This window comes from Thermobia domestica, chromosome 4, assembly GCF_964235325.1.
Source record: "Thermobia domestica chromosome 4, izTheDome1.hap1.1, whole genome shotgun sequence".
In the NCBI taxonomy this organism is placed as follows: domain Eukaryota; kingdom Metazoa; phylum Arthropoda; class Insecta; order Zygentoma; family Lepismatidae; genus Thermobia; species Thermobia domestica.
The window spans coordinates 311201714-311273802 of NC_137457.1; the positions used below are offsets into that span (position 1 = coordinate 311201714).

Consider the following 72089-nt stretch of genomic DNA (forward strand, 5'->3'; position numbering starts at 1 on the left):
TCACAACACTGCCTACAGTATTCAGTATCCGCTATCCCAAATTAATAAATACGTGTTTGCATAATTATGTAACAGTGGCATCAATGCTAAAAAAAAAGTCACCAAACTTCCAGAGTATCGAACTTTTGCATATTTATTAAACGCTCAAATTTATTAACAAGGCACCAGAACAGATTATAGGTACTCAGAACAAAATTAAAGATAAAAACATTTACAGAAATATTTTTCAAACCTAACAATTTATTTATCCAGAAAAAATAATGACAGCATGGGCGCCTGATGAAAATTTTCTAGGGGAGCGACCCCCTGCCCCTTCTTCGGGCACACATGAGTGACAGTATACTTTTATTTCTGTAACATGAAAAATTCCGGTTAATGCAACACAATTTATGCAATGCTGTACTAAGTACGGTAACCTACGAAGCACTTTACTAAAAGTTATTTTTTAAGTATTTCAACATTGAGATTCTAATTCTAGCTTCACCACCACTCGTAGTTGGCTACATTATCATAAGACTTCAGTTTATACATCCAGCAGCTTCTTGGTTTCGAATCGTTGCACTTTGGAGCGATCTGCTTGCCACGATAGCCAACTAAAGTTTTGTTTGCATCGAACAAAGTTCAAATATTGACATGGTGCTATCCCATACATTATCTTGCTTAATGTTGAATTTCCAGGATATCTTCAACAGTAGTAGGCCTACTGTAATATCACACCAGAAAACCACACAGTAAACAAACAAACAATCAAAATAAAGAAACAAAACAAAACAAAGCACAACACATCCGAACCTACGCGCCATCAATCCTCGCTTCGAACATGTGCTTTTTCTCTCCAATGCGCATGCCCGACACAAGCATCTGACAGGAAAACGGTCTCCTACCATTATTTTAGAAAAACGGTAAACCGTATATTTTCATGGTAGGAGGCACTTATTTTCACGGTTATTGGTTACAGTGTGCATCAAGTACTGTTATCATCGTCATCATCTTCTCATGTATCTGCATTATTTGATTCATCCACAGATTTGTTATTTGTATGCATCATTCATTTTAGCATTTTCGGGAGGGTTCAGAGTTCTTTCTTCATTTAAAGAGGCGGTTCTCTGTATTGGAAAGAGAATCAGGAGAGGAAGGGGGAATTTATACTTTATGAATGGATAACATTTTAAGAAATATATACAAAACATGCCGCTTCCGACGCAGCACGGAAGCATTTCTTTTAGCGGTGTATTACTAGTGGTCCCCTTGACGATCATACCCCCTCCCCTCTCAAGTTGTAAAGTGAGAAGGGACAGAAACATCCCAGATAACCTCACACTCAGGGTTCAGTTGACAATAATAAAACTATGAGTAAGTAAACATCTTGTGCAGAGTCACGTTTTGCTTATTTTTGAACATTTCTGTGAATTCAACAATACAACAGCGGAAATACTAACTGGTTTTATTACTTCACCATCGCTTCAACTAAGGATTAATTCCCAACGGTCAGTGAACCATCTAAATTTTCGTTACTTTTCTGTTCTCCAGAGGGAAGAATGAGATTTTGCCAAGATGCTAGATGCTAAATAGGAGTGAATTATGCTAGATCTAGGACCAAGATGCTAGATACGACGTCACTGGCGGGCTTCGATATCTACAGAAATTTCTGCGAAAGCATACAAAGAAACAATAGCACAATAGTTCCGATAACATCTGTGTGGTCCTTCGGTAGGCTACACATCCGGTACGAAGCTCAATCCTAATTGTAAAAATGTAGTTTGGACTGCACCGTGGCCAAAACAAAAGAGTCGTAGCCGGCTGGTATAGATAATTGAATTCAAATTTTCAAGTATCCATTTACTGAATGTCCATATCGTGTATGCATGCATTTGCATGTATTATTTAATAAGTAAATAAATTACACACAATTAATTATGCCAGTGATAAACGGTGTTTATTGGGCAAAAAAAAAAAAAAAAAAAAAACTCTCCAAACAATGAAGATTAATCTTAGACTGGAGAAATGGTTATCCTTCGTTTTCATTATCATTTGGCCTTGAAACAAACGCCTGACAGATATACAACCTCTATATACAACTATGTGATGTTGTAATATATAACTCGTAGGGTATGATGCTTTACATTTTCAAAAATTTCAGTACTTCTAGTGAAATGAAATCTTTAGTTTTACGTCCCACAGATATGCCGGTTATGTTAAAGGAGACGGTGATGACGAGAAATGAATGAAATGGTGGAATGAAGAAAGTGGGAGGAAACGAGAGAACCCCGAGAAAACCCACGAGCACGGTGTTTTTCCACCATAAAGTCCACACGGCGCAATCTGGGATCGAACCAGGGTTCCCAAGCACCGGAGGTGAACGCTCTACCACTGAGCCACCGCGCCCCCACAGTACTTCTAGTGTACTCCTAAAAATGTAAAAAGAACTAATGGCCATGTTTTTTTAAAAAATATATTCAATTAGAAATGGACAATTTACACAAAATTTGGAATCGACAAATGAAAACGGCACGTTTCTAGCACTTGTGGGTTCGAGATTTCATTGTTGAAACGATTGAAGACAAACATATAAACTTTTCTGTGAGGAGAACATATACGCGTAAATCTAGTATTTTAATATATAGATAATAATTGGAATAGTTTTATTTTCGAGTGCTATTTTTTAAATATTCGCAATATTGAAATTTTTGAACTTACATTTTTCACGTGTTTGAAAAAAAAGATATTATTAGTAAAATTAACCTAATACAAACATTTTTATTCTTTTTTTTTCAATTTTTCCGGAAAATCGAAAAAAATATTTTAAAAAAGGTTCAAAGTTTTCGGAAATTTGACAACACTGGTTCAGATACACTTGTACTTTGCCCAGCATTAAACTCTGATCTTACTTCCGACGCAGTTCTCTGCCTGTTCTGTTTTACAAGTCTGCCCACCCTACGACGTCCGACATCTGTAATGAGGTGGGAACGCCCAACCCCTCGACATTTGGACTTCTTTTCCCCTTGGTTTCGCCATTTGTTGAAGACAATCACCACAGCACTCCTCGAACACCTGACAAGTCCTGCAGTTTCCGAAATTCTTGTGCTGAGTGTTTCTGAGTGAGTACTTTCTTCAAAATAATATTAAAAATTATAGAAAGATTTTCGAGACATTCGAGTCGAGCCGAGATTTTTACCAGCTGTCTCGACTCGACTCGAGTCTCGTCTCGTCTCGAATTTTACAAAGTGTGTCTCGACTCGTGCGCATCCCTAATAATACATGAGAAAAGTTATTTTTAAAAAATCCAATGCAATATAGTTGTCCCCTTGCAATTGCATTTTTTCCCTTCTCAGTTTCTGATGAGGCGCAGAGGCAAGTATTAAAGAACAGACATAATCCTCATCTGCCAATAACTGTTTTCCGAAAAGAAAACCATCCCAGTCACTTCGTTCTAAAGTGGAACAAAGTTGTCCTTTTGGTAAACAGAGCAATAAAAACATTTAGGGATAGTATATGTTTATCGTACCGTACTTCAGAAGGAAGAGACAGAGAATAGAAAGGACGTGAAACCAGTGTCGTATTTATAACTTTATATTCTATGTGGAAAAGATACAAAAATTCCATATTCGTCCGATTTTCCAATATTGAAGTGAAGCAAAAAGACAGTCGCATCTCGTGGATTATGGTACTTTTGCGTACCATGAAAGTACTATGGTACATGGTACAGGACTTGAAATTATGGTATGTGTACCATAATTTTGGTACGGTTGACAGCCCTGCACTCGCCGTAACGATCACTGTCGAACTTTATGAAAATGGATGTCATGTTCATGTCAATGTTGTCAGATCTTCAGCTCGAAAAATCGCTACTGTGCCGTCAAAATTCCGCCACATTCCGCTACATTATAAAATTAAATTTAATAGTACTAAAACGCTGTTAACAAAACTGCAAAATATTTCCTGTGTTCAGACCGGAAACCCTTGATTAAAATGCGACTAGCGTATCAGAACATTATGGGACTAGTCTTTATAAAGTATTCAGAGTAACTATAGTAAGTAACAAAGTAACTATAGTAATCAAAGAGATATGATGGCATTTTAGGATTGGCCCTTAGTAATCAATGTGATATGGTGAAATTTTAAGACTGGCCCTAACATTTTAAAATTTCTATGATGGGAAATATTTATTAAAATCTTTATGACGGAAAATATTTACAGTAGAGCGTCGATTATCCGAACGTCGGTCAACCGAACGACCGCTTAACCGAACTGTGTACTCGCTCGCACCTGTTACTCTCCCACCCTACCGTCCATCATCCCCCACACTCCCAAACCAAGTTTCCCACAGTAGTCGCCGCACTGAGCCACCGCTGGCGGAACATTGCTTCTAATGGGGCCTTCATAAGGCGCTGCTGACCGGCCAAGCCGCCAGTCGCTGTGTTTCAACAATCAGTACGCTTCTGTCGGTTTGGCACTGGCTGTAGAAGTTCAGTACAGTACAGTACAGTACAGTTCGATTATCCGAACAAACCAGTTTTCCGAACACCCATGTCCCCGAATTACTTCGGATAATCGACGCTCTACTATATTAGATTTAATCTAAGTATAATCTTTGATTTTTATTAGATATGACTCATAAATGCAGCCCATCTAAAGATAATTCTTGAACATGGCTACGAACCTATTATCAATACACTTGTCAGCATATAATCCCATTTTAAGAAGCACATTTCTTGAAAAAAATATTAGTTCTTTTTTCCAAATACATGTGCACTTTTGGAAAACTATTTTATGCGGTTAAATGTAAATAACATAGGTTGACAAATATGGTAATTTCCGTGCGTATCCAGGAATTTTATTAGAAGTGATCTCTAAGATTTTCCAATCAGAGTCTAAATTCAGCCTGAATATAAATTGTATATAACTTAACTGTAAACTACTCATGACGTTATTTCAAATTTACATAGAAGTTGGGAGTCCAGGTTGTCTCTTGTCCTCATGTCCTCACCCATGCGAACTTACTTGTTTGCACAGTAAAATGTTACTTCAAAATTATAAGATTTTACTTGAATAAATTACGACTTAAATTAGCAAACTCTAAAGTACTTCATTTTCCCCTGTCGATTACATGGCTTCTTATAGATACTGGCTACCAGTTAACAAAAGGTGCACCTTATGGTTATAATTCAATTGCAATTCCTATTTTCAATTTAGTCAGCAGAAGTACGAGCAGGCATGGGCAATTGTGCTATTCTCCTCTCCTCTACATATAACGTTCTCGAAACCGGGGTAATCCCGTTTATTGAAATTGTATACTTTCCCCTCTACAAAACTATATTAAGCATTTTAGAAAGAAATAAATGTTTGTAACCTAATCTTTTCACTTCTTTCAAGCTATGGGGGAAAATTAGAAGTTTTAATATAGGTTTTCAAAAGTCATTACATTTTCCGTATTTTTCGTCCGTCGTCGCTTTGCCGCCAGGGCAGCGAAAAGTCGCTACGCGTAGCGGAATTCCGCTACGGTTGGCAACACAGGTTCATGTATTGCCAGGGGTAAAAGTGTGAGGGAACGCGGGGAGACGCGGTTCCCCTACCTCCAAAAAATATGTACGGCGTCCCCCAGTTCCTAAAATATTACGAGATAAGATAGGCAGGGGACGGCGTGACGTCATGCCGCTACCTACCGTCCCCCTACCTTTTCAGATCCAATTTTATTCCTGTGTGTTGCAGTACACTTTCTGCAGCAGTACAAAATGACCAAAAAAAAAAAAAAGAAAAAAGAAAAACACGAAAATTTACCTTTACACGAGAAAATAAGATTTTCAAGTATCGAATTTTATTACGGCTCAAACGTTGCGTATTCGCGTATTAATCAATGGAAAAGTAACGAAAAATATCACACTTTGGATCTTCAGTTCGCGCAAACAGCTTAAAATTTGATAGAAAATTATATATATATATAAAAAACCACCAAAATTTACCTTTACGCAAGAAATATACGGATTACTTTTTTCATTTCTATAGGGTTGAAGTACTTTATTTTAGTTGTGTGAGGTCATGTTCGTTAATAATGCTTTAATGTGAGTAATTTTTATTTTGTTTTTATTTTCATTTTATTTTCTTAATGATTTTGCAGCTCCTCGCCCATTTCTCCACGTTCTATTTTCATGAATTCAATGTGGTGAACCCAGAACTCACAACGAGGAGGGAGTTACAATTCGAGTTCCACCCACAACTTACCCAACCATCCTACCAATTAGGGTATACTAAATTATGTTGATTTAGTTAAGGACATTGCCTTAAATTAAGATTTTTTAAATCAAATTTTGCCGTTGTGAGTCTTGAGAGTAAAGTTGCTCTAATATTGCAATCTCTGTTTGTACACTTTTCCTGCAGATTCTGTGAGAAGTTGACACATCTTTCAACTTCCTGAGTATATGATGGAAAATTTAAGAAGTCAAACTCATGAGCAGATTTGTCATATATGAGTGATAACATAATTTCTGTTGTCAAGCTTTCGAGCATCGGAGGGGGATTCGGCTAACATTTTCCCAATATATCAGCCCACTGTAGTCCGTGACATCAAAATTTATTGAACGTCCCACAGAAGTTCTAACAGGGCAATTCAAACAGGACAGTGTGCTCCAAATGTGGTTATAAGAAGAGATCCTGGACCTCTGTCACACCCGATGGCTGACATTTGCAAACCTGGTCTTACGGTTATACGTTTCACAAACAAATCCTACTGACGGACTCAAAGTGCTTATAAAGTACATTATAAAGGCATTTGCCACAGTCTGGTTCGACAAAAAGAGAGATCAGTCAGTGAAGTACGGACCTAAACATATTTTGAAGATAGTTCAAACAAGAAGACATTTGCCAAACAACATTAAGAGAATCATCGATCCTGCGATTGAGAGAAACACGTTCTTCTGTCATCCAGAGAACATACTGTTGGCTGTGACATTGGATGAGAGACAACACGTACGAGAGTTTGGTTACAGAGGAGTTGCTAGAGGCAAGAAATCAGGAACCAAAGGGGGAATCTGTTAGAACTTTTATGACACCTTCAATAAGTTTTGATGTCACGGATTACAGTGAGGTGATAGATTGGAGAAAATGTAAGCTGTCTCTCTCTCCAGGGCTCGAAAGATTATGTATGGTAAATTTGGTCATCAGTTTGACTTGTTAAATTTTCCATATATGACGTTGAAAGATGTGCCAAACTTGTCAGAGTTTGCAGGAAAGTGTGCGGACAGGAAAACAGAGGTAGATATATTAGTGCAACTTTCCTCTCAAGAATCACAATGCCAAAATTTATTTATTTAAAAAATCTGATTTTAAGGCTAAATCCTTGACTAAATCAACATAATTTAGCACACCTTAATTGGTAGGATGATTGAGTAAAAGTATGGTTGGAACTCGAATTGCAGCGACCTCCTTGTGGTGCTCTGGGTCATTTCATAAAGAATAAAGCGCTGAGAAATGGGTGAGGAGCTGCAAAATTATTATGAAAATAAAATGTATAAAATCACAGATTAACGCATTATTAACAAATATGACCTCAAATAACTAAAATAAAGTTCTTAACGCTATAGGAAGGAAGAAAAGTAAATTGTACATTCCTTGCCTAAAGGTAAATTTTGGCGTTTTTTTTTTTTAATTTAGGCCGTTCGCGCGAACTAAAAATTCAAAGTGTGATATTTTTCGTTACTTTTCCACTGATTAACAAGCGGATACCCAACTTTTGAGCCCTATTAGAATTCGATACTCGAAAATCTGATTTTTTCGCATAAAGGCAAATTTTGGTGTTTTTGTCATTTTTTTTCAAACTTTAGGCCGTTTGCACAATCTGAAGATCCAAAGTGTGATTTTTTTCGTTATTTTCTTGTTGATTAGCACGTGAATACGCAACTTTTGAGCCCTATTAGAATTCAATATTCGAAAATGTTATTTTTTCACTTCATTCTACTCAGCATGAATTCCAAAGACATTGTAGTGGTGGCAGCAAATTTGAAAAGTGTTTCCTTTTCTTGTATTGTGCATTACACCATCAGAAAAGTAATATATCTTAGATACTGCCCTGATGTTTTCTTTCAGAAACGTAATCAGTCTCTTCTGAAACACACGTACGGCTGTGCTGTCATGTTACATCCAGTTCGAGATAATAATGTTAGTGTGTCCGATTCCACCTGCAGGGATTTCACGGAAATAAACAGCAAATGGATGAATAATGGCTTGTGAATTGCTCCAATGGAAACCTTGGATCTCGTCTTGCAAAATGAAGCAATAAGTTTCCGCAAAATCACATATAACAACTTCACCTACAGTTAACCCATCTTTAGTGTCCTTCATATATATCTTACCTGTCGGGTTGCAATAAAAGCATGTGCCCGCAAGAGTGTTAATTTAGAAATAAATAGGTCAACAAATTTGTTAGTTAGCTTCACTAATGTTTCAAGGGCACATGTTTTAAAAGTAACCCACTGTTGAAATGTAACATGTTCAATTGCATTCTGTTGTAGAACATTATCCAGAATGCTCCTCACCTTGTCACCTCCCGGGCAAGAAGTGTATTGTACTGCTGGAAGAAGCATTGCACTTGAGGTGGGTTGTACATCATAACTAACAGGCAGTGGTGGTACTTTGATAAGCAGGCCTCCGCATTTGCAACAACTTACCCAGCTTACATCCCCAATTTCCTGGTGTTCTGACTATTACAATCATTCATGTTTTTGCTTCAGTAGACCCGTCCCCTACTACTGGTAGCACATGTAATTTACCAGAGAGAATGCAAAGGATAAAGCTACACGCTCTTATCTTGAGTACCATTTTGAAATGTTCAGTATTTACTTGTTTCAAGGAGATTTATATCATATCCACCCATTTAATACGGTAACCCCCACTTGGTGTAGTTGCTAGCACGCTTGACCTAGGTTCGTGTGGTTCCGGGTTCGATTCACGGTGGGGATACAGTTGAACGACCAAAGTGGTTCGCATTCCACTATAATCAGTAGGTCCACGTCACCTTTAGCCTAGCAGGGATAATCGTGAAACGTTAAACTAAATAAAACAAAAAAACACGTTTAATATGGCATTTTTATTGAAGTCTGCTAGGTTCATTACTTTGGAACTCCTGTTTCCGTACACATCCCAACATGAAATTTACACAACAGTTGGACACCATGACACTACAAAAAATGTAGTAGTTTTTCTGACGAAAATAAAATGTGCATATTTCAGATATTTGAGGTCAAAGGTCACAGTGTGTGACCTTGAACCCAAACAATAACAGAAATGACCTAGTATGACGTTTAGTATGACGTTTCTATCTAAATTAGGAGCGAAGTTATGATTTTTTTTCCTATTTAGCATGTTTCCGAAAATTTGCATTTTTTGTCAGGTTGGGAACACTGCATCTTGCTACTTACAACAAATACAACTACAGCTATGAAATGGGAAACATAAAATTAAAATGGATAGAGAGCAGGGGCGGATCCAGGACCGACTTCTGGGGGGCGGTGGTTACAGAAAATCATTACTGACAGAGGTAGACTTAAATGAGCGTATCTATCAGCGCATGTGAAATCCCACAATAAACATGTACCTCTCATCCATGGAACCAGTGTCATCCCATCCGGTCGCTTTCCATCAGAACGAGAGCAACCAAAAGGTTCCCGTATTGAAGGAATTCCAGCTTGTTAAGAGCTCGTAGTATTACATCATTAACGGAGGAGTGTCGGGCGAATCTACTAGCGTTCCTCTTGCAAGAAAGGCCATGCAGGCCATGTTGGTTAACCTCATCTCCACAAGCTGGACAGCGATGAGGCTCACAAACAGCTAAACGTAAGGCAACAGCAATTCGAAAGCTTTCATTTGACAAATGAAGGCCTAAAAGCGGAGAAGGTATCGCCATCAACCATGCGCCCACTTTGGGAGATGAGGCAGCAAGAAGCCTGGCTTTATCTACCGGAACCACAGCAGATTGTAACAGATATTTATGTAATTGAGATGCAATTGGTGTATACCAAGATGACTGGTAAAACTTTTTGCTAATTTCTGGGAGGTTTCCAAAAATATTTCAATAAAAAATTAAGAAATAAGCAAGTTATAATTAAAAAAGAAATCTCCGAAACTTTGATCACTAAATTCTAAGTTCCATATTCGTAAACGTGGTAAACACGCAGCGAAATTTGCAAAGAGAAGCTCTATTAGAAATATAACGTATATCTTTCATAATGTTAGTTGCTATACATATAGCACAGCTCTAACAATCATAGGTATTAAAGATTTTACACGTAATCAAATTATAAATAGAAATAATACACAAAATATGCGAAACGATAAGTCATTTTGACTCAGTGGTTTCCTCACAATTGAGTGAGTGTTACTACCAAGTACCAAGTGAGTACATATTAAGTTGCTTTCGTAGAGTAGCTCGTTAAAGCGTATTCGTTAGGCGTTGAACTTTTTCCACTATCGTCAGTTCAAATCCCATACCCTACTGTAACTTTTTTCCTTTTTAAAAGAAAAACTAGATTCTGTCAATTCTTTAAACAATAATGTTTTGTTCCAATAATGTTTCTAACTACTTTTCTCTTCATTCAAGTTTTTTTAATATTTTCAAATAATTCAAAATTATGTCTTTAAAGAATGTTACAATGATCAAGAATTTTATAAAAAGCGCGGGTCTTCCAGGGTTCATCCGTTTTCTCCATTTTTGCATACCATCATTATCATGCATCTCATTATCGCCGTCTCCCTTAGCCTCAGAATATAGTCGTGGGATATTAAACGTAAAGAAAAAATAAATTTTATAATTAGATAATAATATTTTTTTTCTCGTTATATGAACATGAACTCTAAAGTTGTCTACCTCAGGACAACTTATGACTTGGCTCCTGCAAGGATATTAGACTTGCAAACTATGCTATACTTAAATATCGAAAGTCTCCGTCCGTCTCTCGACACCTGTAAGAAAAAAATATTAAGATATGGAGAAGCGATATTTTTATAACTGATTCAGCGTTTTAAGGATAGGTTCCACTTATTCCGTCAACCTCTGTTCAAACCAAAACTACTAGAAATAAAGTGTTTTTAGTTACATTGTTGATCATCATAGAACAAAAACGGTAATAGAAGAGACAAGAGGGTTTTCGATTTAATATCTCAAGTAAAAGGGTAATCTTTTCATTATTCCTCTACTCAAAGCAGAAGTGGTAAAGATTTACTAGTACTTCCGGTTTAGATATTGCTAACCATAGAGCAGAAATGCTAAGAGACATCGAGAATCGGTCTTTCGGAATCAATAAAACGTTCCAACAAAACAACAATTTTTTATTTCAACATTTATATCTATATGGCAACCGAGTGTTTTGGTAATCTACCTCACAACACTGATCACATTATCAAAATATATCTTAGAACCCATTTAAGATAGACAGATGAAATTCTGGATATGAGCAAGTTGATACTAGCTCCATCACCTTCGAAAATTTTGATTTTCAGAAGAAAAAGATCAAATTCTACAATACTTTAAATTCCCATTATCTATTTATAAAATAGCCAAATTAACAAAATAGTTAAACCGTTTAAAATTAATTTGTGACTTAAGCCGCCTTTGTTTTTTTTTTCATTTCACTTTGATTTATAATTGTATCCTAAGGGTAGGAACAGTGCTTAAATATACAGGTATGAGCAAAATTATTGATGCGTCTCTTCAACCTAACGTTATTTAAAAAATATCTACATTTCCTTTATATGTTCGAAAGTTTGGAAGGTTTCCACAGCAGGAAAGGTTAATGACAAACACATTTGTAATGTTTATATTTAATATTCTTTTAAAATAAAGAAATTAGAAGCAAAACAACTTAATTCGGCCAATATTACGAAAATTATCAACTTTATTGAAAAGAGTATTTTTCTAGACTGAGGAAGAATTCTGTAATTCAGCGTAGCACGGAGACCTCTACGTCACTGACAGTGCGAAGAATGTGTATTCATATCTACAAATAAAACATTTAATCAAATATTTCTAACATTTCCTATATCTTCAAACTCCATATAAATAAAGCAAACGGTGGTAGCTATAACCAGGTACTGGGCAGTAAGAGAGAGAGAGAGAGTGTGTGTGTGTGTGTGTGTGTGTGAGAGAGAGAGAGAGAGAGAGAGAGTTTCTTTTACAAATCCGACGCTACCCAAATTGGAAGTTAGCCTGAAAAAACCTGAAAACAGCTACTGTACTTCCATAATGCTTGCATAATGCGAACATTGACGAATGTTGGAAACCAATTTGTTAATACAAAATGTACCGCCACCCCTTACACTTTCGCAACGCAAATTTACTACAGTGACGGACTGATCTAATTAGTTTAAACTGTATGTGTAATATTGTCTACAGCCAACTATCCAATAACTTTTCTACAAAGAAAACATGGACAAATAAATGACGTGAAAGTACTGTTAGCCTCTGCTAATTTTATGTCATTTTCGCTTTGTTGGTGAGACCACTGGAAGGAAGGCTAGTAATAGCTCACTCAGATATGTTGGTAGAATGTCTGAAATGCCAGGTAATTGAAGTCGGCTTGCACACTATCATTGTTGGATAGGACACTTCTGAATCCTGCATTGTCATTTTTCTGCATGGAACTGACGGATTTCTACATTACATTGCAGCTATTTTCAAGAATGATGTCTTTCTACTGAGGAAAAAGTTCAAGCTACAGCACCGTGGATTCGAACCCGAGTTCGCCGAACAGAAGTCTCGTGGTTTAACCATTACTCTATATACATGCTGAGTTGAGTTGCGAGAAGCTTCGTTGCTATATTATGAACTTACGAAGCTTTTTCATTGTGATTTATGACATTCTGTTTCTTTACTACTGTTTCGTTTCTTCCTCTCGTAGCACAATTAAGAGTGTTTTAACAGAACGCGTGTATAGTATGATAAAATAGCTAACAAAATTGCTAACAAGGTCATTGCATTACATGTTATGAATGTAAGTGCCCAATAAACAAAATGATCCCTAGCTGTTTGTTACGTGTAATAGATAATTTTGTGATTGGAAATAATTGCTGGAAATAATTGAATAAGGACGCTATGAAGTAGTTGCTTCGTAGTCGTGTGGTTAGAGTGGCTGTCTCAGGTTTCGAAGGTGCTAGGTTTGATTCTGGGTATGGGTTTTTCTGCTTTTTTTTCTAATCGTCAGACGTTTCTGACATTGTTCATGTTCGTGAGAAAAGATATTATACGTTTCCACGTGAATTGTAATTTGAAGGCAACAAGTGGTGTGACGTTTGTGGGAAAGTAGTACGCTATTTTTATCAAATTAAAACGAATATAAATTAAATGTGTCGCAGAGTGTTGTAATGGCGTATTGGAAAATTCCTTGCTTTCCACGCAGCAGTACCGCGTTCGAGTTTCTTTGTATTATTTTACCCTGTTTGCAATTGAGTGGTGAAATTTCACTTGGTTTTACCGTGATGCACATTTCTGTCACATGAAACTCAAAGGAGACATGCATTAGAGAGGATGGTCACTGAAAGTGGTTTTTGAGAAACTTTACGTAACCTAAGTTGCGAATACAGACCTTGAATCACATAATATTAATGTAAAATGAAATCTGGCACGTTTACGTCCCATGATTATGCCGAGTAGGCTAAGGGAGATGATAATGATGAAAATGGTGGAATCAAAAAGGTGGGAGGAAAAGGAAAACCCTAAGAAAACGCACAACACCGTACTTGTCTACTACAGAGATCACTTGGCGCGAGATGGGATCGAACTAGGGATTCCACTAACAAGAGGTGATCGCTCTATATCATTGTGTCATGTCGGCCCCGCAATACTTAATGTAAAACAACTATTATTTACGCACATTGCATAACTACAGTAAATACGTTCATCACTATTATATTATGTAAGTAAATATAATGTATTTTGACACGTATCTGGAAAGAACCGAAATTGTTTTGCAAATCCAGAGTGGGGGCAACTGCGACCCCTTGCCCCGCTGTGAGAAGCTATGCTCCCATTTTTCCCCTTCATTTATGCTAATTCCGTATTCAGGTCTAAGCTATTCAAGTGTGGTCGCTTATTATTGATTATAATATTAATTCAATGCCAATTTGGCATTTTGAGGTATTTGTTATAAACCTGCCCCCCCCCGGAATTTGTGGATCTATTTGTCTCAGAACTATTCTCAGGACAGAAAGTGCAACAAAACCTTACATCAATTATTATAAATATATTTACAAAGTTTGAGGTCAACATACCCCGAACCCTTCGCCTGGTTATCCCCTGCTCGCAGAGATGCTTTTAGTGTCTTACCTCTACAGTAAATTTTTCCATTGGTAATATATTCGTATGCTAATTTTGTATGAAATTCTTCCAGGGGTATGTGGTGTATCGTACGAACTACCAAACTTTTTTCTTAGTTACCTTTCCGCACTATATTTAAACGTATCAAAGTAAGAGTGGAATATTATAAAATAAAATGAAATCTTTGAGATTTACGTCCCACGGTTATGCCGGTTAGGCTAAAGGAGACTGTGGAATATTATAGTATCACCCGACTGTCGTCCCTGTGCAAAATTTCATCATAATCTGACGTATGACAATGAGTGAAATTAACGTTGTAAGATTTGAAATCAAATTTGCAATATTGCAAATAAAAGAAAAACGTATTGTCCGTTCACTCTAGGATGGAAAATTGTTTACAAACAACAATTGTAGTGCGAGCGTCAAAACCTTGCTTCTCAACCCTACATGGTTAATTCATGGTTGCCAGGCACCTGAATTGCCTAACTTCTGCACCGTCATGGATCAGTTACTATTACTTCATAAATTGCTGCTTTTGAGATGACAGAGATTAACGTTGAGACAAATCGAGTTAGTTATTATGTAATACAATCTTACATACAATGCGAACTCAATTTTGTACAAGTGTTTTGCTCGAAAGTGTGTGATAGCCTTGTACGCCTGTCAATATTAGAAGGTATCAATTTGTGATGTAAAAAATAAACAGAGAAAGCAAAGACCGTTAGGTTCGCTGGATAGCATTGTTTTCAGATAAGGCGGCAGAAACGTATTTAACTGATTGTACTAAGGGGCTAGGAATTTCGATGCGAGTATAGGTGGAAATATTCCCGTCACATATTGCCTGTTGGTGAAGGTTTGTAATGTTGCAAACTGCCAAGTCTAGAATTTCATAATAATTGAACGAATTTTGAGGAGAAGTATGATGCAATAATTACAATGACTAACAACCATAGACTTAAAGTACTAGGAAATAAAGCATGCTACCGTAAGAAGAATATAATACACATTGAATTACGTGTTCAAAGTGCAGTATAAAGGGAATTTTAACATGTAAACATTTTTAAGCGGTACAGATTTGGCCTCACTGTCTGGGTGCCCTTACCGGACACTGTCCAACAAAAGATGCATTAAAATAGATAAATCGAGGTGGGCAAGAACTTGGCTCTGGCTGGTCTTCCTTATTAAGGTTTTCCTCAGTCCCACGAGGTGAATGCCTAGATGGTAACTTCTGTAAGGCCAGAATTGGGCCGAAGACTGAGGCTCCCGAATTGGAGGGAGATATATTCCGCCAGAATATTATGTTGTCAACACTTTCGCAAATAATGTGGTGGTGGCTGTCTATATCCGTTTTTCGTTTTATATCTCGTTAAATTCTTTATGGAGCTCCTCCATGGCTAAGCGGTTAGTGTAAGCGCTTTTGGGGTGGGAGACTTGGGTTTGATTCCCGACGGGAGCTTATGCATGTGGTTCGGATTCCACGTTAATCAGTAGGTCCACGTCTCATGTAGCTTCGCTGCTGAACGGGACGCTAAACTCAAAATCAACTCAACTCAAATTCGCTATGAAGTAAATGTAGAAGTGCTTCTTTAATTCTCTTTCATTCTTTCGTCTCATCTTGCTCATTCATGCTCTCTTTTCCCCACTTTCTTAAAATCCGAATACTATCATACTGTAAGACAGTGTTTTTCCCCACGGCCCAAGGTTTAAAGAGACCAACCTGATATAGTTAACTATTGGCAGAACTGTACCAATAAACTCACACTAGAGAAGGACTGGACTGTTTGTTTCGAAATATACGCAACTTGCAAATACCAAACCCTACTAGTGCTAAAGTTTATGAGTTACTGCCGCTGTTACCACTGCGATAAAGGAAAAGAAGGGGAATGAATGCTAAGACATGCTAGCCGGGTTTTGTGTCAAAACACAGCGCCAAGCTATAGTAAACAAACAATAATAGGAAGTCTCATATTTGAAAAAAATTCGGCTTAAACTGCCTGAGACTACATATAAGTCTCAACAGAACTTGTGGAATGCTTAGAATAAATGTTGCTAAAATAACAATGAGCTTTGTGTGGATTCGAACCCGAGACCCTATACGTAGAAGCCTAATACACTAGCCACTCATCTAAGAAACCTAACGGAAAGCATTCGTTTGTTTAAATTTATAACCGAAATGCACTATTATGTGCAGGTCTAATTCTCTCTGTCTCTCTCTCTCTCTCATGTTTCAAACATTTCACATGTTTCGGACATTTTTGAATATTACCTATGCTTTATATCTGATTATTTGGCAGTTGTTTTTAGCAGATGGTTCTTCCAAATAAAACTTAACTAACACAGTAGTAACCAATGTTTTGTTTACTGGTTTTTTAGAGGGGGAAGAACTTAGACTCTTGGTTAGCTCTTGGCAACTTAAGAATTGCAGGCCCCTTCTCCTGGGCCAGGGGTGACCATCCCTCCAAGCGCTTGGGCGAAATTTCTCCCACATTTATCATTCTTCTCCCCACCAGAAAAAGAGTGCCTAAATTGTAAGAATTCTTCCCTCGTTTAATGAATTTCACACTGATTTGCATGTTACATACATAGGAGAGGTCATCACTTGGTAGCAAGGGCCTAAACAGAATTTGGGTTTGGAGGTTCGCTGTTTAAACTTTCATTTGGAGGGAATCAGGGGTCCAGCACGGAAAATGTTCGAATAAAATCGCAATCTTAGGGTAAAGACATACCGAAGTGCCCTCGCGATCGAGGTTTAAGTAATGGTCGCTACCTCAATGTGTAGGTCTAGATGGATAAAGGGCGCACATAGCGAGGAGGTCGCAACCTTGCTGTAAGTCTTCAGTTTGAGGAAAAACATTACTGTAACGTGTCTGAAGTTATTGCAGAAAAATCACATTTTGAAATTGAAAGGATCAAGCAGTTTATAAAGAGAGATGGACGCGAGACGAGACATGAGAAATGCTAAAGTCTTGTTTCTTGTTTCGCAAAAATATTTGAGTCTCGTTTCTTGTCCATCTCTATCAATAAATAAAGTTTTACATTTTTAAAAAATTTTCATTCAGCACTCAGGTGAGAAATCATTTCCCAGTAAAATTTTAAAAAAAGTATGTCTGCAGGTTTCGATTTGGAGATGGTATTAACTTCAGCAAATGAAGTTTCGTCATCGCAATTCCATTATCCGACATTTCCTCCCTATGGATATGTGCCTATCTTTACAAGTATTCTTTACCTTATATCACTAACGAATTTAGAATAAACCCTTTTCTATTAATCTCGGAAATAGGGGGAGGAGTGGAGTTTTTCAGCATACATATAATTAACAATAGTTTTTTCCTTTAGAAATTCCACAATTTACGAACTTTAGCCCGAAAGTCCCCTCCCTGTAATAGCCGCTGCTTTATACAATAATAAGCTACAGCATAATTCTTAAATAAATATGAAGAACTTATCTGACATTCACATTTCAGTTGCTATTGTCTTCCATTCTCTATTTAAAACGATGTCTATTACGATGTTGTTTGTGATTCTTATCCCACTTTGCTGGAACATGCCTCAATAGTTCTATTAATATCTCTTTCATAATCAAATTTAATAGTGGAGCCAAACCTCTCAAGGATAGATATACAGAATCCTTTGCAGACGAAATTCTAAACAAATGAAGACTTTTTTTCCGCGCAGGGTTTCAGGGAGAACCAAAGAAACACGAGCCACAGCGATGCTTCCGCTGAACATCGATGTAAAAACAAACTCGGTTGTTTATCATTGCGACCACTAATTCACCTTCGCGGTCGATCTCTTGGTCGCCATGTAGCGTACATCTTCTGCATACGCATACTCATTTAAACATATGTGTTTGTGTTAGTATCAAGGGTGCGACCACACCTTAAACCACGACCTCTGTGAGGTGTCTTCGGTATGTTTCTACCCATAGGCCTTATTTTAACAACTTATACAAACGCCGCAATTTCCAGACCTCCTGGCTACGCCACTGCTTTGTAATATCCATTGCTCCTAAACATCATCAGTCTCTGTCACTTCCGCCTTCAGCCATAATTTTATTCTTTCAAGCCTAAGAGAATACATTCGTTCTCCACATTTGGCGTATAATTAAACGTGTGATTTTGTCATTTCAAATGCAAATTGGTGTCCCCTCCTCTACAAAACAGATCTCATGGGCGCAACCTGCTCCCTAAACTCCGCCTGTATGCTCTCTCCTGTTCCAAATAGAAAAATTGAATTTGGATATTTTCTGCAAGACTATTCGCGAGATATAAAATTACATATCCAGTATTTCTGTTTACTTGGCACTGGAATTAATTGGTTGTAATTGTTTTCGTAAGTATAATTATGCAGAACAGCCATGGACAAATGTTTTGTGTTGCTAAAAATGTATGAAAAATGTTAGGGAAGTTTCTAGCAGTGTTTCTTCCAGACATGTGCTTTTGGAGGGACTGCCCTCCCTGAGCTGTGAGTGGACCCCGGAGACCAAAATAATACTTCCATAATATAATAATAATAAATAGAATAACACCAGCAGTGCCGCCCCCCAGAATACTAAGTGTGCCCCGGAACACTTTTTCTGACAGAACGACTGCTTTCTAGACTGATGGAAAATATTCTTCCCATGAAGGGACAACAGTAATTAAGTTAGTACCAGGGAAAGAAAAATTAGAGACGGAGAATTTTCCTAGCTTTCTCTCTTACAAATAAACGTTTTGTAACAACGTTTTGTATCTGACGTATGACTGCCTATCGTTCTGTGTGGCCACGTGGTTGAGTGTGTAGAGTCGTTGCTTGGTAATCTTGAGGTTCAGGGATCGAATCTCATCCAGGACTGTTGAAATTGATTGATTTTGAGTTTTACGTTCCGTTCAGCAGCAAGGCTATATGACACGTGGACCTACTGATTAACGTGGAATCCGAACCACGTGAGCTCCCGCCGGGAATCGAACCCGGGTCTCCCGCGCCAAAGGCGCAGGACTGTTGAAAGTTTCATTTTTTGTTTCCCATATCTTAAGATGTTTCTCCCCCTCCGTAATCATCTGATGCTCTCAACTGAGTTCTCCACTTGAATTCAACAATTGGTAGTGGGATGCTCTCAGCTTCGGGTGAGCTTTTACATGTCTACTTACAAAATCAAAATTTTCGGCAAAATATGAATACTATCAGATCATTTTGTCTGAAATTATAAATTTGCACATGTGACTGTATCTCTCTTTCAACATATTATCATCTCTCGTTCTCCATTGGGGCCGCGGTGGCTCAGTGGTAGAGCGTTCACCTCTGGTGCTTGGTGCCCCGGGTTCGATCCCAGCCCCTGCCAAGTGAACTTTGTGGTAGACAAACACCGTGTGCGTGGGTTTTCTCGGGGTTCTCCCGTTTCCTCCCACTTTCTTCATTCCACAATTTCATTCATTTCTCATCATCACCGTCTCCTTTAGCCTAACCGGCATAACCGTGGGACGTAAAACTCAAAGATTTCATTTCATTTTCCAGGATTATCTGACGGGGAGTTGCACCAATAACTACCACTACATTTGATTTAAATTTATTTTTTTTAAAAGCAAAACTGTGGTGTGAATGAGGAACATTGTTTCGCCTGGTGAATCCTTTTCCTTCAACCTTCAGAAAATCGGCTTAAACTATTGCTTTTGGAAAACTCTGCTTTCTTTAAAGCCCCAAATGGAAACATGACGGCACAAAGTTTCGGAAGGTGTTGTTATTTTCACTGCTAGTTTCTCTAGACAGTGTATATTTACAACGAACGGGGATGCACGTGCACCCTTTTGCTTTTAAGGTAAAGTGATTGTACAGGTTTTAATATTAAACATACACGTGTATGATATGTAGACTTCACACGTGTAGACACGTGTAGCGAAACTTCAAATCATAAAAGCGCCATACCAACGGGCTCACTCTCATTAAGCATTTAATTAAATGTATGTGTTTTCACACTCAAGGAGAGGGGATTCGCTTTTCCTACCCTCCTGAAGTGAGAATATTTATTCAGGATTTGCAAAGTCGTTTCGAATCAAACGACTGAAAGGGTGTTCATTCCAACAGCAACAGGATTGAGTTTTCATATTTTGTTGCAGTTTATCTTTACAAATAGGACAAAATGTTTCCCAAAAGAACTACACATCTGAGATTAATCTCATTTTGGGGAAGTGATGCTGTAGACGGTAGTGGGAATTTTACCCAAGTGTACGGGAATTTTTCTTGCCTGGCGATTATGTCAACCACTTTCCTTTAAAGCTAATTCCGTTGAATACTTTCCGGCAAATGCTTCGGACTCAACTGGTGGAGCATTCTTGCCGTAAATCTCCATATGGGTGTAGCATCCAGAAGTGTCCCTTACTGTACAATACCTTGAAATTAATTATTTGAAAGTTAAAATGCAAACAGAACTTCCTTCGCTCTCACTATGATATTTTTGTCTTCGTCAATCTTGGTAAGACCAGTGAGGTCCAGGGGAAAATTTTCATGAAATGTTCTTGATGTTGATGGCGTATGGAATATTACAATATTGACATATTATTGTTGAATTATGAAGAGTGATCATGACAGTTAAGACAAAAGCTGTAGGGTAACAAATACGCTTTCATCTAAAATTATGCATACACGCGTACCTTAACAGTAAACGTGCGCATAAGCATAGTCGTGTATTCAATTTTGTAACATAAGATTGTCTTTTTTTAAAAGATGAGGTCATGATAGTGTCATTGATTTATAGAACTTTTAATGAAACAAAAAATATTTATTCGGGTAAGCTCTTTTTACTTTTGCTCTAGCGAAACTGTTATTGGTACGTTAGATAATTATATACGTACAATATGCGTCTATTGTAGTCATGATAGTGTTGGAAATAAAAATTTCAAATTGTATAAAGCAAAGTGGGGAAATCTGGATTTAATTTCCGTAATGAGTACCCAAAAGTCATTTAGGATCACCTATTAGTTAGCAGTGGCAAGGCTAGAGGGAAGAGAGGATAGGCAGCGTCTATAAGTCAGAATCTTAAATGCATTATGTCTAATTTAACCAAATATTCCTTAACTTTACTCTTGTGTACTTCTTTGAGGTCCTTTTGAGTCCCCACAAATATTTAATGTAGTATCTCTCTTAAATGATCGTGAGATCTATAAGTCCAATCTTGTATTTTCTCCTCAGTGTTTTATATATTGAACACAAAATATCGTTTGTTGTTTTTGCTGTTACTTAAAAATAAATTTACTGGGATCGTAAAAGGACCCATGGAAATAGTCAATTATTTTCTTAGTTTCTTCTTATCAAACGAGCAAAATTAGTAGTTTACATAATGCACAATACATGGCAGAAATGACTAATATATTCCTTCCTAAAATTATTTCAATATTGACATAGTAACGTAAGTTTGGTACATTGTGACTTGTCTCTTCCTTCCTCAGATTACTTTGAAGCAATAGATATCTTGAAACCTGCTTATATTTTTGAACAGCTTGGGAAGAACAAAGCGGCTACTTTGAAAGGGCTAAAGCCGGTCATTTCAAGTAACAACTCCAAAAGATAAAATGTCTTGACTATTCTGGGTTGTAGTTGCGCTTGTTATCTGGAGATATGCACGTCAAGTATTTCTTTTCCGTTTTGGATGGCGATGGTGTTAGCAATATCGAAGATGATAGCTTGAGTGGAGCGGAATGCAATAAAGTATTGCTTTGAAATGTATCCGTATAAAATTTATGTACGAAATACCAATGATTACTTTTCTTATCTGGTGTCTCAAAGGAACCCTACGGTATCTCCTATGCAATATTTTTCACGGTAATACAGAAGGGTTAAAGTTTCTTAAGATTTCCTATATTTTCCTTTCCAATTTTTTTACACGATGAAACTACATCCTTTAGAACCAGCTTCCATGTAAGTAGTCAGATCGCACAGCATCAACCTATAGAAGCATAGAAGTACCAGCCACACGCAAAATTAAAAGCCAATCACTCGCTACATAGCACCTCTGAAAAGATGGAAGACTGTATCTATTACAGGTTTTCCAATCTATTTTAAGCTAGAACTGCCAAAAACAAACGCTATTTTGTTCTTATTGTTTTATTTTCATTTTTTCTTAATTTGCGAGGTCCCTTCTATAAAACGTTACATTGTTGTAGGTTATTATTTAAGAACATACTTTTACACATTTTATCGTTATGTCTCTCCAAAATCCGGATAAAAGATGGCCCTAGCAGAAAGTTCAGGTGTTGTCTTGTCAACCTTACCACCTTCTTTATTTCGCGAGAGTGACATATGGAATTGAGATGACAATGACTAGTTTATTTCTCCATAGAGTGTTTAAAATTATTTTGTTAAGAGCGGTGAAATCGCATGTAGTTATGAAATTCGACGGTATCTAATCTGATTTCGATTCTACAGCATGCTAATTGGGTAACAAATGTTAACTTTTTTCTTTGAAGAAAAAAACGTACTTGAAACGAAAAATAAAAGGAGCACACTTGAATTTGAACACGATGGAAAGTGCATTTGTATGTTGCAAAATTTCTGGAATAACGAATGCGAATGACATTACAAAACTATTTAAGTCATAACAGCAATTGGAAACTTCCTTTGTTATTGGGAGTATTGACCATGGTGTAGAACTGAAGAGACTACGATAAAATAATCTAGAAAATGAAGAAAATTAACATTAATTCTGAACATCATATAAAATTTTCTGGTACGGGTTCACATAGAGCATGAGTTACTAGAGGGTTTTTAAGTTACAAGCAATTAAGCATCATAAACTCGTTGAAAGAACAGAAAAATTGTGAGCAGATTAATTAACGTCGTGTCCCATTTTAGTGTGAAAGAACTTCCACTTAGAGGTTATAGGTAGGGGTTAGAGTCTGATAATAGGAAATTATTTAGAAAATTTGGAACTGATAGCTGTTGGACAATTGTTATGAGAAACGTCTTAGCATCATCCGGTGAAGTAATCTTTGATTTAGAGCAGGCATACACCAATTTTTTATTGCGGTGGTACAAAGTTTAGAGGCCCAATACTAGAAGGTACTGTAATGTTGAACTGGTGTAATTCTACAACTGCAAATACAACAAGTAATTATTAAGTATTGGCATCTACATTGTCACTAAAAAGGATACAACTAGATTGTCTTTACAAAATACAAGTGTACATGTGAATGATCAAAAATTTATGAAACATCAGCCATTTCTTTGCTGGGCATGCATAGTTTTATTAAGAAAGTATACAACAAACACATGTGAAGTTACAATTTTTGGGGGGGGGGTCTGGACCCGGTGGACCTTTGCGTCGATTTACCTCTCCTTCAGAGACTGGAAACGTGTTTAAGAGGGCTTCTAGTAACATTCAGAATGGTTTAATCCAAACAGAAACGACTGCAATTCAGGAACATGTAAGAAATGAAATTGCAAATTTCCAATTTATATAAAGTCAGGCAGGGAAAACAACGGATGTATCAGTTAAGTCTCAAATAAATATAATTTCTAACACTTGCAATAAAAAATGAACTTGTGTGGAAACTTTGTAGAACATCGGAATTCAAAAAAGAACTATTTATATTTTTGCCTAAATGAATAGAAGGCACATGGAGCTCAGTTCTGTTTTACCGTCATTGCTAATGCTGATATTTCGTACTGTTTAAAGGATGTCGATATACATTAGTAATCACTGCTATAAAAATTGTGATCTCTGATAATAATCGATAAACATGTTATTCTATTTTGTGTTTTAAATATTGTTTGCTGCATATGTTTACGCTATTACTTTGAATATATAATTTCACAATTAGAGCAGCTTGGTGAATATAGTATATTACTACTTCGAATTTTAAATTACCAAATTGTACCACATCGCTAAAAACGAAGGCGATTACTCCATACACACTTTGTAGGAATTTTAAAATATACATCAGGTTTGATATGTTTAAAACAAAGTTTAAAACGAGGGCTGGTGTTTCACTCAGTTTGTTTTAAACACATTCTTTTAAGCGTGTTTTTTTTAGGTTGGCGAACATGTTTAAAACAACTAAAATATTCGATTGAAGAAGCTAATTTAATTTTCTAACACAACCCATCCTTCGTAGGATTTGTTTATGAAGTAAATTACAAGCAGAGTTATATTCGTGTTATAGCACAAATTACTGATCGAAATTCTGCACAACCATGTGCGCATAACTAAACAATCAGAAGTTCAAGTGCATATTTGAACATTTCTTAAATTTCAAGAATAACGAGGGTAGAAACACTATTCTAAAATCCAAATTCACAAAGTCAAAACTTCAGTACTTTTTCGTCACTATCGTTTCCATAATAATTTACAGTTCTCACATCATAAGCTATAAGAATACTTCGACAAATACAACTCAAAGAAAATAGTAGTGACTAGCCAACAAAGAGCAAATGACATTCTAAGGAAACAGTTTTCAAGATTCATCTCTATCTGCAACATAGATAACTAACAATGATTAGTGTCTACGAGATAAAAACACAATTAACCTTTAGACGTCCACTAGGGATTTTAACAAAATCGTAGACTCTCACCTTAGGGACTCTGCTGACCCTTCTAATTATCACACGGTCATGATTCATGCATCGTCGAAAAGCTTATAGACTACAAATTCCAACGAGGTAAGATTCGTGCAATTCCTACCACATTCGTAGAAGACGAAACACAAAAAATCGTAAGAAATATGATAAAATTAACTTTGCGAGGCCCTGGTAATCCTTGAGGTCACATTACCCTCACAAAATGAAGCTAATGTGTAGACCAGACATTTGTGACAATAATATAAAAATTGTAATCATTGCGGCAATACAAAGCGCATGAACTCGTTTTATGTAGGAAATATTCTTATAAAAGTTATGCGAAGAAAAAATCATTGAATGTGACATTCTCTTCCCTCTCCCACTATACCACGTTCATGTGCAGATCATTTTTGCCATACCCATTATGTATAGGAATAAGAATGATGCTTCTAAACCAATTCAGTGAAATAACTTTGTCTTATATGAAACTGTCCTGAAAATAAAAGTAAAGTTGCCAAATTTGGTCCTCTCCCCCTATTAGCAACAAATACACATACAGCTTACTATCATGTAAGGGACTAGTTCATTGTTTCACGTACCAATTTTTATGGTTCTACCACAAAGGGAGAGGAATGGTCCCCAAAATCCGGATCGCTACGTAAAATAATTCCACTAAATGCGCTGCAGACGTATTCACAGGCATCCAGCAATGGTTAACACAGGTTATGGACGTCGTATTCCAAACCGTATCTATCAAAGGACAGTGCAGATATTTATGAGTTGCAATGTCTCCCACTCGACCACTGTTTTTCTATGATGTCTCTAATACAAAGTACTCTTCTTTTGGCAACTCCAGTATCTCTTGCCAAAAAATAAATTCGCATATATCCGGGCTTGTTTGTATCAATTATTATTACATTTGATTATCTGAATTTAGTATTTTTAATTTCATTCGCCTCTGAGTCACACAATCCGATATTCAAGAAGCTCCAACAATCAGTTTGCTGAACTATGAAAGAAAGGAAAACATTGATTGTCTGCAGTAAAAGTTAACGAATCTAACATTATCAAAGCTTTCGCTTCATATATATGTATGTTATTAGAAAACTAATTATGAAATTAACAAAATGGAGAAAATGATATTAAATATGTTAAGGCTTTCTTTAAACTGAAAACAAACTGCTTTTCTGGAAAGTATCTAGGTATTACGTAAGAAACGAAACCTCACGCACTAGCAGTTGTAAAAAAAAGTAACAGTTGTAAAAAACAGTAACAGTTGTTGTTTCATGTGTGTAAAAAAAAGGATGATAAATTATTTAACCTTTCAAGTAAAGAGTTATAAAATCTCACATCATAATTATTCAAACTATACCTCGTGGGCTAAAAATCGAAAGTTGGGAAATATAAACGAACTTCAAAGTATTATAAAGAACAAGCATTTACTTCGAAACATTTTATTATAGAAGGGGAGAAAAAATGTCTGTGTTCTTATTAAACCATATCAATTTCTTTTTATTTTCCCCTTAAAAAAGATAAAGCTGCTTTAGACAAATATGAAACAATACAATTATGAATGAAGAAAGGTTATTTGTAAAAACTAAATCGTTAAAAATCATACATGAACAAAATTTAGGTACATTATAAGAAACACTAAATTGAAACTCCATACAGAACTTTTTAATATATGTTCCGAAAACAAAACCACTCAGTCCTAGAGAACTGTAACAGTGGAATTATAATCAGAAAGTTACATGTATTATAGAACAGTAATAGATAATATATGAATATTCAGGTATATTCAACACTATGTAAAAATCTTAAGCAGCGTTATGAAACACTAAGTAAACTAAAATAATTAAGAGGTAACAGTTCTGTTAAAAGTTTAAGCACGACACAAACGACATTTGTGTTTGAACATGACTGCATAATACCTATAAAAAATGCATATCTATCTAAGTATATATCTAATTACGCATACACCATATGTATAATATTAAGAATATGTGTACTATATAATTAATATATAACAGTGAGTACTACGTGAAAATACAAGTAACAAAATAGAAAAATGAAAATAAAACAGCAAAAATATACTGATCATTGCATTAATATAAGCTAATTACTAAAAGGATGAATACTCATCGAAGTAGTCAGAAAATATAGCGTAATTCAAATTACATAGAATGATGGCATTGTCTTATTCAAAAATACCAAATCAACCTATGTCATATTTGGTGTAAGATAAACGTATTATATTTTATGTATTTTGCTAGGAAATACACAAATAACTAATGAACACCCTTGAGTACAAAGAATCAAAATTAACAAATATTTGAAGTTAGATTATGATTATCTTTAATAAAGTTTGTCGTTAGATGTTCCACTTACCTCCTTCAAAGTTTAATTGCGACATTTTATTAAAGATTAATATGTTAAGATGACAGTTACACTTCCTTTCAGCATACATACGGAGCATGAATGGATTTACTATAGATAAAACAATTATGTGGTAGAAAGATTATACTAGTATCTTAACTATATATAAAACTACATAAGCTGACATAAATTATTGTGCACTTTCTGTAGGGCTACAATGATTAAATTTGGCATGATTGTACCTTTCCGGAACTAACCGACAGGAGAGTTGCCAAAGTTAGTATTTCTAATTTTTAGGGGGTCTAAACAGGGGATGAATAATTTTCCCATGTTATTTTAATGGGCATTTTTTGGACCTTTAATCTCATGCTTTAGGTACTTAGAATTTGAATAGAAACTTGAAATTCGGCATGCTTGTACGTTTTCGTTAGCACTACCTAAGTAGATGAGTAATAATAAAAAAAATCCAACTTTAGAGTGATTTTCCCAAGTTATTTATATGGGACACCTTTTACACCCCCAAATTATTGGACACTTTCTCTAGGGCTACAATGAATAAATTTGGCATGGTTGTAAGTTTTCGAAACAATCCCACAGGCAAATTCCGAAAAGTAAATATTTTCAATTTTTAGAGAGCCTAAAGAGGGGACGAAGAATTTACCTCTTATTTAAATGGAGCTTTTTTTGGAGTTATAATCTCATATTTTGGGTACTTGGAATTGGAATAAAAATTTGAAATTCGTTATGCTTATACGTTTTCGTTAGTGTTAACTAAGTAAATCGCTAAAAATAAAAATTTTCAACTGTAGAGTAGTTTTATGCAGAACTGAAATTTTTTTCACATGTTATTTATATGGACATCATCTACACCCCAAAATGTTTAGGCACTTCCGGCAGGATTAGAATAATGAAATTTCGTATGATTGTAGCCTTCCATGACTAACCGACAGGAAAATTGCCAAAAGTGAATATTTTTAGTTTTTAAGGGGTCTAAAGGGGGATGAAGAAATACCAACGCTATGTAAATAGGCGTTTTCTTGTGATAGAATATTTTGTCTTTTAGATAGTTGAAATTTGGTATAATTGTGGATTTAAGTATGAAGAGCAAATGCACAAAATTCACTCTTGATGCAAATGCTGATACGTAAGAGATGCGTGGCCGTAGGCAGAGCAAAAGCGCGGGAGTCTGGCGGCGGAGCCCCCACCTAGTCAAAGGCTAGTATTTCTCTCTCTCTCTCTCTATATATATATATATATATATATATATATATATATATATATAGTATGGAAAAACTAATAGCAACTCCTTGGAATTTTACGCATTTATAAGGATTTCAAAGAAGTTTCTACCTAAATATGCACTAACATACAATGATATATATATATAATTAAAGGAAATTTTAAGTAGAATCCAAATCTTTACTCACAGAAGTTACGTGACTTTACAACAATTGACATTCAACAAAATATTTCGGAAAGAAACACAAATCCGTCATGTTAAATGTTCGTTTAATAGATGACTCGATGTTGCTTTCAGTAAGGTCTGCGATCAATAAGATAATCAACGTTTCAAGCGTTCTGTATCGTCTCTGCTTACTTACTTGTTGTGTAGATGCCCTGGATTACGTAATTGTGTTATTCTAGAAGTGTTACTTTTACTGACATTTGAAAGTGATAGTTTATCCATAAATGTTGATTTATCGTTTATAAATTATTAATATCGGACATCGACATGGGTAAAACGTGTGACATTACACCACAGAAAGCGACTAGAATTAAAACATTATGTGAGTAGCGGCAAAACTAATGCTGAAATAGGCCGGATTATGCAACTACATAAAAGTACAGTGGGTAGGCAGATGGCCAAGATTCGGGAAGCCGGGTGCATAAAAAGTGGAAAAATTTGCAAATGTGGTCGAAAAATGAAATCCTCGCCTAGACAAAACAGTCCACTGCGACGGTTGTGTCAAGCAGACAGGTCTGAATCATCAGCAAATCTTGGTAAAAGTTGGAAAAATCATCTGGCGTAAAAATTTTTTCGCGAAGAGTGAGGAACAGGTTAAAGTGAATGGGTTTGCATTTACATACAGCTGTCAGGAAGCCATATCTTACATAACGTAAAAGGCGTTTAGAATTGGCCAAAACTCACAAGGATTGGACAAGTGGCCAGTAGCGCAAAGTTGTTTATGATGAGACAAATATAACCATTTACGGCAATAATTCACGCGCTAGAGTTTGTCGCATTTCTGGTGAAGCACATAATTCTTCGTGTACTGTAAAAACTTCCAGGTACTCTACCATTGTAATGAATTGTTTTTTTTAGTGGAATTGATAAAATTCACATTTGCAATAGTGTTGTTAATGCAGAAACTTATAAACATATTCTTGAAACGACGATACGTGCGGGTATAATTTTATTCAACGGTGGTTCCTTTCTTTTCAAGACAATTCTGATCGCTGTCATCGTGCCAGAGTTATAAAGACTATGTTGTCTTTAAGTCATGTTACCCAATTTCCGTGTCTTGGTAATTGGCCCGACTTAAACCCAGCTGAAAATTTATGAAGTGTTTTGAAGGATGGTCCGTGCAAGCCATCTTACAACGAAAGTTAATTTAAGCAATAAATGATGTCTGGCAACACTGCATTTCAATAGAAACATTACAAAGCTTAGTAAACTCCATGCCACAACGATGCAAAGACGTCGCGTGTACATCCAATCTAGTATTAGCTTGAGCCAAAATCAATAGGTACGCTTTATTTAACTTCACTAAAAAATTGACGACTTATTTGGTTATCAAGTCTTGTAAAGATACGTAACTTCTGTGATTAGATTTGGATTCAACTTAGAATTTGCTATAATTTGACGTATATATCATTGTTTGTATATACCTATATATATATATATATATATATATATATATATATATATATATATATATATAGGGTGTAACAAAAAGGTGCGGAATATTTCAGGAGTGGATTCCTTATAAGTAGACAATCAAACAAGTTTATATAACAATATTTCAGAAAATGCATCGTCACACAATTACGGCCATTGAGCAGTCTGATGCTGGAAGTAGTCATTCTGCTCGCCCCTTAATGTGATTCAATTTAAACCTCAGTAATTCACCCCTAATTAACGTAGCAAAATAATTTTGGTATCAGTGTTCTTGAGTGATGAAACTTTTTACCGATATGTACTTCATGTATGTGGAGGATACCACGGTGAACCGGGGAGGATAACCACGTGATGCAAAAAACAAAACAACAGATAGTTTCCTTGCCCTGGCCACCGTGGTATCCCCCACATACATAAAATACATATCGGTAAAAAGCTTCATCCTTCAGAAACACAATGACACCAAAATGGGTCTAGGTCAAAACCCCCACACTCAAGAAATGTGAAAACACCCACACAAACGGTCATAACCCCCACACAAATGGACAAATCTCCCAAACGTACGAACGGTCAAAATCCCCACAGCCAAAACCCCCACACTCAAGAAATGTCAAAACTCCCACACGATCGGTCATAACCCCCAAACAAATGGACAAATCTCCCAAACGCACGAACGGTCAAAACCCCCACACTCAAGAAATGTCAAAACGCCCACACAAATGGACAAAACAGCAACACATAGCAACGGTCATAATCCCCACATAAATGGACAAAACTCCCACAAAATCGGACAAATCCCCCACACTCTGAAATGATCGTCATTTTACGTCTTTGTTGCGGCTCTTTATGACGCCCAAGAAGAATAGTTGCAACATCAGTTTAAGTGGAATAAAAAATGTTATTAAAAAGTACAAGGGCAATACATGAGTATGGGGGTTTTGTCAATTTGTGTGGCAGTTGTGATTATTTCTGCATGTGGGAGTTTTGTCCATTTGTGTGGGGGTTTTGTCCATTTATGTGGGGATTGTGACCGTTGCTATGTGTGGCTGTTTTGTCCATTTGTGTGGGAGTTATGACCGTTGGAGGTTATGACCGACTACCAGTGTGGGGGTTTTGGCTGTGGGGGTTATGACCGTTCGTGTATTTGGGAGATTTGTCCATTTGTGTGGGGGTTATGACCGATCGTGTGGGCGTTTTGACATTTCTTGAGTGTGGGGGTTTTGGCCGTTCGTGCGTTTGGGAGATTTGTCCATTTGTGTGGGGGTTATGACCGTTTGTGTGGGCGTTTTGACCGGTTCCCACCAAAATTGTGTTAAAACCTTATTTAGAAGGTGAGTTATTGAGATTTAAATGGAATCACATTAAGAGGCGACCAGAATGTGACTATTTCAAAGAAAAAATGAAATGAAATCTTTGAGTTTTACGTCCCACGCTTATGCCGGCTAGGCTAAAGGAGACGGTGATGATGAGTAATGAATGAAATGGTGGAATGAAGAAAGTGGGAGGAAACGGGAGAACCCCGAGAAAACCCACGCACACGGTGTTTGTCCACCACAAAGTTCAACTGGCGGGGGCTGGGATTGAACCCGGGACCCCAAGCACCAGAGTGCATATACTATGTAACCTTGAAAGGAAAATGAAAAACTTTCAGCCGAAAGCTTCGAATAGGTTTTACAATGGAGGAATGAATAATGTCAGTGTGATACAATTAACCATATTATTTCTTAGAGTTCTCGGAAGTGCGGGTTTCAACTTTTTTGGATGCATATATGATTTTCACATTTACATGTCAATAAAATTCTTTGTGCACCAATAACAGAAAAAAGCTTGGTCGTTACTACACATAAATATCTCTTTTTAGTTTTTGTTGTAACAAAGATACTTTGAACCAACACTATCCGTATACCGACAGTGTACAAGGGAAGAACATCCATTATAAATTTGTTCATTAGGCTTCTTTTCGTTTACGTGTATCAATATACGACTTACATAAAACATTGTTCTAGTCCGTAACACACTAGAAGGAAAAATGCTTCTAGCTAGTATCAAATTAATTCCGTAGCCTAGGGTTTGAGCTCTGATTTTATTGCGGTACTCAAATACAAAACTTTTTGTCGTATTATCAATCTTAGAAATTAATACCTCGTCTTTGGTGTCACGCTCGCGAGGTAACTCATTTAAGAGTACTATATCCCACTCGTTTTCAAGACTGAGATGTGGGGTTACTATTTGGATCTTGATATATATACTTTACCATAAAATGATTTCTCACGCTCTTGAATATCAAGGGGCTTCTTAAATGTGTATAAACAAACGTAAAGGTTATCGAAATCTTTTAGAACAATGTCACCAAATGAAAAGATTCTTACACCTAGGAAGTCAACGACAAATTTCTTTCCGTTAGCTGAAATTAATTTCGTAATAATATCAGAATGGAGGAAAACCAGAGTACAGTTGCCAGCAAATTTTAAAGAATATATTTTTTTTCGGCTTCAACCACATTATAGTTATAAATTCCAGCCATACCACATTCAATTCTAAATTAATTCTTACCAATCGTAGAGAAATTTAATTCCTTAATGTTCTAGTAGATTCTTAAGCAGCTTTTTTAGTACAGAGTGATCTCCCATACTAATAAGAAAACGACGGTAACTTATCTGTATTCTCCAAAATGATTGTTGCGAAGTACATTGTTTGAACTAGTCTCCAAAATTTATTACTAATCTGAGGTTTGTATGTAAGCATGTTTCATAATTTTTGTCCAAGTTAATTTCCACTAAATTCTCAAGTTGATTGAAGAATATTTCTCACCTGTAAGATGTAAAATGCGCGTAAGCAAAATGTGTTACCATCTTAGATCCTTTCCCACATCCGCTACAAATATCAAGTTGCTAATGTGCATATATATTTTTATGTCTGACCAAACTAGATTTTTGTCTAAATTTCCTTCCACATTTATTACAAGTATAAGGTTTCTGACCTGAATGTATTAACATATGTGTAGCCAAACTTGACTTTTCCCTAAATGATTTCCCACATTCACAACAGGTATGAAATTTCTTATCTGTATGGGTTAACAAATGTCTAGTCAGTTTACCCTTTTCTTTAAATCCTCTTCCGCACTTATTACATGTGTAAGGTGTGTCACCTCTATGACGTAACAAATGTTTGATCAAATATGATTGTAATGTAAATCCTTTTCCAAACTCAGTACAGATATGAGGTTTTTCACCTATATGCGTTAATATGTGTTTAGCCAAGCTAGACTTATGCACCAATCTCCTCCCACATTCATTACATGTGTAAAAATCCTTCTCTTTATGTATTAACATGTGTCTAGCCAAATAATAGTTGCTCACAAATCCCGACTCACATTCATCACATTTGTAAGGTTTATCACGTAAATGTCGTAAAATATGTACATTTAAATTTGATTTTCTTGCAAAGGCTTTTCCACAATCATTACAGATATGAGGTTTCTCACCTTTGTGCAAAAACCTGTGTTTGTCCAAATCACCCTTATCCACAAATCTCATACCACATTCGTTGCACGTGTGTGGTTTCTCACCTGTATGTCGTCTCATATGTGTTGCTAAACTTCCACTCTGAGTAAATCGTTTTCCACATTCGCGACAAGTGTGCGGTTTCTCTCCCGTGTGTCGTAACACATGAAGAGCCAAATTTTTTTTCTCAGTAAATCGTTTGCCACATTCGTCACAAGTGTGAGGTTTCACACCCAAATGTATTAATAGGTGTTTAGCTAAATCTTTTTTATCCACAAATCTCTTTCCGCATTCGTTACATATGTGAGATTTCTCACCCGTATGTCGTACCACATGGGAAGTCATATCTGATTTGCGTATAAACCCTTTCTCACAATACCCACAATAATGAACTTTGTTACCTGTATGTGTTAACATGTGTCCAGCCAAACTACTCTTATACCAAAATCTTCCTCCACAATCCTTACAGCTGTGACTTTTCTCACCTGTATGTTGTTTCATATGTGTATACAAACTTGACCTGTGTGTAAATCGTCTTCCACATTCGCCGCAAGTATGAGGCTTCTCGTGGATATCGAGTAATAAACGTGTAGGCGACACAGATTTTCCTGTAAATCCTTTCCCAAAATCGTCACAAGTGTGGAGTCTCTCCTCTGCATGTACTAATATGTTTTTAGCCAAACTAGAAACTTTCCTATGTCCCTTTCCACATTCATTACTAGTGCGAAGTTTCTCATTTTTATGTTGTAATATGTGTGTTGACAAGCGTGATTTTCCTCGAAATCCCTTACCATATTTGTCAACGAACAAGTAGGTTGGGAAATTTGATCTTTGACCAGCTCCCTCCTCACGTTCTTCAATTAAATCACTTTCCTCAACTGTATGTGTTAAGATGTGGCTTCTCAGACTTGATTGAAGTTTAAATCTCTTTTGACAAATCCGGCAAATGTGATATTCCTCACCGTTATGTACAACTACGTGAGTTGCCACAAGTGTACTTCCAAATAATGCATTTTCACACGCGTTACAGGCAAGAAATTTGTCCAGAGAATCAGAATACATTGGCTCTCGTAAAGCAGGAGTATTTCTTTTTACGGGGAAAGTAATTTTACGGCTGGAAATATACAACAAATAAACAGAAAAACTAAATAACATAATTTTACAAAACAGTACGAATGTTTCTATGTAATATGTCTGTAAGAAGAAAAAGCTTTTCGGGAAGTACAATCGTTATCGCATCCTAAAAATAAGTTACTTAAGGTTAGTGTATTTTCAAATACACTGGAGGGAAGCACTGTGAAATTATTAGACAAAATATTAAGTAATATGATAGTTAACACTGATCTCCTATACTTTCAGTTCTCAACCTAGACAAAAACTTTTCCTGCTGTTAATCTTCAGCTTTTGTCTACATTGCACTAAAAACATATTCGTTTCATAGTTTTTTTCATCATAATGTATATATCATCATATATACAAGTCACAATAATGGAACGTGACATTGGCTAAAAAAAATGTGTATCTTTTGTTTGCAGAGTTCAATGCTTATAACAACTCCTCCCATCACGGTTGGCAAAGAACCACGGTTTTTGTTGAAAAAAAACAAAAGAGCGGTGTTTTGTCTAAACCTGCCTTTTCTGGTTTAAATAATTTGCTCTATGTATTTATATCACATATGGAAAAAATAAGTTTGTTTCGCCTTAGTGTTATTATGCAACAACCGGGATGTCGTGGAAGGGGTGACACAAGCTTAGAGCGGAATCCAAACCGCTTCACGGCTTACATCAGAGAGAAATTGTCCTCCATTTGAACTCGAAACCCGGACTAATTGGCCACGAATGCGATACGACTGCCGAGTCACGAAGGACACCTGGTAAAATACATTGTACTGCTCTTTACAAACTTGTTAATATAATTCTCAAGAGTTAATTCAGGACAAAGAGAAAACAGTTGCACAAGTCTAACCATTGTACTGAATTACATATGAGCAATTTCAAATAATTGCACAGTACAGAAGAACTAATTTAGCTCAAGTTATATCAATACAACTTTTCTTAGCGCAAGTTAAAGAAATACGAAGACTTAATTTGCATATCAGTAAGAAAAGCGAAAAAAGATACGAATTATTTTAGTCCATTTTGGCTCTGACCCATTTATTCATAAATAAATACCAAAGATACTTTTGATTTCAATTATATCTGTCCTGGGGTTCGTAAGACCCCACCCAAAAACGTACGGCATTTCAATGTAGTTTAACAATAGTAAACATTATTAAAACGAAACCATATTTAAAATTTATCTTTGATTGCAATTGCTTAACAATAACAAAAAACCATAAAAAATCACAAAAGAAACATTCATAAACTTTTCTTAAAACGAAACTTACTTTTGTAGTATAATCTCTTTGAGTAATGACTAGAGAATTTTGGTCTCAGTATAATACGAATAATATACGGGCGTGACACGTGATAGCTCAGAAATGTGTGTTCATCAAGATTTTCACTTTTACGAAATTTTTCGTTTTTTGGTTTAAGCGGTTGGCCCTATTTCAAATTCCAGAAACTGTGGATGGTGGTCTTTATCAGAGCAAAGGAAGTCATGCATACGCAATCCAAAAATGCATATTTCATTAATATTCAATAGGTCTACAGAGTATTCCATGCAGGTTGAAATTCCCAGACATGCCATCAACCGAATTTTGAGATATGCTCTGACTTTATGATTGATTCGATGTAGACAAACGATAAACCTTGATAGCAGTGAACGGAGAATCTTTTGGTGCGATCTCCGAAGTGTTAAGGATCGTCAGCAGCACGGTATATCGTACTCGAAAAGACGTTTGCTGCAATGTTTTCTTTCACCCTTATAAATGAAGAAAACGTGATATAGAGCGTGAAGAAATACATCCCATCAACGTTTATCCGAACACAAAAAACATAGAGCTGCCGGTTCTTAACACTTCCGACTTCCCTCCGAAGCATTGGATGTCCTTGTTGTCAAGGCTTACCTCCTGCCACTTTGGACCCTCCTTGAAAGCAAGGTATATCTGAAGACTCTATTGAGAGCATTTCTGAGAATTACACCCTGTATAGAATACGCTGTACACCTATTGAAAATTGACGAAATATGCCCTTTTCGATTGTGTATGCATGGTTTCGTTTACACTGATAATGACCACCATCCACACTTTCTGGAATTCGAAATAGGGCCTGTCGAAATTTGGCTTCTTGCGATTTTGGACAGCCCTAGCTCTGAAACCATGCGCTTTTCGCCACAGGTTTTTCTCTTATTTTGATATGAGGAATCAGCTCTTATAGATTCTCGGTATAGTTAATTAACACCTTGTATACATATTTAGCATTGATTGTTAGTAGCAATAATAGATTACGTATCGTTTCTATATATCAGTATGGTATTTCCAAACCATAAATTTTCTGGCATGATTCTGGTTAACTAATGTTTCATGCAGGTGTACAATAGGATGTGGATTATTTTCTTTTCTGATGGCAGTTATTTTCCTTAAAAACGCAGCCCGTAATGGTACAATATCTTTCCGCTCCATTAAGAAACACCTACAGTCATTACATTTCTTGTATTTAAACCCTAGTTTTTGGACAATTTTATGTAAGCAGGTAACGCTTCCACTGTAATCTATTTTTTCCCTTAATACGTCCTTCAATTTTCTCAGGGTAGGATATTCACTTTTTTCATAGAACTTATGAACAGAGAGCCGAACATCATCTTTGTGGAAGTCATCTAACACTGTGACCTTATTTTCCCGCAATATATTTTTCATGCCGAAGAAAAAAAATGGACCCGCACTCTCTGAGTTGGCAACGAGTACGATAAAGATGGTGACCGGAGGAGACAACGTTTAGTGGTCGTCTATTACTATCTCTCTTTCCCCGGTTATAAACGATCTTACCAAAACGATCTCTAGTGTGGCATTAGCTGGAATAAGGTTGCTCTCAAGTTCACGTACAATTACGTGCTTTTCTATTGTGTAACATTGTGTGCGTTAATGGAGGAGGCCATTAACAGCATGCAAAAGAAAGTAAGTCGCCTTGTAGATGCCCAAACTAAGTCAACTGGGAATCCATTATCGACGTCTGCAAGTAATGGTAACAGTGATGTGTCTGTGATTCTACAAGAACTCGCAGAATTAAAAGAACAAGTGGAAGACTTAAAATCTCAAGTGGGGCAATTAAACGAGACAGTTGTGGCTCACGATGATCGACTGTACAGCATAGAAAAATATAGCCGGAGAAACTGCCTGCTAGTACACGGAGTTCCTGAGAAGCCTGGCGAAGATCCTACCAATGTAACAATCGATTTTATAAAGAGTAAATTGGACATTGATATCAACATAGAACATTTGGACAGGTAGCATCGTCTCGGAATAAAAACGCAGAACCAGGTTTAAGAACACAGGCCTTTAATTGAAAAATTTGTGTCATATCGTTACAGGGAAGTGGTGTAAAAAGCCAAAAATAAATTGAAAGGCAGCAAATTTCTTAACACCGAATCTCTCACCACAAAACGACTGGCCTTACTTCGCCAAGCTAGGCAAGCTTTTGGGGTCCGCAATACTTGAACATCAGATGGCAAAATTGTCATTGCTATGGAGAACCAGAATTATTATGTATCCTCGAAGCGGCAGTTCCTTAACCTTATTAGTGAAAGGGGGTAGGGAACTTGAACTACGCCTTTGAGTGAGCGAGACTTGTACATTTGGAATAAATGTGTAGAGTACAGTGTTTTATTTATTGTGTTGTGTTAATGTATGCAATTTCCTTGTGCGTGATTTGTGTGTTTGTAATTTTTCCGCTAGAAGCATTCTCATGTGTAACTAGTGTTTGGAAATCAACAGTTTTCGTCACCCAGTTCTTGGTAAGTCTCTTTGATATGTTTCTTCATTTTTATGTAGCCTACATAATTCGTTTTTTTTAATGTATCTTCTTTTTCCTTAACTGTAAACAGTACTTAGATTTTAGCATGCCTCAAATAGAAAAACTACTAAAGATAGCAACATCGACTTCAATTAACACAAAAATATTTCGTATCTACTTCTCCCTTAACGGGACTGAAGATCACTTTCCACCTTCTCTCTCCCCTACCCTTTTTCCACCTTCACCTCCGACGGCACATTTACTGCAAACGGAACTAGGTAAACCAGCAGCGGGGACAACCCTAAATGTCATTCACCTCAACGCACAGTCCCTTCTAAGCTCTTTCGATGAATTTCAAACTACTGTTCTTCCGCAAAATAGTTTGCACCTGATTTTGGTATCCGAAACGTTGGCAAAGCCAACTTTAAATAGCAGCCTGTATGAGTTACCGGGTTATCAGTTTATAAGAAATGACAGAACGCAAAAAGGCGCTGGTGGGTTTGGTATCTATGTGAGGGGTGACGTTGATACGAAAATTCTGGCTATGTCACCACAGGAATACAGCTTCTGTACTGACTACATTATCATTGAATGTAGTTTCTGGAATAAAAAAAGTTCTCATCTGTTCGGTGTACAGACCGCCAAAACCAAATTTTAAAAATTTCGAAGATGAAATATTGAAACACTTGCCCTTTTATGAAAATTGTTTAGTTCTCGGTGATTTTAACATGCTGAAGTCGAACAATGAGAGTGAGATATCTCGTGATGTTTTATCTGGCCTTAACCCGACAATGTGTGCTCTAAATCCCACTTTCAATACTGCTTCATCACATTTACTACTCAATCTCATCTTAACTAATAATCCTCAAAAAATTGTTCACTATGGGCAATTACCAATTTCAGGATCTAGTGTTTGCCAAGCGTTTCCCAAAACAGGTAATACCACAAGTATTAATGATTTTCGGCCAATTAGTATTTTACCTGCTCTGTCAAAGGCATTAGAATACATTATTAGTGATCAAATACGAACCCATCTAATGAAATACATTTTTTTTTGATCCGTTTCAATCAGGTTTCAGAAAGTACCATAGTACTACTACAGCTGTTACTTGTGTCACTGACGACATTAGACTAGCTATGGATAGAAAGCAAATAACTGTTCTTGCTCAACTAGATTTCTCTAAAGCTTTTCAATCAATTATACATAAAATTCTCTTCCATAAATTGGCGAAGAAATTTAACTTCTCCAATGGTGCTGTGAAATGGGTCAAAAATTATCTACAGGGACGGAAGTAGTTTGTAACCGTAGCCGATACTTCTTCTGCACTGTGAAATCTCACTCGCGGCGTCCCTCAAGGAAGTGTCCTTGCCCTTTTCCTTTTCTGTTTGTACATTAACGACCTTCCTTCTGTCTTACAATACTGTATCACCTATACGCAGATGATTTTCAAATATATATATACATATATATATATATATATATATATATATATATATATATATATATATATATATATATATATCTCAGGTCAACCCGGAAACTTGGACAATTCAATTCAACAAACGAATGACGATTTGCATCGCATTTACTTATGGTCAATTGAAAATGGTTTAACCATAAATCCACTTTAATCGAAGTGCATTTGTGTCTCCTCTAAAAGACTTATACAAATGCACCGTTCGAATATACCAACAGTACAGATAAATGGAACAATTATTCCATTTTCCGAAACTGTTACAAATCTTGGTGCAATAATAAATCAATTCCTTGAGTGGAAAACTCACATTAACGCTGGAAAGCGTTCTGGTCTTTGCATTCACTCACTAGACTAAAGAAAATTCTACCCACTGAAACAAAGCTACTACTTGTAAAATCTCTAATATTCCCTCACCTTGAATATTGTGATGTAGCTCTATCAGATTTAAATCCACTCACACTTTTCTTTAAGGCTTTGCGCTTTCAACAACCTTCCTACTTATTTCAACGATTGCAACCACTAAATGCTCACCACGACCAAAATACAAAATCAGGTGTAAATAAACTACTTTCTCTTCCCCCATATTCGTCAAAATTCTACTCCAATGTGTTCTTTGCATCCACTATCCGTGCGTGGAATGGCCTTCCATCCAACACAAGACGATCTCAGTCAATCAACCTATTCTAGAAGTCCATTGAAAAGATCCTCCATAAGTCTACTAAGTAGAGGCTTACCAATATCTGAAAAAAATGCTGGTTTTTATACTTCCTACCTTTTGTTTCTTTTGTTCACTAAATGTGATTATATTATGTGGTTATTTGAAGTAATCTATGTGTGCATGTGATGTGATGCGCGTGTGTGTGTTTGTGTGTGTGTGTACGTATGATTTATATATTTTATTATTATTGTATTACTAATTATGATACTATTGTATAGCATGGTCAAGTGGGGGACAAGGCAGGAGCGTTAACTTCGCCATGCAAAATAAGAGTAAATAAATAAATAAACAAGACTTTTTTCTGCTTCCTAACATATATTCTGCACAGTCCGCAAAGATACTTCACACACCTCTGCAGTTCTTCATTGTACACCTCTGAAGGAATCACACACTCTTTCCTCGCAATTTTCCAGAGACTTAAAATATTTATAAACTTTATATATTATATCCATTGACTGTCGTCTCAGATCTCTCTTTACTGGGGCAAGTCAAAGAATATCCTTCTCACACACTATTCAAATATATAAACCGTTTCTCACTTGCAATCAAACCATTCAAATAAGCGATTGAAAACCGAGATTACACCCTCCAATACCTAGCAACCCTGATGCTCAACTATTACTAGTTGCTGCTCCCTCAGCCTTCTGCCCATTCATTGAGTATCATGCTCATTTTTTCTATTACTGTTAGGAAAATGCATAGGAGTGGGGGGTGAGAAAGAGGAAAGCGCGGAGCAGGGTGGATGTCCTTGAACCGTAGATTGGAACTCAAAATAGTTTAATCTAGTCATATCTGTTCAGCTTATTCTTCTGTATCTTGTCTTCTTCATTTGTTGCAAATATAACTGAAACTCATGATTTTTTGGTATGCTTATGCACTGGAAGGACGAAATGTTGAGAAAAGTGTAAAGGTCGGATACAAACATTGATATTCATGTTATTTCTTCAGGTATTGTGTTATCAGAATGTGTTCGATTATATTTACATAGTGACTTATTTTGATACACAAATAAGGGTATATTGAAAGTTGGCACTTTTTATGACTTGTTATCAAGTATTAACTCGTTATTTGGATGTTACGACCAATTTAGTGTTTGGTTATAATTACAATTAACATTTTTGCCTATTTTATAAAATAGGTTAAGTGGTTGGATTCACCGTCAATTCGGATGAACATGTGGATTAATGATTTTCTATACTGTCTTATTAACTTTTCCTAGTATGGTTTATCTAGTTTTTTTTTCTTTTTTAAATGATAGTATGATTGTTTGCATGAGTGTTTTCTCCCCTCTTATAATATTTTTCTGTAACTCGCTTTTCACGTCGATTCACTCGCTTTCAAAAAGTTTTTTTTTGTTTGTTTGTTTCTTTGTTTGTTTCCTTGCAAGTGGCCGAGCCAAGAGTGTAACATATAATCCATGGATTTTATGTCACTGGTTATCAGATATTCATAGAAAGGTGCTTCAAGGAAAAATTTAATTATATTGTTGTGTAAAGACAAAGCTTCTCCGTTTTGCCTCTTAATTCTGTTGCTTATGCCCTCTGGTGGGACATTCGAGCACACACATTAGAGAAAGCAAGTATTATGGTTTTGTTTCGCTACTACTATCATATAGAGCAGTATTATAGTTTTGATTAAATGGTCATATTGAAAAATGGTTGTTCTATATATATAAAATTACGAGTGATATTCAAAGTATAATTCTGTGGAAGCTTAAATAAAATCTGAATATATTTACAAAGTATACAGGGATGTACTGTAACTTCCATTCGTTGTCTACTGTCCTATTTGAAAAACTAATTGTCCTATTTAATAGACGGATTGGCTTAACAAGGCAGTGAGTTACGTAAGTAATAAGATTTGTCATTCCTTTCATTACCATACTGTTCTTATTTATAAAGCCCCGTTAGTCATTTTGTTAGTTTTGGGTACTTGCCTGACTATTTAGAACAAGTTAGCGGTTACCGAGGCAGACTAGTTTACGCTGTTAATTGGTAAATAGTTGGTTTTAATCTGGTCAGATTATCTTTCTGTAATAGTGACTACCATAAGGGAATACCATTTGTTGAATTCTTACAATTTTTGTTTACTGCCTAGTTGAATGTTTAATATATTGTTTGCATTTCTAAAAGAGGTCGGTTATACTGGATATTATCTTATGAACTAACATTCTATTACCACTGTTAATATATACATTACATAGCGACAGAGAGAGAGAGAGCACTGCTTGTTAATGGCAGTAATAGATTACATATGCTTTCTATATTTCAGCGTGGTATTTCGAAACCACTAAAATTAATATCGGGAGACCATATATATGTATTCTCCACTCCTATTCATTCGTATCCCTACTTTTAGAATTTGAGATTCAAAGAATGAAATTGAAATTGAAAAAAAAAAAAAAAAACGTAAGTAGTGTACTATAAAAGTTTAGTTACAGTTTCCACATAAATTGTAATAATAATCCTAACATGTACAAGGCAACTTGTTACCAATATGTAAATAGAATTGCGAAAAACTACGTAACATTATCAAAGAACCGAGTCTAAGTCAATTAAATCGTAATAGTGGAATATTAAATGTCGAACGTTTAGTGAAATAAACAAAAGACAGTAAGAATAAAATGCAAGTTAAAGAAGTGAAACAATTCAATCAATCGTATGAGATACCAGAATTATCCTTAAAATTTTATCTTTGATGTATCATAAACGAACACATTCTTTCCCTGCTTTATATAATTCTCTTCCTTAGCGACATTTCAGAAGTTCTTACGGAAACTTCCTATAGTCCGGGAAAGGCCGATTTATCTTAACATCAGATTTTTCTCTTCCAGATGCTATTCTAACAATACTGCTAATAATAAATGAAAATAAACTTTTGTGGAAAAATTTGGTTTCTGAAACGACGGGTTTAATTAAAAGAGATGGTCCGAAAGCTCCAATTGGCATCTGAAAATACGAAAGAACAACAGAAAACACTGATTTTACTTCAAGAATAACAGACCATTACGCTTAATTATCTACTCAAAAATTTTCATTTCATAATATCGTGAGGTGCTTATTCTGCTTCATAGAACAGTAACATGCGTCCCAACAACGTGAGTGCTCCGGAGCCACCGGCACCCAAATAAATAATCTTGTGTCTGCGCCGCACCCACAAAATTTTTAGTTTGGGCGTCTATGTCAGCCGTGTTACCAACTGAGCTAGGGCAAGCCCAACTTATCCTTATAGTACCGGTATATTTTACTTTATCACAGCACAACCCTTTATTTTAATGTTCGTATGAATCAAATATCGAGACTTCCCTAAAAACACAGATTAACAGGTCCCGCCGTTGTTATGCAAATTCATAAATTTTGGAAATTCGGCGCCGTTGAACTGTAGCGAAACTTTGTTTACCGTAAGGCAGAAGGTGCTAAAGTTATTATCTTAAAGTGTTCTTCAGTTTTAAAAGTGTTTCAGAGAGGGCAAAACTCAATTTCGGTACGTTGACAAAATGTCTTTTAATTTATCTTAACGTGTTCACAGGTTGAAGCATCGCGGAAAATTACCATATTTTCCTACTTTTCTCGCGGCAACTTGCTCGTATGACAAATAGCCATATTTTCAATAACAGAGTGTAATGGAACTACTATCATTCATGAACTTCAACACACAACACACTATAGTGAAACAAAATCATTCACTGTAGATGATGGTTCACTGTGCTGAAATCCCTGTAATTATAATAAATCATTAAAAGGTGCATGGTCTTCAACGGTAGTACTCTCATGGAAAGCATTTGAATTTGTGTTCCTGTGGGGATCAACAAAACATACAGGATTATATAGAGAACTTATCCCCTTCAAACACATTTCTTGTGTGCACTAGTAAAAGCGTTTTAAATTAATTTTGAAACTATCTTCAGCAACTCAACCTTTCCATTTCTGATCATAAAATTTCAGTATATGTAATAACTTTCTATAATTATATCATGTAAAACTATGAATCACTTATATTTTAACATTTAATAAGTATTCTAAACGGTTATACGTTGCGAACGATGTCTCAAGGCGAGAAATGAATGTCATTACAAAATATCAGTACGAGAGAAACGAAGTTTATTTAAACACGTCAAAATATTCTAATAAAAAATAACAAAAAAACCTAATATCCCTTATAACTTGTAAATGAGGATTGAAATAAATATTCAAATTCAACAAAACTTGTGAAAAGAAGCACTAGATTTTGCATCTCTTCTGATTTTTGTTTCTATGGTATTTATTCAAAGATTCGTTTTGTAAATCCGTACTTCGTTCTTCGTGTTAAATTCCTGTATTAAATTACATGAAATTTTACTCACCCACAAAACATGACACGACTGAATTTCTATATATAAATATTATTAATGGATTTGCATGTTAATTATTGCGGATTACAATATACATAGATAAAAATAGAAGAAACACAACAACTAAAAAAAGATATACAAATTATCCTACAGATTTGGGACACTTCTGTTTTTAGCGAAAGCATTAAGAATATCTACAAGGCATATAACTAAATATGATTCCACGAAATCCACACATAATAAACTCGTATAGAGAATATTTCTTTACATAAGAACCACCAACGTTTAAATATTTGTCGGAACGCAACAAAAAAAATCTCGTATTGCGGAATTTTACAAAACCTGACTTTGTATTTCGGACCACTTTTCTCACCTTATTTTATCCTAACCCGTTCACTTTTCTACAGTTCTTGAAATGCAAGGAAACATCACATAGGATGTTCTAATTGTCTCCAAACTATTCACACTTAATTCTATCTCCAAGCAATTGTAAAAGTCGACATTGTGCGCGCACATACACCGAAAAGGATAATATTAATTACACTGCGAATAAACATGGGGACACTCATTATTACGAACATGAGGAACGGGTGATTTGTATCATCTCTCACTTTGAGAAAACTCATTTCGTGTCCACTGTTGTCAAGGCTTACACTTAGCCTATTTTTGACCCATCTTAATAAGAACTTATCTGAAGAATTCTACTGAGAGCCTAAATGTGTTATATACTTTATACAGAATCTTTTGGAAACCCAATGCTCATTAATGAAATATGCATCTTTGGATGGCGTATATACAAGTTCCTTCACGCTGATATGAGTCGCCATCCAACGGTTTCTTGTCTTCGTAATAACGCGCGTTGCAATGTATGTTTACCAAGCATATTTTCGGTTCTAGCTCTACATCTATTCACTTTTCCACAGAGGTCTATATGAACTCTCGTTTTATCAGCTAATCTAAAAATGTATTCATTTTTTTGCACAAGACCTGAAGATAATATCTCATATTTCAGCGTATATGAATCACACCTGGTGAAAAGATAAAATGTCATTTGACTATTGACTGTGAAGATAGTAGACGTACAAGAAATTTTGAAGTTTTAATAATTAGCTGTACGTTATTGTGCCTTGAAAGAAAGTGAACTTTCTGCAAAACTACGATACGGTTTAGAATGCTGTTTTAATAAAAGTACTAACGTTGCACAGGACTATGCGGAAATTTGTGCTGTTTATGGGCAAAGTACATTGTTAAAGTTACAGCCAAAAGATGGTTAAGTGGCTTTCATTATGGAAATTTCAATGTTCAGGATGCTGCTCGCTAATAACAGAAAAAATACATAATTTCTGGCATAAGTAAAAGAAAAAAAAACATGAAGAATTACAACATCGTCAATGACAAAAATCCTATCACCAAAGAGTGGTAAATGGTTGAATAATGCTGCTACAGAAAGAAGATGTACCTTTGGATACTACATGATCTGGATCAAAAGTACCTATTAAATCGAGCAAATCTCTACCAAAATGTAACAGACCTGAATCTCTACTGAAGCAGTTAAAAAGGAGTGACAAAAGGTGGTTAACCTATAACAATGTGCGAAAAATATTGTGATCGAAACTCACACGGATGCTACACTATGCATGAATGGTTAAATATAGCAGAGGATGTCACTATTATACGAATGGATATGAATCATGAGTGAACTGATTAAGTATAATGGCGCATGCTGTGACATGAACTTCATATTCCCATAAACTGCCTGTCATTAATACCTCTTACCAAGAGAACTCAGAAGTATCAAAACTAAAACTGCTGCCTTCTGAATAAGACGACCAATGGATTGCGATTGGCAGTTTGGAAACCCTACACTACTTTGTGTTCATTTACTTATCAAAATTTCTAAGATTAATGAAAACTTTTAAAAAAATGACAGAATGTATTTGCTGAAAGTATATGGATCACAACTGAAAAATGAACATACGTAAACGTACCTGAGATCCTGAGGATTGCTCCTTATTTCTTGACAATCCACTTTATGAAAGATGCCGGGCCTCTGATTCTCAATAACAGAAGACATAGGATTGTTTGTGTTTTCCGTAGTTGTAAAATTATCAAATTTTGGCTTAAAATTACTGCTGCCATTTACAAGTAAATCAGCCATTGATAAACGCTTGATTAAACATACTGGTTTTGCAGCTAGCTTCCAATCTCCTATTGTATCAGTTTCATTCCCTCCTGAACTGAATTTAAAATTAGGTTTCCAAGTTTCTCGTAGCATGGAGAGCTTAATGTCAGTTTCTTCCTTCATTGCATTTTTGGCTTCTTGCTTACAATCAAAATATAACATAGAAGATATTGAAAGTGGATCTCTATGTTCCAAATCATTGGCATCAACATTATACAGTTTACAATAGCGACCTTCATTATGTTCGTTTTCTAATTTCATTTTGCCTTTAATGGCAGCAAGGTTGAATCAAAAAGAAGTATTTACTTAATTTAAAACCTGATATCTCTGAAGACTTCAGGTCTTTAGCACACAGTGTATGAGAAAAACAAAATATCTGAAAACAAAAAATATGAATCATTCATTAATATAAAATATTATATTGGCCGAAACAAGAAATAATAAAATCCAAACAGAACTACAGAGTTCGTAGAGCACTTTTGATTATTAAATTGAATATTACTGATTTGAATATTACCTTATTGAGTTCGTAGAGCATAATTTCTAAAATCGATGCTAAATTAATACTATTAATATATATACAACATGACAATGTAACGTGCTAAAGCTGGAATGATTGAATTTAAATGCAGTGAACAGGATGAAACCCCAAAATACCAAAACATACTTACTTACCTCAGTAGTGGATAACGTCACCATAATATTAAGAATTACGGAAGTTAGAATCATACATTGGTCAATCTCTTAGTACAACACTAAATACACCTGAAAATATCTCTAACTACAGCTGAATATTATTACATAACATTTCACTATTGCACTGTACACTCTTTTATTTTATTATATAGACAGATTCCATGGTTCTGTTTCCTTCTATGGAAGTAATATGCCATAATGATATTTCTATTCAAAAAATTACCTTGCGTTCTTAAAAACGTCTTTGGACATTCCTACAGAAAAATCTTACGAGAACTCGTTTGTGGTAAATCGTATTTCGTTTCATTAACGAGGAATACTTGCATTCTGGTAATATCTTTGGGCACCCTGTGGAAAAGTACAGGCTGGCCAAGTTCGGCATAAGTCGTGGGTAACACTAATCATTTATTCGAACATGATTACTTCAGGCTGAATTATTGGTTGAGCGATGGTAACGAACTCTTTTCTTCATTAAGAATGTTGATAATTTAGGCTGGAACCACGAGTTTCATTATTAGTGTGTTGCAATACGTGACAACCCTGAAATCGGTAGAAGTGCAGGATTACCATTCTAATTATCGCAAAAATAAATAAAATAAAAAGGCAACTTAAAGTGCTTCACGCCATCCAGACGAAATTTAAATATTTTAACTTCTTGTGCAGCTTTCTAAAAAAAAAAAAAATAGTAGTAAATTTCCTTAGTAGGCACATTATAATCTTTATCGAAAATTAAATTCAAAAATAATGCCGAAACAAAACAATTAAACATCGATACACGGTATCCTCGAAGAAGTAAATTTTCCCACATAAATACTACAAGAATAAAAGTGCGTAAATCACAGTTGAGAGAGCATACACCAAAATTAAAAGCACAAAGTTATAATAAATATGTAAGCGGCAAATTAAAAATACAAAGTGAAAATTTAGAAAATTTACGGGTGAAATATATTATTGTTCATAAGAGTGTAATATTCGCACAATATGATTTCTATAATGGAGCTGAAAGTGTACAATTTTACTATACGGATCCCTAGATTGCAAAATGGACACAAAAAAATTGGCCAAGTCTTTAAATTGACCATTTCATGTCGAGAATAGTGATGGGTAAATTCCCGGGAAGATATTTTTCGGAAAGATTCCCTAGGAATATTCACGGGAAGATTCACAAAATGGGAATTTATCCGGGAATTTATGTACAATCAGAAAGAAAATAGCATTCTATTACTATATTATGATTTCAAAGTTGAATTAATTTTTATATCACAGCATATTATTACTGTTGTCCACAGAGGATTCTTTAAAATCTATATATTCTGAACGGTACTATGTTACTTTATTAACACTATTATATTTGGAGAGTACGCATAAATGTATATTTATTTACAATATGTTCTATCAATTAAATATGTGTGAAAAAATTACATAGTAACAGCTTAAATTTATACGTAAGTGGATTTGCTCAACTTTACTCTATTCCTGATATTATAAACACATTAAATTTATAAATGTTATGAACCAATTAGATTAAGTAAATGCTAGAAGATACATGTCTCACCAATTTATCAATATTTAAGCATACATATTTATGTTCACAAAATTTGCAAGATACTTATTTTTATATTTTAGCACGTAACATTGCCATACACAACCTTTCATTCTACCTATTTCTCGAAATTCCATACGTTAATTCACATGTAAAAGAAGTCCGAGTACCTCTTCAGAAATTCGAGTCAGAGAGAGGAGACAGACCGACTAGTGATGGGTAAATTTCCAGGAAGATATTTTTCGGAAATATTCCCGATAAGATTCCCAAAATTGGAATTTTTCTCGGAATTTATGTACAATTACAAAGAAAATCGCATTCTATTACTATATTATGGTTTCAAAGTTAAGTTCTTTTTTTTAAAAAAAAAAAAATCACAGTAGCTATATTATTTTGGTTGTCTCCAGGCCCGTACTCAGGGGGTTAGGGGACCCCCTAAATTTTGGCTGCCTCCCTAAAATGTTCACGGTAGACTGGCAAATGAACTATAATATGGTGATGAAATATAATATAGTTGCATCGCTCCTTCCCCTAACTTCAGTCAGGCCTTGTGATGATTAGATTCCCGGGAAGATACTTTTCTGGAATATTCCCGAGAAGATTCCCCAAAATGGAAATTTTCCGGGAATTTGTGTACAATCACAAAGAAAATTGTATTCTGTTACTATATTATGATTTCAAAGTTAAATTCTTTTATATATCACAGTATATTATTACAGTTGTCCCCAGGGAAGTCTTTAGAGTGTATATTCTGAATGATGTTATGTCATTTCATTAATAATTTATTATATTTAGAGAGTACGCAAAATGGATATTTATTTACAATATGTTCTATGAAAGTAAATATGTTTCAAAAATGGTATAGTAAGTCCACATACTTTTAAACCGCTAAACAGTTTAAATTTACATGTTGGTGGATTTCTAAACTTCTACTACTGATATTATAAACATATTAAATTTTTAAGTGTTATAAACAAATTAGGTTGGGTAACTGCCAGAATAAAGATGTTCCACCATTTTGTCAATATTTGCACATAAATGTGTATGTTCACAACATTTACATGTCTTTCCTGTCTTTATAATTTTGCATGTAACATTGCCACACACGACTTCTCTTCCCGCCCATTTCTCGAAATTCCATGCGATAATTCACATGTAAAAGAAGTTCGAGTACCTCCTCGAAATTCGAGTCAGAGAGAGGAGACAGACTGACGTCTATTAAAAACGGTGGTTCAGGGTTTATTAATAGTACTTCATTTCTATTTCTACATAATTCTACATGACTTAACGAAATGGATTCTTTTCACATTTGTAAATTAGTACTTTGCTACTTTTGGCGATTGTTTAGTTTTGACGGGTCAGATTTTGCACCTACTTTTTTGCAATATTCTATTCCGATGTTGTTGTTTTATGGTTTCATACGTTAAATTGCGTTACCAACATTAAATTTAGGCAGCATTGCCGAGCAAGCGTTAGCGAGTGGTGGCGGATTAGAGCCCCGCAGAGCACGTTGTTTTCTATCTTCGTTACCAACAATTCACTTTCTTTTCTCACATAAATCATTTCTTTTACCTTTACGGTTTGTAAAAATCCCCTACTGCCCTTAAAAAAAAAAAAAAGTGTTCGACACTTTCTTGACTGCTTGAATACTTTCAATTCATTTCTTCCGTAAACCATCCTACTTTTTGCTGGTTTTGGTCCCCCAATACTAAACAATTACTCTACTTTTTAGTGCACATTGAAATGGAACATAAAAAATCATATTATTAGTTACATAAAATAGTCAAAGAATTCTAAATTTTTTTAACCTCCAAATTCTTTAAAACCTAGAAGTAAATCATAATATATTAAAATAATGCAATTAGTCATACGGTTCTTATAATTTGAAAGACAAAGTAAACAAATGAAAATAAATTCCTTCCCGGGAATCTATAGGCCAGCGAAAAAACCCGGGAATATTCCAATTTTTTAAATTCCTTCCCACCGGGAATATTCCCACTGCCGATCACTAGTCAAGAACAGAACCCAAAAAAGTCCTGCAGGGCTTCTAAGCTGTTACTACTATTTACTACTTATATTATGGATCTATATAATAAAACTGCACAGAACAAACATTAGAAAATGTGGTATCAAAATTGGAAACTACATACAAAGAACATTAGGAAATTTTGGTCATCAGAATAGAATTGTCCAAAGCAAGGAGGGCGCTAAGAATACGCCTTTCAAAGCAATCTTCCCAAATTGATATTATTGCGAGCACCTTTAACTTATATTTGGCTATTTATCAAGGATAATGTTAAGACGAAGTACTAACCTGAGACGTGATGAAAATTAATAAATATCTCGGGAAAATTATGTACAATTTAATGAAAGACAACTGTTGTGCAGTGAATTGCGATTATTGCCGTCGTCGTCGTCGTAGACCATTACAGGTCAACTAGGTAGGTGCACTAAGGCGCTAAGCGTGTGTGCTACGATTACAAAATAGTCAGATGTGTTCATCACATGGTGGATATATGATTCTGGAACAAAATTGAATAAAATAGAGGAAACAATTTGGATATAAGGACACAATCGGGAAAAAGGTCAAAGTCAGGAAAAGGTCAAAATCGGGAAAGAAGTTCAGACTGTGAAAGAGGGCTGAAAGAAAAGTTGAACAGGGCAAAAGTTAGAGGAAAGTGTAAAATAAAAAAGAAGAAAGAGTAGTAAAAGAAGGGGATGTATGTACGTGTAATTGGAAAACAAAATGTAAGTGTAGTGTAAGTTTATAGGCAATCCCACTCCACTCTCTTCCCCAGAAAGTACCACAACTCACGAAGCACTAGCTTAACGCCCACTGTCGAACTCCTCAAACATTAGCATATATTTGCTACCTCCACAAACGAAAAATACTGGTGTTGCCAGTGTATGCAAAGAGCAATTACATATATCCCTGTAACTCTCTCAAATCAAACAGAACACCATAGTAAGTTATATTCTAATATACATCACCATCTTTATATTATAGTCTTGTTCAAACGGCTTTTAGTTTGTAACTAATTAATTAATCAATTAAAACGAAAAGTCAAAATTTTATTTATTTTCCCATACCTGATCATATATCGTCGTAAGTCGCTTGCATCGTCTACTTCTAGCATTGCTACCAGCAGTGAGATCATCGTCCTTTCATGTTCTCGTTCATAGGACGGTTTGTGCATGAGGCGAAAACCTTCTCCGTTGTTATAAAGTCTAGCGCGTGCCTTGATGCACGTGGTTCCGTGTTCGATTCCCGACGTAAAAGTGCAAAACATTAAATTCACAGAGAATTAGTTAATGAAGGTTTAGTCACGGTCTAGTAGGTAGTCGGTAATTGTATACAACGGCTCCTCATCATCATGTGTGCGCGTGGATACTTCCTACTGTTGCACTACGTATAACATTCTAGAACTTTACTATGCAAGGTGAACTTTTTGGTATTCAGAGTCTACTTTGAATACAAGTAAAACGTTGATTTGAGTATGATTAACTAATAAAACCTCAATGCATCGGGTGAGAAAAATAAATCTGGCAACTACGGAAAAGAAGATGTGCGCATGGCGTATTTTCGAAATGCACTGAACTATAGCCATAAGGCACTGTGAACGGAGTTACGCTTGGCAACAATGTAGGAAAAATGAATGACGTTTATATCGCGATCACGAGTCATGTCCTACATATAGCACAAAGTAAACGCCAGGTGCTGTGGTAGTGATGGGCTGAATCGAATTCTTTAGCGAATCGAATACGTATTCGAATACTGTACAAACGAATCGAATTCGAATTCGAATACTACGAATACACCATATTATATATATATATATATATATATATATATATATATATATATATATATATATATATATATATATATATATGTGTGTGTGTGTGTGTGTGTGTGTGTGTGACCAATTAATATTGCACATTCATAATCACCTTAAGGGATTTATGGGGAAATGATTGAAGAAATAGCAATAAATTATTTGTATTCGAACGTTTTCATGGTAGCTTCGGTACAAATACACGCAGTTGTTTATTATTGTTTCACGATTCATTATCAATGTTCACAGGAGACTGGCTAAATAGTTAGAAAGTAGGTGCAACAATATTTATTGAATTTATTGAAGACAAGATGAGGTTGAAACAACGTCTTCACTCTATAAGCTCTCATCTCACACTGAGAACTCGAATTCGGATAGCTGGACTCTGAAGAACTCGGTGAATTCGAATTCACGGAAAGAGATGGGGATAGACAGAGAGAGTATTTCAGGAGGAGGGTTCTTTCACGCGCGAAGTGGATTGGTTGGATATTGAACTGTTGTTTTTTGTACTGCACGAGAGTGAACCTTGCTGCCTTGACAATAAGGGATAATTTTGCAAACAGTAGGAGACGTTGACAAGTAGATCAAGGCGGATGGGAACACTTGAATAAACCAAGTTTTTACTTCTGCTATTATTGAGGCACAGCGCTTAGTGTATTCGGTGTATTCGATTCAAGAAGCGAATTCTTTACCCGAATTCGCAGTGTTGCACAGGCGCAACGACAACAGTATTACCAACGATAGATAAATTACAAGAAAATATTAAGCCAAGAATAGTTCTTTAATTTAATTTCTCAATAAAAAAAGGAGTAGATCAATCACTGGGAAAGAATAAAGAATACTTGTAGCTAAACGAGAATGTGGAATAGGTAAATTAATTAAATATATATATATATATATATATATATATATATATATATATATATATATATATATATATATATATATATATATATATATATATATATATAATACTTAATTTGTAATACCGTAAGGTGAATCGAATACAAGTGGCAAAACACCATGCTTGAAGTGAATGCTTCGAGATGTACAGTGAGTGACAAAAGTTCTTTCCCTTAAATAAAAATTCCTTCTGCGAATAGCTTTGGAAAGGATTTGAGTACAGTTTTCACTAAATTAGAGATGGTGTGATTTTCTGCAAATTACACACAAAAACACAGAGACAAAAAAAAATACTCAAATTAGTAAATTCGTTTGAAACTTATAAACGAAAGAAATTTCACCGAAAGGAAAGAACCTTTGTCGCTGACAGTACATCTGGACGCTAGTGTCACTGATAGGAGAAAAACGTAATAAAAATACGTATATTTCAATTAGATGAAAGAACAGTCATTTACATTATTTTGAAATCATTTATGCCAATTTAAAACTATCCTATACATTAAGTTCCATTTAGTTACATTGTTATAAAAATAGCAAAATTAACATCTTTGTTGTCATATTTTCCGCATTAAAAAAAATATTTCGTTACCAAAGCCTGTAACTTCGGCGTCAGACCGTCACGTCTGATAGATTATGTCCTTCGGCGATTACTCTTCCTGGAATAAGGATGAGAAAGGCAGCAGTACGAGTCTTTGTGAGATAATCACACTGGCGCAAATCCCGGGTGATGTCCTTCGGGGTGTGGTACATGCCTCCCAATAATCAGATTTAAAATGTGTTTTTAGGGGGGGGAGAAATGAGATTTGTACCCGATCGCCACAAAGGGGGAACAAACCCCCTCTCAATTTGACCTTTTTGGCACACATCATACATGAACGCTGGAAAAATGGATAAACTAAGCTCCACTGACCAAGGAAAATTAAGCTAGGTGAACACTGAGGAACCGGGCTCGATGCTTCACCTGCACACTTGTATATACAGAGATAAAAACAATAATCTTTGTTTTTAAGACTTTATTTCCGAGAAAAATAAACAGAAAAAGCAAATATTTCAATGCATATGTTTAGATATTCTAGGGAGGGCACATATATAGTCTAGGGGGCAGTAGTAGTGGCCCGCGTTTGCGCGAATTGACCTTGATGACGTCATAGGTCAAAGGTCAATGACCTTGGCCCGGGGTCAATGACCTAGGACCACCCCCTCTAAATTTTGGCAGGGGTACCTTGGCCCACCCCCTAAATTTTGGCAGGGGTACCTAGGACCACCCCCCTTAAATTTTGGAAATTGCCAAATCTAAAAATTTGGTATGGTAGCCTAGGACCATAGTATGTACACCTTGTCTCAAAAAGGTTGAGCGCATTCTTTATTGGTGTTTTGAGGCAAAAATTTTCTAAGTCCAGCTTCGGGTATCTTCGGAAAAAAGTAAACCAGGTTCGAACCTCCAAGCCAGCCTTTGCAATCGGGAAAAAGTTTGCAGATGTGTTTTTCTTCTTTTAAATATAATAAGACTTGTTACCAAGTGTAGAAAAAAAGCAACATTGATTGAAATACTTAATGATACAATATTTCAAAACCTTGTACTAATTCGAAACCACATTCCTCCTCGACCACATTCCCGAAACCACCTCGAAACCACATTCTTGTTTGTCATTTAGCTCTCCATACGTAATTGAACATTTAGATACGTTAAAGAATCTTTCCATATGTAAAAGAATGCTCAAAGTTAAGACATAGAACATAGTTATCTCCTGAGTACTAAAATAAAAGTCAAAGTAGAACAAATACAGCGTTTGTACTGGATATGATAGTCATAATTATCTTGAGAAACGTTATACATGTTTCGCTAGAAGCATGTCTCCGTTAATCCTTGTGTTAGCTCACTGGTAAGATGTCGGATTTCAAATTTTAAGGTTACGAGTTCGATCCCCATCTTGCTCAGTATTTTTTTTTTATGAAATTGTATTTTCCGCAATGCATGAAAAATTATATAAAATAATTACATTAAAATACCTCAGTTGTATATATATCACATAATCATTGCAGAACATAGTAATTATTATGTTTAAAATATAACATCTGAGATAGGTAGGTGTTCACAGTAGGTCGGTATTATATATGAGAATGTTAAATACAAGTTAGGAAAATCGTTCAATAGCAATAAATAAATTATGTAGTGTATTTATTTGCAGCTATTTGTCATACAGATGTAACTTCTCAATATTCTCATTACAGCATGTTTTTACATTCGTGAAATACAGTATATTCCTACGGATATAGAAAGTGTATAAACAGAGTATCCAAAGTCGGATCCTGCTTGAAGACACATAATTTTTCCCGATCCCCTTAACGTCACGGGAAGAAACACAAATTCTCTTTAGAACGGAATGTCGTTACTTAGAGTCTCATTCGAATACGTTGAATATGCTTTTCTATATATTCATCTCTCTCTCTCTCTCTCGCTTTGTTTATGTGTGTGTGTGTGTTGCGGAATATCCCAAGTTGAATACACCATTTGCAAAGTATATGAGCATCATTGTCATCGAATACCAGAAATTGAAAATCGTGTTTGGATTGCGTGTTCATGTTAGATCACTGGTAGAGTACGGGCTTGGTAATGAAGAGGTCTTGAGTTCAAAGCCTGCAGCGATTTATAGTTTTTTTTTGTTAGTAGAATTGCACTGAAATCGGATACAAGGAGTGGTTTACTTCTAGAAATATTTTCAGAAGCGTTTAGGTAGCCCTGAAAAGGGCTGTTTTCGGGAGTTAAGGCGGGGACATTAATATTGTGTCCAAGACCCTTCTGAATTTATTACACGCTCCATTCTTCTGGGCATGGAATCTATTAAATGGGTGACAAATCTATCTCCTTCCCCTACCTCCAGCCATGCTCCGGAAACAAGATGCCACAGGTCATCCTGAGTTCTTGGTGGATCTGCCTCAGGCCAACTGTCCCTTAGAGTACGCTTCACTTCTGCCCACATATTTTCTATGGGATTGAGGTCTGCTCCACGAGGCGGCCAGTCAATTAAATCAATCTCAGGCTGCCCTGCGAACCATTCCTGAACCACACGGGAAGTATGTATTGGCGACTGGTCTTGCTGGAACTGAATTACACCATTAGGCTGAAATACTCGTACAGATGGCACCATGACATTACTCATAATGTCTAAGTACTGAGCACTGTCCAGATGTCCTTCAATTCTGTGAAGCTGTCCTGCTCCGCGACTGGAAATCCATCCCCAACATGAAATAGATACATGGCCACTGCGATTGCAAGCAGCCACATATCCAGGGTCATATCGGGTGCCTCTCGGACGATACACAAAACGGCGTCCCTCATTTGAAGTTGTGAATATGGATTCATCTGAGAAAACTACGTTTTCCCAATTGCGACCCACATTCGCCTGTGCAAACGCGAGACGGTAAATTTTGTGGTCGTCTGAGAGTTTTTCCTTCACGGCAGCAACACAGCCACGTAACCCAGCATGACGAAGCCTTCGCAGAGCTGTATGCTTACTACCAGGAAAGAGAGAAGCTTCCCTTAGCTGTCTAGACGTCCTTAGTGGGTCTAACCGGGCTTCGTTTACTAATCTCGCATCTTCGGCTTCGGTTGACACATGCGGACGACCAGGAGATCGTAAATTACCAGTCTGACCTGTAGCACCATATTTCCGAATCCATCGCCTTCCTGTAGAGGCTGGGACACCTACTCGCCTGCTAGCTGCAGTTGCAGAATAGCCTTCCAACTCCCATAAAGCAATTACTGCTGTACGTCTATCCATAGTTACCAATGTTCTGAGCTGTGAGCAGGAAGCAATAGGTAAAAGCTAGTACCTGACGTGTGATTGGTTACTTGCACGACACGCCTATTGTGGGGAACGACTTGGTCAACGACTCGCAAAAGAAATCTGAAAATGGTGCGCCGTAATAATAATATTAAAAACAGTTTTTATAAAGGAATATTAATACATACGAAAAGCTGTTTAAAGAATAAATTGTTATACTGACTTTATACGTATGAAAAACATATACCATATACCAAACAGATTGAGCGATACGATGATAGCTGTTTTGAGACGAACACTTTCGAAGTCCAACTTCGAGTATCTTCGGAAAACAGTAAACTAAAGCTGCTGGTTCGAACCTCCAAGATAACCTTAGCAATCGGGAAAAATGTAGAGATATGTTTTTCCTTCTGTTAAATATAATAAGACATGTTGAAATGGTATTAAGTGTAGAAAAAAAGAACATTGATTGAAATACTTAATGATACAATATTTCGAAACTATGTATTCACACTCTTGTTTCGTCATTGTGATTTCCATACGGAAAAGAGCATTTACGTATGAGCTCAGTTATATTTCAGAAGCAGATTCCGAAAAGCGGTAATATTAGCTCAGTGGTACACCCCGAGCGTTTAAATCGTGATTTCGATACTCGTTCAGGTGAGATTCTTTTATGATATTCTACTTTCCTCAATGCATGAAAATTATGTAAAATAGTTACATTACAATTCATCAGTTGTATATATATATATCAGTTGAATATATATATATTCATATCATTTCACGACATAATTAATACTGATCTATAAAATATAACATCTGAGGTATTGACAGAACGTCGGTATGTTATATGTGAATATTAAATACAAATTAAGAAAATCGTGTAATAGCAATAAATAAGTTATGTAATGTATTTATTTGCAGCTATTTTCATACGCAGGTAACTTCTCAATATTCGCATTACAGCATTTAGGTAGAGCATATCGAAAATCGGATTGTGGTTCAAGACAAAAAACTAGCTAGCCCCAAACTGTCATGTAAGAAATTCACGAATCGCAAAAGTAAGGTGAAGAGATTGAGAGCGGTAATACCTTAATCGCTTTCTCTCAACACTCTCATATCTGTATTTATACATATAAAAGTGTATGGATGTATGTTCCAACATAACTCATGTATGCCTAGAGCAGGGTTTCTCAACCTGGGAGTCGCGGCCCCTAGGGAGTAGCGAAGATAAGCGGAAGAGATAAATATAGTTAGAAACTAATACCGGAAATTATTTTTAAATATTATTTTGAATTTTGTTCTGATAGGCATACTTTTATGTTTATATATAGGCCTACTGTAAAGCACAATAAAAATTAAGTCTATTGAACATTTTCAAAGGGTGCAGAGTTGTTTAAAAATGAATTTAAATGAAAGGGGTATGATATGAAACTAATGAGAATTGTATATAGAAATGCTAGAAAAATACACAAGGAACAAAACCTGCACTTTGAAATACAATTAAAATTGAAACCTAATGAGATACCTAAGCATGGTGTAATTTCACTAGTACAGCAATGCCCGGTTCAATCTTCGTGACGAACATTATCAAGCCATTTTCAACTGATAAGCGATTTCTTGTCTTTGTTTTAAAGTTTACCATGAAATAAAACACACACGCCTACTTTCGCACAGGTACGAAATAGCAAATGGAATTATTACTTTTAAAGCAGCAGATACCAGACCAGGATATTCTTTTCTCCTCATCAGGCAGAACTTGTCCAAGTCTTCGTTACAGAAAACCAGTTGCAAAGACTTGTCGCATGATCATTCGATTATTTGGTCAAGAAGTTGTGGGCTTAGATCAGATACGTTAATGACCTCTTCAATGAAGGAGTTTAACATCCATCTTGAACCAACACATTCGTCGTTGGGAATATAGATATTACAGTTACTGAATCCACTGTCAGTGCCGGGCGCCGAAAAAAGTGGGCACAAATTTTGGAGGAAGTGTGTTACTCATGTTCGGAAGGTGCATGTGCACATGTATAAAATAGAAGGAAAAAGTAATAAAATGTGCTCAAAATCAAGGAAATGCAGGGTTTACTTTTGAAAATTGTATTGAGCTTCGTGCCAACCATGGTGGCGCTTCGCAGTTAGCCTGTCGACCTCACTCATATGTACGGAGACATCGTCATATACTCTCGCCCCGGGCGCTGATTTTCCATGCCACGGCTCTGTTCACTATAAACAAGAAATGGATTTTACTATTATAGAAATAGGTATGTTAAAAATCCCCTTACAAGCTTATTATAAAACACAAATTATAAAAGGGTCGCTGGCAAGAGGATGTGATAAAAGGGGATCGTGATAGGAATTAAATTGAGAACCACTGGCATAGAGTAATTTTAACCACATTTCTTATAGTCTGAAAAAGAGTGCTGTTGGGTTACCTATGATCGATATTAGTGTCGAATTCATAGTTTTCGGGGTCGCTTAGAGAAATAGTGTGGTCTTTCGAAAGCGACTTTCGATTTCGCTTAATTCCGATTAGCTCTCATTAGTTGGAATGGGCACGAGCGACTTTTCTTTGAAACTCGATTCGACTCGAAACAGACATCTTTGAGGTCTACTCTAGGACTCGGCGCGAAAAATTTCCTCCAACTCGACTCGGATTATAGTCGACTACAACCAAAACGAGCCAAATCCTGTGTGTAGTCCTACCGAGACAATACATAGACAATATAATTATTCTATTATCAATTATACTACTATTACTACAAATAATAATAATAATAATAATAATAATAATAATAATAATAATAATAATAATAATAATAATAATAATAATAATAATAATAATAATAATAATAACTCGGTAGTCATGAAGTCTACAAAACAAAGACATCGTTCATTACTCTAAGCTGTAAGCGTCGGTGGACTACAGATGGTCAACTATTGACCTCTCGCCAAAAATTGGTGGTCCCGCAGTGACGATCAGCTGTGGCACCAGTTCCATTTTGAAAACTTTACTACCATTGGCAGAGACGCGATGAAACGCCAACGAACCACAAAATTACTCTCCCAAAATATGTTAAATTGCCTATATCTGTGATTTGTTTATACTTAGGTGAGTCAAAAAAACACTAAACAAATACCCCGGGGTGGACGCGAACTATCAATATTACGATTACTAGGCACGTGTTCTTCTGACTTCCCCACGGAAACGATCATAAAAAGCTTGCTTGTTGAAGGATAAATCATTGAGGTCTTAATTTAGCCAATCAGACAAACCCCTACATCTCGAGTTCTAGGAGGTGGTACCGTGAACCATTTCAGATTTATTGCTTTCTGGTGGGGTACTATCTATGTGCAAAATTTGAGCATAATAGCCGACATACATCTTCGGTGCCTCTTCTCTTTAGTACAATTTTAACCAGAGATGGTGTGGATCAATGAAAATTTGATCCACGACCCACCATGACCTACTATCACCCAACACCCAAATGACCCATTGACCCTCTCTGACCCATCATCCATCGTGATCCACTCTGACCTACCACCAACTATGAACTACTCTGAACCATTGTGACCAACTCCGACCGATCAAAACCCATCGTCATCAACTCTGACCCATGATCCACGACCTTCTCTCCATTGACTAAAGAGGTTACACTTTTAATAAAACAAGACTATGAAATTATCACTTATCGGAGTTTGAATTTCTACCGTCAATGGCTCATTGCACCTCTCTATTACAATATTGGTGGATCTGACCTTTAAGATATACCATGGTAAAGTGTTTCTCATCTTCCGAATTAAAATGAATTTAAATTTATCAAATATAATTATTTCTTTGTTGCCTTACATACACATTTCAGTAGAAAATAGGATGAAATTTAAAAGTCTCAAATCAAGGAAAAGTAGACGAACGTAAAAAAGAAAGAAAAACTAATTTTCTATATAATTAAGCATGCCGTACTAATTGAAAATGCCCATGTAATTAAGTTCAGAATACCAATTTTATGGCCATTTTCTCTCAACTTTATGGCATGATCGTCTTATGTTCTGCACGCTCCATATATTAAACACCAGCTTCTGCAATTATAAATAGAAAGCAGTGGGTATAAAATTCGAACTGTAGTTTTCATTACTCAATTCCTTTCTCAACTAATATCAAACGTTTTCGATTATTGTTACAAATCAACCCACTACCAATTTCCAATATATAGAAATTCCCCCCCCCCGCTCATAAAAAAATAAAAAAATGTCAGGACATATGCTGTTTATTGTTAATAAAGAGTTATATGCTGAATTTCAGCTCTTAGTTCAACGACTTGTGAGACTCGTTGAACTCAATTTTGCGCAAAAATTCGGACTTCTACTCCCCCCTAAGGATATGTATTATAATTGTTAGGTTTGTTTATTTTTGGTACCTTCAGTGAAGCAAAGTATTACTTTAATTAACTTCTCAAATCTACTAGAGTTTACAAATGAATTATACCATTTTCTTTTCACTGTCAACCTTTAATTGACTTACACCAATACACTCAATTAAACAGGAGCCTTTCTGAATCCCAAAAACTATAACAATAACTATGATCCCACTTGGCGTTACCATAAGCCACTAAAATATCAAAAGCCGCTTTTGGCTCATCAACCTACCATAACAGTGTCCACTCTCGGCTCTTCGACCTTATTATCAACAGCCACGCTTGGCTCATAAACCATAAAATATCAATTGCCACACTGGCTCTAACTTTCCTTAACATAAAAAAGACTTCAGCCACTTATATGGCTCCATTTCTACATCAACACGATTACACATTATTTATTTCTACATAGTAACATCCTTCATTTGTTGTTTCTATTTTCCAACACTTTGTCCGATTATTCAAAATCAACACCATGTCCGGCTAACTAATATAACCCAATACTCTCCCGTGTATTGCCAAAAACAAATTGTCAAAAGCACAGTCTCATCCCAATATTCTCCCGGGGATTACCGAAATAAAACAGCAAAAGAATTCAAGGTCTACATAACTACAACAAAAGATGATCTCTAATTCACGGCTAAACAAACGCACTTTTGCTCTCGTCGTCCCCAATAACTACATATTTCTCCGCCCTTTCATCCCTAACTTAAAAATAAAACTTAATTCGAATATGCTTAATTACTGAATTTATTACAATTAAATACCACTCACTACATGCTACAGCTACAACTACGTAACAAAAAATAACAAATGTGAAACATGTTCTGAATTATTTTTATATTTCTAACGCTAATATTAAACATATTACAATAGTAAAAGAGGATTGTTCATGAAATAGTATATTTGCTCTTGATTTTAAAATTTTTTCATAAGGAAAAAATTAAGATATTATTCAAGTTTTAAACTTCGCACGCTGCAAATATGTTGCCCTCTAGGCAATGGGACTAATGTGAAATGTGGACTAATGTGGACTAATGGGAAATGCGGCACTGTTAGCGGCGCTGAAAACGTACGATTCGATTCTAATATCGGTTGACGTCGATATTTTTATGTCGCTACGTAACCATCCTGGGTGCTAATGGGAGCTTAATTGGACTTGAATTGAAAGTAGAACTATTCATCTAAGCGACCACGAAACTATGGATTCGATACTAATTTCGACCCGTTTCTAGCATTTTTGATATGTATCCCGACAGTACTCTTTTCCAGACTGTAAGAAATATAGTTAAAATTGCTCTAGATATATCAGAATTATGTTGAAACACACACATACATCCACTTTTATATTCTGTATAAATAGAGAGTGAGCGAGCGAGCGAGAAAGAGCGACTCAAGGCATCACTACTTCCACATTGCAAAAGCATATATCAGGAATTGACATAGGCGGAACTAGAAAGAGTCCAGGGGGTGCCCGCTCCCCCTAGAAGCAAAGCTGGCCCTCCCCAGAATTTTTATACTGGATGAAAATAATGTTATTAATTTACCTCAATTTACGCATAACAATTTTAATGATGCTTGCATTCGACATGTTTAATAGTGTCTATATTCGTCCGCCTATCGACTTTTTTTTTAATATGGGTCTACGGTCTTGTGCCTGAATGTAATAAAATACCTGGAGTAATGTGATAGTGGGCAGTATAATGACTTCTCGACTAGAGCTGTATGCGACTTTTTTTATTTGATAGCTTCATTAATGTAAATTATTTTTGTATTCTTTCAAGTAATTCACTTATTGACGAAGTAATTTTTTGTTTATATATGTGTGATAAATCAGTCTTATTGTTATTATTTTATTTATAGCATACTGTAGTAATGTTTGAACAGTTACGATTCTCAGAGCAAATTATCAAGGTACACTAAAAAAACAGAAAGGAAAGAAAAAGAGAAGCCGAACTCTTGAACTGCTAAACTGAAGCAATTACGCATATAATACCCATTCAAAAGTCACTATTCAATACCGTTTGTTGCTTTTCCTCCTTCTTCTTAGTATTAGTATTATTTATGAACTGAAGTTTGTAGTTACATTCTTAAGGTTTAAACTGTAATCAGGTGCGCACCCAGAAATTTTTGTTCAGAGTGTCGAAAGTTGGGAGGGATACAATATTGCAAGACACAGACATGACATTATTCTGCGTCCGAGTAAACCATAAATAATTTCCAAGTAGCGTAAGTTGTGCACCACATGAACAATTTTTATATTTTGCTTTCGAAAAGGGAGTGTATTTGTGCTATGCTAAAGAAAAAAATATGTTCCTGATAACCTGATATTGTAGTTTCATGCTGTAAAAGTTACATGGGTATCGCAGCAATAACAAGCAGTGTTCGTAGTTTGAGGGAAATTTCCCTAATCTAGAGAAATTCTTGCGCTTACTGATTAGCCAATATAAATATTTAAGTTTTTCTTTGTTCGTCGGAAATAAACCAATAATAATTTCACTGTTAAGTCAAGTATAGTTTTATTAAGGAAGTGCACATATGTATGTCAAGTCACAAAGATTTCATGCGATCCAAATTGGATGGACTTTCCATGAGTGCTCCCTGGTATATATATATATATATATATATATATATATATATATATATATATATATATATATTGAGGGTTCGGGTCCGGTGGACCTCTTTGTGGGTGTCCCCTGGCTGTAATGATATTTCCCAACGGTTGACGCTAACGATGTAACTACAACAATACGCTTAAAAGCTCATAATGTAATTCAGGAATATTATAAGTGTTGATATATTTTCTCTCTCTCTCAAAATATTGTGATCAATATTATTATCAATCAATTCTGCTGGTTGAATCTTTGTTTCATTAAATGTTTGTTGTTTTAATTTTTACAATCACATCTGCTTGTTCATCAGGGCCACTTATCATACGTCCTCCCGAAAATTGTAAGGTGTGTAATTTAATATTTAATTGAAAAGATAATGGGAAACATCTTTTATAGGAAAACGGGTCCCTCAAGTCCGTCTACATGTCTTCTCCTCTCGTATTGTTGATATGCTTCACTCTAATTGTATTTTTTTTTTTTTAATATTTAAGTTGTTCGGGAGTTAGCCAACTATATTTCTACCACTGTTTTCTATACCATTGTTTCTGTTTTTCTTAGTTAAAAATGTTTTGTGTATAAAAATTTATTGGATTTCTTTGTTCGCAAAGATTTATGTAATTAAACTGCAACATTAGTAAACGACAATCAATAGCCCATGACTGATTTTTGAAAAGTTATAACTTTAAATTATGTCACTTCTTGTATATTTATTTGTGTTTCTAAAAGATGTAAGAGCAGGAGTAAAAGTAAAGGGGAACACAGGAGGACACCCTTCTCCCACTTACAAAACTATCTACGGTGCTCCTCCAATTCCTAAAAAAATGCAATGGGCAAAGATAGGCACGGAAGACGGCGTAACGTCAACCGTCCCCCTTTCTTTTCAGATCCACTTTTACCCTTGTGTAAGAGTAAACTGAGAGCATGACAGTTAACGTTTACGAATAATGTATTTTCACTCAGAATTGCTCGAGTAAAACAGTAATAGAACATTATGAGTTTTCATAATTAGAGTAGATTTTAGGTAGTTATTTAGTAGCATCAAAATATAGGGAATATACAATTTTAAGTAAATTTCAAAAAAATAAATTTTCACTGAAATGTTACATGACAGTGTCGTGTTAGAACTAAATAACTTGGAGTTGATTATGAGTGCGGGGTAAGGGAGACTATATATATATATATATAACATCATAACAAGTTCTTCTAAAAGATTATTCCAATTTTTCAGAACTAATGGACCATGCCCCCCCCCTTAGGAAAATATCCTAGTTACGCCAATGGGAATTGAATTGAAAATCTATGTAAAGACTTTCTGCTGTGGCATGCTTCATAAGGACAATTCCAGTCTGCTCACGTGACCTTTGGGGTTCATGAATTTCTTGCGAGCGTTCAGACTTTGGATTCTCTGTTTATACCCTCTCTTTATGCATCGAATACTTTTTCAAGAACATAAATGATATGCTGTAATATGAATATTGAGAAGTACCCTCTATATGACAAATAGCTGCAAATAAATACACTACATAATTTATTTATTGCTATTGAACGATTTTCCTAACTTGTATTTAACATTCTCATATATAATACCAACCTACTGTGAACACCTACCTATCTCAGATGTTATATTTTAAAATAATAATTACTATGTTCTGCAATGATTATGTTATATATATATATATATATATATATATATATATATATATATATATATATATATATATATATAACTGATGTATTTTAATGTAATTATTTTATATAATTTTTAATGCATTGCAGAAAATATAATTTAAAAAAACTGTTGACTGAGATGAGAACCGAACTCATAACCTTACAATTTGAAATCCGACAGCTTACCAGTGAGCTAACACAAGGACTTACAGAAACATGCTTCTAGAGAAATATTTGTAACTGTTCTCAAGAAAATTATGACTATCATATCCACTACAGACGCTGTTTTTGAGGCGATAATTACGTTCTATGTTTTAACTTTGAGCATTCTTTTACATATGGAAAGATTCTTTAACGTATCTAAATGTTCAATTACGTATGGCGAGCTAAATGACAAACAAGAATGTGGTTTCGAAATGGTTTCGGGAATGTGGTCGAGGAGGAATGTGGTTTCGAATTAATACAAGGTTTCGAAATATTGTATCATTAAGTATTTCAATCAATGTTGCTTTTTTTTCTACACTTGGTAACAAGTTTTATTATATTTAAAAGAAGAAAAACACATCTGCAAACTTTTTCCCGATTGCAAAGGCTGGCTTGGAGGTTCGAACCTGGTTTACTTTTTTCCGAAGATACCCGAAGCTGGACTTAGAAAATTTTTGCCTCAAAACACCAATAAAGAATGCGCTCAACCTTTTTGAGACAAGGTGTACCTCTATTAGTATTGGGTGTCTATGTCGTTCCCTTTCATGGGTAAAAAATTGCCAAAAATTCAAATTTCGGAGGTTTTTGACCCAATTTATCCCCTTTGATGAGGTGTTATTACCTTATATGGTTATATGGACGTATACAGGGGTCCATTCCCTTTCATAAGACATGGGTATATTAATGCACCCATTGAGAAATTTGGGAGGGGTACCTTGGCCCACCCCTTCAATTTTGGAAATTGCCCAATTTCAACATTTGGTATTATAGTATAGGACCCTAATATGTATTATGATAAATTTGGATGGTCCACCTCGTTTCCTTTTAGGGGTACCAAATTGCCAAAATATAAACGTAAGCAATACGTTGTACCACGTGTTTGGTTTTTGGCTCAATTTATCCCCTTTGATGAGATGTTATTACCTTATATGGTTATATGGTCATGTATAGGGGTCCATTACCTTTCATAAGACATGGGTATATTAATGCACCCCGGGAGGGGTACCATGGCCCACCCCTTAAATTTTGGAAATTGCCCAATTTCAACATTGGGTATTATAGTATTGGACCCTAACATGTATTATGATAAATTTGGGTGGTCCACCTCGTTCCCTTTTAGGGGTACAAAATTGCCAAATTTTAGTACAACCACATGTTTGGTTTTTTGGCTCATTTTATTCCCTTGGATGAGGTCCTATTACCTTATATGATTATATGGTCATGTATAGGGGTCCATTATCTATTATAAGACATGGGTACATTGGTGCACCCCGGGAGGGGTACCTTGGTCCACCCCTTAAATTTTGGAAATTGCCCAATTTCAACATTTGGTATTATAGTACAGGACCTCAATATGTATCATGATAAATTTGGATGGTCCACCTCGTTCCCTTTTAGGGGTACAAAAATTGCCAAAATATAAACGTTGTACCACGTGTTTGTTTTTTTGGTCCATTTTATCCCCTTGGATGAGATTCTATGATTACAGGGATCTATTTCCTATCATAAGACATGGGCACCCTTCTTAAATTTTGGCAATGGGGGTCCACTGAAATTGTCCAATTGAAGCATAGTACAGGACCTCAATATGTTTCGGTGGTCCTATTACCAAATTTGTTTAGTACAACCACGTGTTCGGTTACTGACTCAATTAAGGTTATAAGGTATGGATGGGTATCCCCTTTCAATTTGGTAGGACCCTTCGGGTGTAGTACAGTCACGTGATCAATGATTTGGTTTTAATGCGCGACGAGGTCCCTGGTCAATGTTCTCTAGGAATTAGGTGGAAACTTTGAACAAGATTCTTGGCATTTAAAACTTTTTTTCAACTTTTCAAACTAAAAAAAAATGAAAACAAAAAATTGAAAACGAAAACTTTTCAAACTAAAAAAAATCAAAACAAAAAATTGAAAACGAAAACTTTTAAACAGAAATCTTGAAACTAAAAAAAATTTTCAAAACAAAAATTTGAAACGAAAAAATTTTTGAAACGAAAACATTTCAAACAAAATTTTGAAACGAAAAATTTTCAACAAAAAATTTGAAACGAAAAATTTTCAAACAAAAAATTTTGAAACAAATTTACAAACAAAAAAAATTTCAAACGAAAAAATTTGAAACAAAAAATTTTCAAACAAAAATTTTTGAAATAATTTTCAAAACAAATTTCAAACGAAAAATTTTCAATTAGAATTTAAATCAAACAGTGATCAGCTTTCACGGTTAACCGTTAAACTTTATCCGGTTTTTAACTATTCGATTAACAAATAAACGGTTTTCAATTATTCGATTAACAAATAAACGGTTTTCAACTATTCGATAAACAGATGAACTGTTTCTTTCCTTTTCACACCAGTGAGTGCAAGAATTGTTGTACTCGCTTTAAATACGCATCATTTTTGAAACAAGGTGTTAGTGTTCATCATGGATACACAGTGGAAACATCCATTTACCTGTATTCTCGCAGGGCCTAGTGGGTGTGGAAAAACGTATTTTGTGAAGCGATTACTGTCACATCTCCCAACCATGATCAATGCAAAATTTCGTAAGATATACTGGTATTATGCAGAATGGCAAGACGTGTATGCAACAATGCCGGTTCCAGTAGAATTTCACGAAGGACTTCCACGAATGAAAGATTTTCAGCCTCAAGATGGACCACATTTGATTATTATTGATGACCATATGCGAGAAGTGAATAGTGATATTGTTGATATGTTCACAAAAGGATCACATCATCGAAATATTAGTGTGATTTTTATAACACAAAATGTATTTCATCAAAGTAAAGCAAATAGAAATATGAGTTTAAATTGTTCGTATTTGGTGTTGTTTAAAAATCCACGTGACAAGTCACAAATCAAGCATATGAGTTATCAAATCATGCCTGAGCATCCACTGTTTCTACAAGAAAGTTATGCAGACGCAACAAGAAATCCACATGGCTATTTACTGCTGGATCTTAAACAAGATACACCCGATGAAATGCGATTTCGTACAAATATTTTTCCCGACGATTTGCATCATTATGTTTACGTACCAACAAAACATGTTTAAATTATTGTGCATGTGAAAAGAATGACTTAGTCTGTCACGATGTCTCCTACAGTGAAACACGCTGATCTGCTACGTGCTCTGCACAAAGCTAAACCAAGATTGCGTAAAGCTATTATTGCCAATGCAGACGCTTCATTAATTCATAGTATTTGTGAATGTTGTTATAATGTCTTAAAAGGCAATGTTCCACTGACAAGTGCGCAGAAGTCAAGATTAAAGCGTTACAAGAACACGCTCCGCTATCTCGTAGACAATACAAAATCATTGGATAAAAAGAAGAAACATTTAGCCGTACAACAAGGAGGATTCTTACCTGCATTACTTGCACCTATTGTAGGAAGTGTGTTATCCAGTATTTTGTTTAAACAATAAACTTCATGGAACATAGCAAGAAGATGGTTTTAGTCCCACCAGAAATGGTTCAACGAATGCATGCATCATCATCCCGTGTGAGTGAAAATCGAGAATCTAATCTCGATCGTGAAATGCAATCCATATTGAATACATCGTATCCAAGTGATGAAGAAAAATGGAATCAGTACAATAGAATATTACAGAAATATCTTTATGTGATACGTAAACAAGAAGAACCAATACCACTTACAATTACATCAATGAAACCTGATGGTGACGTCCCGAATGTTGACGATAGCACGAAACAAGAAATTTTAGCCGCAATACCACAAATGTATCGTAAGAAAGCCGAACTACTATTCCGTCGTTTAAAACAAGATGACGCAATTACGTGGGATCATAAAGGAACAGTGTACATCAACGATAATAAACTACATGGATCCAATATTGTAGATTTAATGTGCGATGTGACTCGACCGAGGAAACATTCTAATCCTCAAGGCTGGGAATTGTTTTGCAACTACCTTGCATCGTCAAACACACCGCAAGAATTGATTGGTAATCCACGAAGATTAAACTATATTGTCAAGCATAATAGTACAACAGCATCTGAAGGATCTGCACCACCAAAACCGACACCTGAATTATTTTCTTCCGGAGAAGAAGAAGAAGAAGAAGATGATGATGATGATGTTTTAGAAGTCCGACCAAAAAGAAAACGTATCATTCCACAATGGTCAACGTACAAACCATGAACAAAAAGTTGAAATCCATTTATTACAATCCAGCACATCCTGCATCGTTTTCTACTGCAAAGAAATTATGGCAAGCCACAGGAAAATCTATACCTCTAGCCAAAATAAAACTTTGGTTAAACAAACAACCTACCTACACGTTACATCGTCCTGTACGTCGTCGTTTCCGTAGAGATTTTTATCTTGTCAACAATATTGATGATCAATGGGAATGTGATTTAAATGATTTACAATCCCTTCAAAACTATAATGACAATTACCGCTATATTCTTACAGTGATTGATGTGTTTAGTCGGTACGGGTGGGCTGTACCACTAAAATCAAAAAGTGCCGAGGATATAGTGAATGCATTTGAAATGATTTTCCAGGAGAGGAAACCAATTGTGCTACGTAGTGATCAAGGAACTGAATTTACCAACAAGACAGTACAAAAGTTTCTCAGAAAACACAACGTGCAACATGTTACAACAAAGGATCCAGATATTAAAGCCAGCATCGCAGAAAGATTTAATCAGACATTGAAACATCGTATGTGGAAATACTTTACCAAATATCAAACATACAATTACATCAAAGTATTGCCTTTACTTGTAAAAGCATACAATGAAAGTCGGCATTCCAGTATTAAAATGGCACCTGCAAACGTTTCTCAGGACAATTTACTGGAGGTGTGGCATAACTTATACGACAAAAAGCTACAACGTTCAAAACAAGATACGGATTTATCTGTTGGTGATACTGTTCGTATAAGTAAAACAAAACGTATCTTTGACAAGGGTTACCTCGAGAACTGGACTTGGGAAATATTCAGAGTAAAAGCCATTGTACCAAGAAACCCACCAGTGTATCGACTAGAGGATTTAAATCATCAACTTATCGATGGTGTTTTCTACAGAGAAGAATTACAACCAGTACCGCTCCCTTCGACGTTCCTCATCGATAAAATATTACGTACAAGAACAAAAGGTCGCAGAAAGGAGTATCTCGTCCAGTGGAAAGGATATCCTTCCTCATTCAATTCGTGGATCCCTGCAACTTCATTGAAGAAGAAGAAGAA

General features: G+C 35.7%; 1 protein-coding gene across 2 annotated transcripts; it reads right to left on the minus strand.

Moving 5' to 3' along the window:
• Positions 1-26274: 26274 nt before the first annotated feature.
• Positions 26275-52259, minus strand: LOC145684311 (uncharacterized). 2 transcript variants are annotated; one of them, XM_081756493.1, is made up of 3 exons: positions 51755-52259; positions 47008-47577; positions 26275-34718 (listed from the first exon to the last, which is right to left on the minus strand). In XM_081756493.1, the coding sequence occupies exons 2-3, from the start codon at positions 47460-47462 to the stop codon at positions 32993-32995; spliced, it is 2181 nt and encodes a 726-aa protein (XP_081612619.1). In that variant the 5' UTR covers positions 47463-47577; positions 51755-52259; the 3' UTR covers positions 26275-32992. The 2 variants fall into 2 exon arrangements, with proteins under 2 accessions (XP_081612619.1, XP_081612620.1); XM_081756494.1 differs by lacking the exon at positions 51755-52259 and adding an exon at positions 51591-51682.
• Between the last annotated feature and the right edge of the window lie 19830 nt (positions 52260-72089).

Coding starts and splice junctions, on each gene's coding strand:
- LOC145684311 (XM_081756493.1), bottom strand. CDS start 47,462: ATGAAATTAGAAAACGAACATAATGAAGGTCGCTATTGTAAACTGTAT. Junction 34,719..47,007: donor AGCAATCCTCAGGATCTCAG/GTACGTTTACGT, acceptor GTATATTTCCAG/CCGTAAAATTACTTTCCCCG.